The 61,906-nt window shown below is 28.2% G+C and overlaps 2 protein-coding genes across 3 annotated transcripts; one reads left to right on the forward strand and one right to left on the reverse strand.

Moving 5' to 3' along the window:
• Nucleotides 1-8,799: 8,799 nt before the first annotated feature.
• On the reverse strand, nt 8,800-11,703 carry LOC129959521 (merlin-like). The gene has a single exon (XM_056072390.1). The coding sequence runs from the start codon at nt 11,432-11,434 to the stop codon at nt 9,638-9,640; it is 1,797 nt and encodes a 598-aa protein (XP_055928365.1). The 5' UTR covers nt 11,435-11,703; the 3' UTR covers nt 8,800-9,637.
• A 501-nt stretch (nt 11,704-12,204) lies between these two features.
• Nucleotides 12,205-42,347, forward strand: LOC129958220 (pyridoxal phosphate homeostasis protein-like). 2 transcript variants are annotated; one of them, XM_056070503.1, is made up of 8 exons: nt 12,205-12,341; nt 12,836-12,940; nt 13,620-13,655; nt 14,558-14,633; nt 16,038-16,175; nt 17,669-17,901; nt 31,993-32,071; nt 42,179-42,347. In XM_056070503.1, the coding sequence occupies exons 1-7, from the start codon at nt 12,267-12,269 to the stop codon at nt 32,053-32,055; spliced, it is 726 nt and encodes a 241-aa protein (XP_055926478.1). In that variant the 5' UTR covers nt 12,205-12,266; the 3' UTR covers nt 32,056-32,071; nt 42,179-42,347. The 2 variants fall into 2 exon arrangements, with proteins under 2 accessions (XP_055926478.1, XP_055926479.1); XM_056070504.1 differs by lacking the exon at nt 42,179-42,347 and having other exon boundaries at nt 17,669-17,869.
• The last annotated feature ends 19,559 nt before the right edge of the window (nt 42,348-61,906 follow it).

Consider the following 61,906-nt stretch of genomic DNA (forward strand, 5'->3'; position numbering starts at 1 on the left):
CTGTTTCGATTCAGATGTATAACACAATAAATTGCAATAATTCCATTTTATATTTGTTTTAACATCAATACTTTCTCTTTTTAAAAAAAAAATTTAAAAAAAGAGCATCAAAAAAGAGTATCTATTGTCAAAAGAAAAAAAAAAAAAAAGAAAAGAAAAAAAAAGAGTATTTTTTGAAAAAGAGTATCTATCATAAAAAAAAGAGTATTTTTTGAAAAAGAGTATCTATCATAAAAAAAAAAAAAAAGAGTATCTTTTGAAATCTTTCTCTTGAGATTTTTTTTTTTTTTTTTTTTTTACCAACACTTAGACATTTACATTTAAAATTCAAATCACAAATAGAAATTCAAGTTTGTAACAAGATTTAACATTAGCATTCATTATTAAAAATATAATGGAACAAGTTGATTGTAGTCTTTTCTTTTGCTGGGACTAGTCTATGTAAATATATATTATATATATATATATATATATATATATATATATATATATATATATATATATATATTTTGCACGTAAAATTATTTTTAAACAATTACAACCTATAATTTCAAACAATGAAAGGCACATTTATTTTGTTTTCAAAAAGAATTTTCATAATTCAACTCTTCTAAACAATTCCTATGATTAAATAAGAAATAACGTGGACGGTTTCATGTATGGCAAAATTCAATACTAATTTCTAAAAATGCTGTCCTTCAAAGGAGCTTGTTAATCAATGAACTGTGAATTTTTTTTAAAAGTCAAACAATGGTACATATATACATTGAATGCAATACAAAAGGTTGCCCAATAAATTTTGTAAAAAATCATAATAAAGCAAATAAGATTTCATTCTTATTAAATAAACAAGTTGCCTCCCCAAAATTTCTCGTATACTCTCTAAATAAAGGTATTACCCCAGAGAACATCTTGCACGCCAATGGCGTACAATAATTAAGAAATATTACCTTTTGGCGTGAATTTAACATTATTACTGAATCTCTCATGTGATTCTTCGCGAGTTGTTTGGCGATTAAACCCTAGCATGCGGTTAATAGTATCTGAAAATAGAATTTGTGTTCCAGACGCGTTTTTCCCAACCAACTGAAAAAAACATTTGATAAAGAACTACACTTATAGTCCTAAAATCCAATAACAAATTTGACACATTTAAGTCACTGCGTTTTGAGTTACGACGTTTACATGTTTCTAACAGGCCAACAGATGTTCAACCCTTTATTAAATTAGTTCAAACTTTAGTACGTGTCTACATTATAAATGTTTAATCTTTGTACCAAATTTAATTTATTTAGCTCTTCTTCGTTTTGTAATTATCGTGCTACATTATATTCGGACAGCCGGACAGACAGACTTCCTCAGAGAGGAATTTGCTGAAAATTTGATAGAAATCTACAAATTTGGTATAAAAACCAATTCATCCGTCTAGATCAAATCGTTTCTGAGTTATCTTAGTTACAGACAGCGATTTTCCAAAAATGTATTCGAGTTGAGGGTGGTCTAAAACGTGGAGATTTGTCAAAATCTCGAGTTTGAATATTTTGTGATCACAATACATTTTCTATACTACGTATACGAGAAAATAAAAATTACACATCGGCCATGCCAAAATGAAGATTTGCATTGACATGTATAAAGATCGAACGCATTTAAATGGTTCACAATTTCCTTTTTAGCATATTAACAATTGTTATTCTAATTTCATAATGTGTTTGGAGAGAAACGGTAATTTTTCATTATTTTAAGTACACAAATTCACAATCAGCATAAAAAATAACTACCTGCCTGTGAACACGATAACTCGAGAATGCACTGAGACAAAGCAATGTATATAGTCTCTGCATCCATTTGAAGATTTCTAACAAAATTTGGAGAGAATCTGCCAATGGGAAGTCTGTCTGACTATATGTATGAGAACACAATACCTTAAAAACACAAAGAGCTATGCGGATGAAATTTGATATGCAGATTTATCATAAGAATTGCATGTGTGCATTAAATTTTGGATCAAATATGTCAACAAGGAACCATTTGTTGATCGATATATCTGCATGTATGAAAACTCAATAACTCAAAAATATATCGACTTAAATAAATAAAATTTGGTATGCAGTTTTCTGGCCAAAATTGCAGATCTATCTCAAATTTCAGATTCAATCAGCAGAAAGGACGGATTTCTCATTTTCTTCATTATATTTGATAGAACAAAAACTAGTGCTACTACATGCAAAAGTCAAGAGAGGTACTTATTCTTGCAGACTGCCATAACTTTTGAGAGTTTGCCACCTTCTTCCTTACATTACCCTACCCTTCCTATATGTTCTGAAGACAATAGATTAAATTTACATTTTGTTTAATTATACTTACATTTCACTTTGAAACAATGTTCAAGTTATTTTGGAGCGAACATCGTAATTTTGAACCACAGTCAGATGACAAATGAGACAGTTTCCCCCTCTTCAAGCTTCCATACAAACTCAACTGGAGAACATTTGGCCCCAACAGATTTAAAGTGAATCAAACCTGTTTACTTAGTGGTTCTTCAGTGGAATCAGATTTTGAACCTTGTTGAACTTTACAGACAAAAAGCCGAGATCTTACTATCAGAACACTGTGGACTTCAAAGGAGGATAAGTAGGGTACAGAAAAGAAGGGGGTAGATTTTCTTATCATACAAGAAGGAAAGAATAGAAGGAAAACATTTCTACTGGTTACAGAAGTTGATTATGATGCAAAACAAAATAACTGTATACAACAATAATGGCTCACACAATAATTGCATTTTTGTTATCGGATGAGCCCAACGCATTCGTATTCGGATAATATCACATAGCGCCATCTCACAAAATTTTCAGGTACCAGCAGGTTACCATCCTATGGCAAAAAATGCAAGTACCACACACACAGACACAAAAAAAAATACGAAATGGCGCTATATGACATTGTCAGCATGACAGCAGATAAAAAAAAAGCCATAGAAGTTATTTATTTTTTAAAAAATGTTTTTGTGTGTGTGTGTAAAATCGTGCTTTTTCAGGAAAGACACTTATATGGATAAACTTAAAAAGCAAAACCTTATCTAAATATAAAATTTGATCCGAATCGTTAGAACCGTTTCAGAGATACACGAAATAAATTTATATTATATTATATTATATTATATATATATATATATATATATATATATATATATATATATATATATATGTAACATATTTTGGTTGAAGTAGAATGCAGGGTCGAAGCAGTGAAGAGACTTGGTATTTTTATTTTCGTTTTATTCTATTCCGAGTGGCAGGCATGATTATATACAAGAAAACGCAGTGTGGCACAAAGCAGAAGTAAGAGTGAAAAAAGGGACGAACAGATGATCACTAGCCTTATATAACATAGGATTTCCGGCCACGCGCCTTTGACCTTTGATACCTTTTCAAGGGTACCGAAGTATCATTCTCATTTGAAACGTAGTTCTGGTGGCACATTATTTTTACAAAGGGATTAATTAGACCGAAAGTGGAATTGGATCAAGAAATAAGAGAATATTTTAGAATGAAGTTACGATGGGCTATAAATTAAGATAAAGTTTTGGAAATTAATTTGGTTTAAATTAAGAGTTTAAAATATATATATATATATATATATATATATATATATATATATATATATATATATATATATATATATATATATATATATATATATATATATATATATATATATATATATATATATATATATATAAGCTAAGGCGAGCTGCTAACAGATCTCATATCCTGTATGACGCCATGTTGTATCATTAATCACATGATGCTTTCCCGCCATTATTGGCAGACGAGAACTTGACGGTGAGACTGTAAGACTTACAGCTCACGCTCATGTATCTTTATATTATATATATATATATATATATATATATATATATATATATATATATATATATATATACATACATACAAGAATTGCTCATTTAAAATGATAAGACAATACATTATAATAACATTTGTCTGCGCTATACCACCTCTATGAAACCAAAAATCTCTAAAAAGTCCAAAAAACAATAGCGAACTCCTTAAAATCTCCAAAATAGTAACATTTAAGAATATGATTGGGGGAGGCTTGATCTGCCTTGCATCAAGGACATTCAGCAAAGATTCTCCGGCCGTGTTGGAAGGTGAGGGATTTGGTGTATCCACTCAAAAAACGAGAGAGCCGTTTGCTGTTTTCTAGAGATATCCGGAATATTATGTAGTTACGGGATCGCTTTCAGATGAAAGAGATATATTTTTAAATGTAAATGAAGATTGTTTTCCCATAGATCTCTTTTAAAAAAACCTTACTTTTATGGACAGTCATCATTTATCAGTTGTGCAAGATGTCGAAATATATTTTGTTTCCAATGTTTTTACTGTAGTTACCATTCTGGTTCTTGTATATAATCGAAAATAAATGACAATAGTAATAAAAACCAAATTAATAAAAGAAAAATATATCAAAATAAAATAAAATAAGAATCCGTCCTGAAAACTTTCTCAAGGATCACCCACAGGCAGGGATTCAAAAAAAGGGATTTTTTTTTTTCTGTGAAGGAATACAGACTAAAAAGTCCAATATTGATTCCTCGTGACCCGAAAATCCCCTGAAATTAGGCCTAAGAGATATACCATTTTAACAGAAAAGAAAAACACAAAACAATAAATTAGAAGAATACGACCACTAATAAGCAAAAATACAATAACATAAAATAACCATATAATAACTCTCAAACCAATTATGAAAACAAAAAGGAAAGGACATACCAGCAGCAGGCAAAGAATTTTTAACATAAGATGTCCCATTTTGTTACCCGCGCAATAAACCTTTTTTGCTAACGCCATTCAAGGTAAAAATAATTGGAGAGTTTCAGCGCCATCTATGGAGTTAGTTAATATGCAACGGAAGGTCTATTCTCATTTTAGGTAAAGGATTTATCCCAAATCATCTCTTTTTTAATTAAAAAATTAATATTGCAGTAGTTTCTGGGAAATTCATTATTAGTTAAATTTGTAATGAGATTATTTGATGCTTCAATATAGGAAATTTTGTTATTACAAACTCTTTTGATCCTGTTAAATTGTGAGAAAATTAGATTTTTGAAAATTTTAGAGTTTAGATTAGAATGATAATTACTAAGTTTCGTTATTTTAAAGTTGAATTCATCCCTTTTATCGTAGATACCAACTATTGTTTTATCATTAGCTATTTCGATTTTTAAATCCAGAAAGTTAGCCTCAATTTGATTTTTATTTGTTTCTGTTAGAAATAAATCTTTTGGATAGCAATTAGTAACAATATTGGTATTATTTCAGTTTATCAAAAGTAAGTCATCAATACACCTCCACCTGTTTATTAAATTATATTAAATTATTTTTTTTTCTCATAGTAATGTAGGAAAATATTAGCTAAAGCACTTGAGAAAGCTGTTCCCAATCGAAAATAAATGTATATAGGATAATTTTTTAGAAATATTGAATAATATTTTTTACAATGCGAGTATTTATAATTAATAATTATCACCATTTACATTATATTTATTATTATTTTTTAAATATTAAATTACAATTTAAGTATTAAAATAATAAACATTTATCCTTGCATAAAAATAAGTAGCATATTAATTAAAACTATCTGTAAATCGTTAATTAAATTTAAATAATTTTATTTTTTTAATGCATCTGAATTTATAATTTTATTCTTTTAAAATTTTGATTTTATTTTTATGTATTTCGATAATAAATATTTATTTTTGGGTAAAAAAATTAAAAACATATTAATTAAAAGTATTTGTAAATTTTTAATTAAATAAGAATTATTAAAAATGAGAAAAAATTCACAGTTTCAAACCCTGACCTTCGGCATACGAGATGGCTACCTAGACAACCATGCCATTGGGATCCACCGGACAGGAGTCATGTTATCAGTATATAAGCTTTACCAAAAGTTTGAGGACCATTTTCTCGAAACTGACTGGCCATTGCGTTTTAATATTTTCATGAACGAACATTCTAAATGTATACAATCATTATGCTAAATCTCATCCCGAACTCAGATTTCAATCCCGTGCCCTCCCCTTGTCAGCTATTGTTAACAGGATAACAGCCCATAATATACAAGCACACCTTCTAGGGAATGAATAAAATTTAACATATAATTTTTATAAATTCACTTCAAAATTACCCTTTATAAAATAGGTCATATTTCTTAACGTATACAGCAATTATTTCATTTTTAATATTTAATAAAAAATGGACAGAAGAAAAATCATCTTAAAAGAACTTTATATATAAAGAAAATTCATTAATTATCATGAACCTGATTTCAGAAAATCATTAAAATAAAACACTCTATAATTTTAACTTTTTAAAATCCACTGTATAGATTTTTGGCTAAAAACATAATAATTTTTTCTTAGATATATGAAAATTTTTATGCATATCCACTTGACATGATCATTTACTGTTGGGGAAAAATGTACAAATAATTTCAATTCCCAAGTAAATATGCAGGAATAAAAAGCTTAATAAAAAAACATACATATGAAATTTAAAGACTCAAATAGAGAAAAAAAAATCATTAGTCAAATAAATTGTCCAATATAAGCTCCAAATGTATTCAAATAGAAAAGAAAAAAAAAATGTATTTTAAACAGAATGGCTTCAAGTGAAATATTCAGTTTTAGATTACTTAATAAATAAAATTTGTATTAATAATTTAAATATCCAATATTTTAGTTGAGTTTTATTAAATTTATTTTCAAACTGGCCAGTTCTGACATTTTTTAATAATTATTCTGAATTAGTTAGCTTTAGTTCTTTAACCATCAATGGATGGAAGAAGGTTTACCTTAAAATGAATTTAAAAAATATAAATATCAAATTTTCAGAAAATTGCAGAATCCTTTGTTTTAACAATTACAAAACATAGTCAAAATATAAGATTTTATAATTTTAATTCTTTTAAAATAATTTTAAAATTATGTCAGCAACTGTAATCTTTTTTAAAAATAGAAAGACAGTCATCTTTTTACATGTGTTCATTAACAATAGGTAAAATATACAAAATATTTCAATTTGCAAGTAAACATATGGAAAAATAAAGTTTAAAAAAAGACTGCAAGATAAATTTACAAAGAATTGGCCAGATATGAAAAAATTTATAAGAAAAATAAAAATAATTCTATTCAAAAGAGAATTGTTTCATTTGAAATCTTGATTTTTCAGATTTCTTTACTAACTTTCTTAGATTTATTCAACAACATTAAATAAAAAAATAAATAAAGTAACCTACTAGTTGAAAATTAATAAAGAAAGTTTGAATTTTACTTTCCAATAACCAACCAGGTCTGGTATTTATATAATTTCCTTTAACAATTATTCATAATTGGTCACCATCTCTTTAATCACAAAAGGATAGAGGGGAAAAAACACCTCAGAATGAACTTTAATAAATATTTAGCATTTAAAAATATATAAAATCAAACTTTAAGAAAATTCATTAATTTCTGATTGATACAATTGCAAAAAATTATAAAAATAAAAGATACAAAAATCTTAACTTTTTAAAAATCACAATATTGATTGATTGGTAATATTTATCTTTTTTTTTTTTTTTTTTTTTTTTCCAGATACATAAAACTTCTTTATGCATATTCAATTGATATTTCATTAAATAATGGGAAAATGTATACATTATTTCAAATTAGTAAATATACAGGAATATAAAGTTTGATAAAAACACATAAGATGAATCTACAAAGACTTGGATATAGGCAAAATTTATAAGAAAAATAAGTTGACCAGTGTAAGCTCTAAAACCACTCAAATAGAAAAAGAATAAAGAAATATCTGTTTAAAATAGAACTACTTCTACTATCTAAAAATAGATTTTATAAAAGAAATTGTATTAATAATAATAAATAAGCAATCCAACATTCTAGTTGAATTGTAATAAATTAATTTTTTAATTTATTTTCTAAAAACTGGCCAATTTAGGCATAAAATAAATTAATTTAATAATGAGTCATAATTAGCAATTCATTAATCATCTAAGAAAGCAGAAAAGATCTGTAACAATAAGTTATAAAAATATCATAATAAGCTAAAAATCAAGTATCAATTATAATTTTTCATGAATTCAATTTCAAAAAATTGTTAAAATAAAAGAATTTATAATTTCAAGACACATCTAATAGTCATGCCTAGTTACTGTTGGCAAGATACACAAATTATTTTGATTTCCAAGTAATTACATAATTATATTAATAGAAACATGTCCAAGATGAAATTAGAATTCTCCAGATACATGAAAAATTCATTACAAAAATAAGTTAACAAGCATCAATTCTAATAGTAGTGAAATAATAGAATTATATCAAATGAAACCTTAGTTTGGATTTCATAATAAATAAAATGAAAATTATTAATAATAAATAATCACAAATTAACCACAACAGATTATCCAACAAACTTATTTGTTTAATTTTAAATATGTCATAATAAAGTCTTGTGATGAATATAATTATATACATATTTAGTATTTTGATAATAGTTATAAATAATATGTTCACAATTTTATAACCATTAAAGAATAGTAAAATATTGTATTAAATTCAACCATGAAAAAAAATTTTAATCCTTTTTTGGAAAAAAAATTAATTAACAAATCTAAAGAATTTTTTTTTAGTTTTTCAATATCTAAAAATAACAGAGTTAAACACTAAAACTATCACAAAATTTCTTATAATTATCAGATAACCTAAGAGGCAGAAAAATTCAAATAGGAAACATAGCACTTAATAACTACACTTTTAATCTTGTATTTATTTTTAGATGGTTTTATTTTTTAATTATTTTCCAAATTTATCAGTTAAAACTTCTCAAACAGATGGGAATTATTAAATCAAATACTTCTTTTGTATACATTCCATAATGCAATTAGCATTATTTTCATTCTTTTTTCCCATGTATCTGGCCTTAATTCATGTCAAGCATAAGTGCCTATTTATCAAAACAAGTCTTGTGAATAATTTTAACAAAAATTTAACAAAACATTAAATATCTCCAATATTTTAACAAAAATGTAAAGTGAGAAGAAACAATGACCCATTAGGACATAATCAATTATAAAGAAATTTGTACGCTGATAAAATTAAAAGCTGAATAATTTTTTATAATTCAAGCAACATTTTTTTTTAATAAGTTGTTGCAGTCTTAGCAGAGAAGCAATACTAACAGCTTAAAAATTTTTAAGAATATGCTTTTATAAATCTTTTAGTTGACATTTGGCAGAAGAGATGTACAGATAATTAAATTAGGTATCATGCATCTCTTAGAGAAGTTCAAAGAATCCCAAAGGATTCATGAACCCCAAAATTAGGAAACAGTACCTAGACAATATTTGAAAATTACAACACAGACATATCACATAAATGAGATTAAAAAGCTATGTATAAACTAATAGAATTCATTAAATTTATGTTCAGATGAAAATATATTTCTTCTGTACAAAAGAAACTGTTGATAAAACACTGTAAATTGCTCTAATATACCAATCCTATTCTTTTACTGATTTTAATCTTGCTTACCTCATAATATGCCAAATGCTATAATTCTTCAAAGAAAGCAACACGAGTTTTGGTAGATCCAGATTTTGTTCTTCTTAGAGTTGAATATTTATTTTCTCCACGATCAGCATTATCTTCATATATATGATCTAGGGAAGTAATATTATCTTCAACTTTCAATACTTCAATTTCAGTTTTTAGTTCTAACAACTGTTCCTGTAAATGTTTACTTTTTTCTAAATATTCCACACGTTCTTTTTCAATTTCTAAAGTTAACTTTTCCATTTCATGGTCAGAAATTAGATCATATGTAACAGAATTATTAGCAGCATTCATGTTAGGTTCTAGTTGTAGCTCGGGATACTGTCTTGGCACTACATTTAGGACATCAACAGGAGAATTTGATATATAGGATTTGGAATAACTGTTCTTAAATATTTCATGCAGCTTTTCTTTGGCATCTTTTTCAGACATCTGTGCTTTAATAAGCTCTTCTTTCAACTTTTCAGCTTCTTTGGCTCTTCGTTCCGACTCTTGTACCATTCTGGTAGCCAATAGTTCAGCTTCGTGAGCTTTTCTTTCCATTAACTTCTTTTCCTCCTCTGTCTTTATGGCACTTATTTTGACTCTCTGAATCTCTGCTTCAGCATCAGATGCTTTCTGTGTCAGCAACATAGCTTCTTCTTCAGCTATTCTTGCTTTCTCAGCCAGAAGTTCAGCAGTTTCTTCAGATCGACGCAATGCTTCTAGTGCTACTCTGGCTTCTTCTTGATACTGCAACATCCTTTGTTCTAGATCTGCCTTTTCTCTTTCAATCTCTTCTCGCAGCTGCTTTTCACGAGAAAGTTTATTCCGTTCAATCTGTCTACGGAGTAGAACTTCTTTGGCTTGTGCTTTCATTTGTTGAATTTCCATGGAATCTGGTTTACGACGTCGCATGAACAGATCATGGTTACCAACACATAAATCTAATATTAACTTATTCATCCTTATTTTGGAAGAATAAAACTGGAATGAAGGAGAAGTTCTGTCAACAAGTTTAATTGTAAATTTTTTATTATCAAATGATATATTCCTAATTTCATTCCAAGGAAAGGTTATTTTGGGTGTTAATTTGTTATTTTTCTCATATATGTTTAAACCAAGTGCAGTCACTCCTAGCCACAGTTCACTCTCTTTTTTATTACAAATTGGAAAATAGTTAACTCCATACATATCAAGGTCTTGAGCAATTTTCAAATATTCCATTTCAGCTTCATCACGTGTCATATTTTTATGATCAGCATACCATGTCTTGATTCGTTCTTCCCACATTTCTGGAGTCATTTGATATTGATCTATGACACGTTGAGGAAGAAGATCTTCATTTGCCAACATTCCAGGTTTGTAAGTTGCTTCATCATAATCACCATATTTCGCTTGTACAGCATAAGAGGCAAGCAGTACAGATGCTTCTGGTGGGCAATATATTGACATATTAAGAACAGCTTGTTTAACTTGCAAGAAAAATAAATGCTGAGTAATTTCTTGGACTAATTCTTCAGATAAATCTTCCGGATAAAACTTTGCTAAAAATAAAAATGAAACTGGCAATTTTTTACGAATATCTTGATCTCTTACTTTTTTATCTAGCTTTAACCAGGCTACAAAGCCTTCAGAATCAACGTACTGCAAGCCAAAATACCATACCTCCCGAAGCCCGATAGTTCGACACACTAAGTCGAAAAGATCTCTTCCAGTAGCTTTTAAATCTAAATCAAATTCCAGTTCAGCATCCATCGTCGTAACACGCACAGGGAACACTTTCCCCGATGGTTTTTTACTCTTTCTAAACATGAGGAGATTAAAAATTTAAAGCAAAATTCATTACTAAAATATAAGAACTAAAGTAAACAACTCTCGAAAAAGACGTCAAGAAGCAGACAGGAAGTCTATGTTGTCCATATTGCACGAAATAATTAGAATTCTTTTTACAACATGAAACATTTCAATAGTTTCATGAATTAACGTGTAAATTCATTTCAAGTGACAAGCAGTAAATTAACAACAAAAAAAACAAAAACAAGGAGGATAGTGCCTTCTATAGCCTTCTATCCTCCTTGATAAAAAACATAACATTTCTTTTCTCCTGTGATATTGTTGCCAGACAATTTCTAGAACATGATGAATTCAATACATTACTCATGCCATGTCAAAGTTTTCATACCGCCTATTAAGCATAGTGACTATAAAATTTTTTCACGATGCAAATTTTTATTAGAGCGAATGAAGGTAAAATGCTGCTAATAAATCATCAATTTTGATTTTACTTACAGCATTTTAATGAATAAATCTATTAATTAAAAGATATTTTATATAATAACTCCAGCCTTGTTCTACTTATGGATCTTCGTTGGAGGTACCAAACAATAATATGAGTAAAATTTCATTTTTTTGTATTCTTTGAAAAAATTTAGTGACTTATTTTTCTATTCGTAGAAAGAGACATCAACTGCTAAAAAAGACAATTTAAGAAAATCCCAAACTTTAGCATTAAAGGTAAAGCCAGATATTCAACTGAACATTTTCTTTTGAAACGAACTGAAATAAAACGAGTCTTATCATATTCGAAATAATTGCGTTTCAGTTTTGAGTTGTGATTCAATCGCTTTTTCGAGTTTAATTTCAAATGGAACAACCTATCGAAGAAAATATACAGAAGGTCTTGAAGCTAATTGAAGAAGCAAAAGCTCGCCGTTCACCTGTACGGCCTTCAACTTGCCTTTATGATTAATTTTTTTTTATTATAATTATACATTAATATTATTAACGATGGGAAAATATTTATATTTTATCTATGTTCATAGAATCAAATACTGATTAAGAGAAATACATTTATGAGGTTTAGTATTTTTTAAATGCCATCAGAATTATCATCCATATCATCATAATAAATTGTTTCTCTGTAATCAAATTGTTCTACGTAAATGAGGGACAGTGCTATAATTATTTGGTGAGGAATCTTTTTATTTTAAAACATTTTCATATAGGTTTTGTGAAATTTTGATTTTTTTTTTTTTTTTTTTTTTTTTTGGCATTGCTGCTAAATTAATTGTACATGCATTTAGAAAGATATATAAATTAAATGTATTACTTACTAATTCATATCATGTTAATAATGATCTGAGAAACAGTGCAAGGATTTACAAAACTTTTTCACATATAAAATTTACATTTTTTTTTTTTTTTTTTTTTGAGGCATTTACTCACGAAGTGGAACTTGTGGCTGTAAGCAAAAAGCAACCAATATCTTCTATTGTCCGTACATATGAGTGTGGAATTAGAGATTTTGGAGAAAATTATGTAAGTTGCCTTTATGTATTTAATTTTCTCAGTGTTAATTGTGCCCAAATTCATGCTATTTAAAAAAAATATAAACTGATTATGTTCATTTGAAACTTTAAAAAAGCCACCTTTATCGGTCACATTAGTTATGAATTTTGATATAATAAGAAAAGACAGCTGACAAAGTGGATAAATGAATGAAAATCTTAATTGAATGGAAGATATACTCTTTAGAGGAATGTTAAGTTATTCAGAAAATTTTGTAAATAAGCTTTTGTATACTCCATTGCATGTCTACCATTTTCTAACTACAGAACTGTATTTATGTCTTATAAAATCTAGTGCCTGATTATATCAAAGATATTTTTAAAAACTGTTTCAATACCCTCCCCCCCCCCTTTTTGGATTAAGTTCTTTTTACTATTTTTTTCATTAATAATTAGTATAACATTTGAAACAGAAACTATGGTTAAGTTTTGTAATTATTTCTACAGAAAACATATTTACCCATTATTGTAAAATTTTTGTTTATTTTAATGAATATAATGGCATTTTTATTAGTTACTTATCTTATTTTCTTCGTACCATTATTACTAAAATTATTCCTCCTGCCCATTTTAGTATTCAACCATGAAAATTGTCTGAATTTTATTTATACATACATTTAAAAGTTTTATTTTTATTTTAAAATCCTTAGGTGGCAGAACTTCATGATAAAGCAGTTGATGAAGAAGTAAGCATGGTTTTCTGAATATAGTGTTTCTAAATGTATAAGTCTTTTTTGGTAAAATCTTATTGACCATTATAAAAAGGTATAGTAGTAGTAGTAGGTGTAGTTATTAAATATAGTTGTGGAGGTAGCCTTAGATTATTTGATATGCAACTTCATAGTCTGATTCAGATCAGATATTTTCTATCATCTCACCATAATTCTAAATATTTCATTAATAAACTGTATGATTTCAAAAAAGGGACATTAATTTCACTGAACAAAATACCAGTTTAAATTAATTTGATTCTACATTATGGAAAACAAATTGTTAATAAATGCAGACAATTCATGACAGTTAAAGTCTGTAAGAATTTTTTGATTATTTAATTACATTAATTGTCATTTTAACTCAATAAAATTTCATATTTTGCTTTAATTGATTGTATATTGCTTTATTGTACTATTATAATTACTGTAATTGTCGAACTTTCATTTATTTAGTTATTTTGTTTACTAAATGTTTTATGTACCTTAATATTCCCTAACAAATATTATAGGATGTTTATATAGATGTATAAATGCGAATTTTAGTATTAAAATTTTTAAAAAAAATTTATATTTTGAGTCGAGTGTTAACAGAAAATTTTTGATTATTCCTCAAATATCTTATTATTAACACTGGCTATTTACAAGACTTTTAATTTACTTTTTTGTATTAATTGAATTTCTTTCTATACACAGTTATATCTACTAAATGTTTTGTTAACTACTGTGTATCATCTGGTAATTTTTAACATCACATATGTGTGTGTGAAAAAAATTAAATCATTTTCAGAAAGGGAATTATAAGTTTCTACAATTTGCTATTAACTTGAATGTGTGTAATAATTGGAAAAGTAAGATGTATGGGTATTTCTTTTCAGATTGTACATAACTGTCCTGAAATTAGATGGCATTTCATTGGCCATTTGCAAAGTAACAAAGTTTCCAAACTTTTAGGTAAATTCATAAATGTGTGATGTTTTAATATGTTTAAAGGTTTCTGGGTGAATTCTGTGAGAAATACTATGTATGTGATGGTTGTTATAACATATTGAAATTTAAATTGTTATTCCTAATTTTAAGTTTTTTTTTTTTTTAATTTTTAATTTTTTTTTATTTTAAGATTTGAGCATTCTTCAAATGTCTTCAATAAAATTTCTATTTTTCACGTGATTTTGTTATTATATGATTTTTTTTAATGTTAAAATTCCATTTTATTTCAATTCCTATATCAAAAATTTTGAATTCCCCTCCCCTACCCAGATTCTTTAAAGCTTGAATAAAACATTATTTAGCAGATTAAAAAAAAAAATCAGAAAAATTACTTTTATGTTTAGGTTAATGGCATCTTCAATATCACTTTCATGATTAATTGTATCTATTATTGTTCATGCAATTTTCTTTTCAGTTTAGTTTGCTGTAACCTGTGCAATTTATATATTCTTGTGAACTAGTTTATTTTATTTTTTTATTAATGGCCTGTTATTTTTATGTAGTAGAATCAGTGTAATTTAGCAATTTTTTTTTATTTTTATTTTGAATCATTTATTTTTAAACATTCATATATATTTTTAATTTCTTTATAAATATTATGCTGTTAAACTATGCTATTTATTACGTAAATTCGTAATGAGTGCATGTTAGATGATAGAATAAAGTTAGACTGTAAAACAGCAAATCTCATCTAACAGCCGGATAATCCGCACCGCACATAACCCGCCCGCGGATAATCGGGAGTCTACTGTACATAAACATTTATACTGTAATGATAAGGAATTTAATCTTAATTAATAATCTTACACCCTGCTTACAGCAAAATTATATATAGACACAATTTGATTATAGATCAGTGCATTCCTTGATTCAAAATATTATATTGTTCAGAACTCTGTTGTAAATCCTTTATGTATATATATAATATGTAAAATTTGCACAATCTAGGAAATATTTAAATAAGATTTTTTATTATTAAAAAATTTAAATATTTAAAAACTTTACTAATGGCAGAAACTTGGTTACTTGGGGCTCTAGATATCTTATGAACTTATTTCTTGTTAAACTTTATATAATTATTTTAAGAATTAAACATATTTTTAAAGTAATCAGCAGGTATTAGGAATGTATAACATTTATTTCTTATGGAAGCTTATCAGCTATTTAAATTAAATACTTTTTATTCTTACTTACAATATTTGTATTGAAATATTCTTTGATATTTGGTTTATTGTTGCTTCATCATATAATTTTTTACTTGTAATAACAAAAATTATAGCTGTAAAATTTATTCCCATAAAAATAATTTGTTTAGTTAATTGTATATATTCATGATACATTTCTAATTTTGATCCATTATATTTACAGCATGCCCAAACTTATTTAGAATTCATACCATTGATTCTGTAAAAACTGCTGATTTTGTTCAGAAACATTTTGCAAAAATGCCAAATAAACCACCATCTTTAAGCATTATGATTCAAGTCAATACAAGTGGAGAACCAAGTAATAAATATTTCATTTTATAATTTGTGATCAGCATTTTTCTTCTGTAATTTTATCATTTAAAAACCATCTTCTTTTTGCTGCATGATACTACAAATAGTTTTGTTCAACTTATATACTCGCTTATATTTTCATAGGCAGTTTGTTTGTTATGAATGTTTTTATACAATATTTCAGATTTTAAGATAGTTCAACTATATTTTGTATTTAATATTTAACTAGTTAAAAACTAAAATTTTACCAATTTGTTAAGAATTATACCAATAGTACATCAAAAAAAATTTTAATTTTGGTTTCTTATATAAATCAAAAAAGTTTTTATGTTTATGTATTTGAATATAATAAGGACTTTCCTACTTCAAAATGTTTTTTCCTTGCAACAGAATTCTATTATTGATACATTTTTTTTTGGATATTTTTTATTCATTTTTTTAAATTATATTTTGCTATTCTAATTAAAAAGTTATGCTACTGTTTTCATTGAATTAATTCTGTGTTTGCATAAATTCATCATTTATATTTAAGAAAGCTATTTGTTAGCCTCCCTTTTCATTAAACGTTTTATGAATTTGAAATGGATTCTTAATTCAGCCAAACTTTCTGTTTGTAATTGTACATCTCTCTCTCTCTTTTTGTTGTTGTTGTGGATATTAAAAAGTTTTATATGAAGGAAACATTTTGTGCAAACTATTATGAAGCAGTAGAATTAACTGTCAAGATTCATTTGTGCTCACAGCATCTTTCTGAATGTGTATATTTAATATTATCAATAATACCTTTTCATTAAAATTTAAAATTGCAAGGGATGTTTTTAGTTTGAGAATATTTTTGTTTGTTTAAGGCAAATGCTTTCCTTAAAGTTATGTTTTTATTTAAGAACGGATTTTATATAAAGTAGCTAAATTCATTTGCTTTGGTGACTTTTTAATATAACTCAACTTCTCAATTTTATTTATTATTTTTCCCCCATTTAGTGTATTTTCTGAAAAGCTATAAACAGTTCAAATATGTTATAAATCTTTTGGATAGTTTTTTAACTGAACTGTAGCGATAATATTTATGTTGAATTCTGTGTATAAAATGTTTATTTTGATAGCATTGAATTTTTCTAAGCTTATAATAGTACTTCATTTCTTAGTATAGCTTGATGTTAATAAAAGTGAACATGAAATTATTTCTACTTGTTGCTGAATTTAAGTATTTAGTTACTAAGGATTTTTTTTTATTTTTTATTTTTTTTATGGTTTTTACCTTAAATGAAATAAGATTGGTAGAATACCTTGCAGTATTAGTAAATTATGAGTGATTCTATAACATTTGGTATCAAGTGTGTTAGTGTATCATATCGCTACTTTTAATATGTTAAGAAAATCACCATGAATAAAGCGGCTACATACTTTTTATTTCTTACTTGTAAGCAAAAAACTAAAAAGCAATCGATGATTTAAGGTCCTTGTTTTTTTTTTAATTGAGACATTTTCCCCCCATTACAGCTAAAAGTGGAGTTACACCTGATGATGCATTGGAACTAGTTGAGCATGTGATTAATAAATGTCCAGATTTGAAGTTGGATGGCTTAATGACTTTAGGAGCTCCTGATCATGATGTTACAAAAGGTCCTAATCCTGATTTTGTAACTCTTCAAAAGCTGAAGGATACTATTGATGCAAGATTTGAAGAGAAAGTCAATTTAAGTATGGGGACATCTGGTGATTTTGAGCATGCTGTGAGTTATTTTTTAAACTTATTTTATAGAAAACTTGTGAGTATGATGTATCAAGTAATGCCTATTATATAACAAAGAAATGAAAAACTGTAGGCGGAAAAGGCTCATTAGGTAACATTTGAAAAAGAGATGGAAAAACATTTCCTAAATGTAATTTTTTCAAACAAGTATACATACACATTTCTCAAGTGTGATAAAGTAACAATTTTGTCAATAGGCGTTTTTTTTCCTTAAATATATCCATATTCTGTTGAAAAGCATACCCATATTGAAAATTTCAATGATTTTAAGGCAATAGATGGGAATTTCACATGTTAAACATGTTTTGGAATGCCTTGCATGTGCCTGTTTCCTACTCTTTGTTCTGAGATAGTTTTCTTTCTTTCTTTTTTTTTTTTTCAAGTGTAATATAAGCGCAAGCATTCCTAACTTAAGCTTTGTAGATAGTTTTCACAAAAATGTTTTTCTTTACGAATCTATCTGAATCAGTATTTGTAAACTGCAAACTTATTTGTTCGAAACTCCTCAGTGCACTCTACCCTGTATGATTGGATGTCATGTAAGAGGCTTTTGTTATCCAGCAGTTAACCCTTTAACTGTAACAGAGTAGGTACATGCGCCTAGAGGTCTAAATGTTAAGGCGTATATTTATATCCATAAAATTTATATGGTATATTTATGTCCATAAGACCAAAAAATATAAATTTAATCAAATTAATCTACTTTAAATCAGTGAGCATGCAAATAAAAAAAAAAGATTATATACTGCAAAATCTAAGCAAAAAATAAAATCTTATTTCTTTGAGTTGATGTCTGAAGAAAATAATTCTTTTTTTTAATCTTAATTTTAATACTGGCAAAACGTCATCATTGAATGTTTTGATGGAATTGAAGAATTATTTTAAAAAAACATTGTTATAGATTATGAATAGAATTAAATTTTTAAAATTTATTGGAAACAGTAAAAGAAATTGTACGAAATGAAACTGATATGATTAAAAGAGGTTTTTAACTTTTAAGAGCCAATGGAATATATGAACTATCAGTTTCTCTAGACAAGCCATAGCGATTATTCATCTGGCGATGGTTAAGCTTATTTACTACCTTGACTTGCACCTGATATTGGGATCATCTATTTACCAAGATACCCATTTACTTTATAATTTCTTTCAACACGCAAGATGGGAAACCCTCTTAAAAAATACAAAATATTAAAAATAATAATAATTTTTGTGTACAGCAAAAACAGTGGTAGTAATAATGATGAGAATAATCTTAATTGCCTTGTATACATACACCACTTTTGATGAGAATTTTTGGAAGTATGCAAGTATACATTAACCATACATGTTTGAGAATCTGTTACTGAGTGATTTTTGAAATTTCAGGCGTGGGGCGGAGGGGGGGATGTGAACAAATAATTATTTTTTAAATTATTACATATTTTATCTCTAAAATCCATGATAAATAGGTTAATAGCCCAGTAGCCTTGACATTATATAATAAAATTGTAAATAAAATGTTTTTACTGTAATTTTTAAAATTCCTAATTAAACTCCTTAACAGATCAATTTCAGTAGAAACTGCATGGTATCAAAAAATATACGGGGGGGGGGACATTTTAAGGCTGAGAGTTGCATATGAAACAAGTCTGATGATTTCAAATCCTTGGAAGCATAGTTTTATTGCATTTCTCTAAATTTTCTCCATAGATAAAAAATGTAAATTTCTCGGACAGGTTTGAAAATTGAAATATAAAGTTATTTCCCTGTTTTAAAGTACTTATACGTATGAGCAATTATTTTCTCTTGACATGAAATAAGTTCTCTATCAGATCCAGAATTACTGATATTCACCTTGTATCATTTTGAAATTAATCACTATTGACAAATTATTTCATGAAATAGGATTGAGGGTAACTGAAGATGCCTTGTGCAAGGAAGGAAACATTGATATTAGTTTGTCTTTTTCTTTTTTTACATTTTTGACATGACATTTTTGAAATAGACCAACATTTTCAAAAAGAAAACTTTCTTTGTCTCTCATGTAAACCTTGTTTGCTTTGGCCAAGCCTGACATATGAGTTTGACATCTTTGCTATAAAGAATGAGAGAGATGTTATAAAGATTTATGAAAAAGTTAACCACTTTAAAATGCAATTGGAGCAAGATTTTGTGTAAATATTTAAAATATATTATTGAATCCATGGGTCTAGAATCCTTTGTTGGTTTGATGATACTTATAATTTAATTCCAACTAATTACGTATTTTATTGTTTTTAATTATGTACAAGTTAAGATTTTTTAATGTTGACTACTCGAAAGAGATATTTAAAACAGATTGTAAGTGAAACTGGTAATGCAAAATATCATATGTGTATATATATATTGTATATAAAGCAAAAGCATGTAATTTAAACACAGCAAATATTTTAATAAATTTAACCCTGAAGTTATGATTAGGATAGTTGTGAAAGGATTAAACTACAGATTTATGTTAAAATGTTTTTTTATGCAAATTAAAATTTCCTATGTGTGAAGTCTACAATGGATTAAAATCTCAGAAAAATAAGTTTAATGTAAAAATTATTTTTATATAAGATTTTTAAAGCAGGAACTCATATATAAAGTAAATTTGTTCAGTAGATAGATTACAACAAAGGTTTATAGCAACTCAATTTCTCAATTCTAAAATTGAATATGCTTTAAAAATCTAAAATTTTGAATAATTCAGAATATTTATACAATAAAAAAAAGATGTTTATTTAAAAAAAATTACTGGATTTTAACTTATTTACTTACACCAGAAGTTTGATTATTACTAACTAAAAGTTTTACATTTTTTCAATATCTTACTTATATATAAATATATTTTTAAAATAAAATGCAAAATATTGAACCTCTAAAATATTCTATTCGAGAAGGTTTAAAAAAAATTTAAAAAAAAAAAAAAACATCTAGAATACAATCAGTCTAGTACAATAAAAAAAATCTAAAGTTATTGTAATATTCCATATACACGCTTAAGAAGAACGACAAACTGAAGTATTTGCCATTGTTCATTTCCCCCAGATTCTATGTTAAGGATATGTAACTAGCCTTTTTAATAATTTCATTGTATAAGAGAAGTTTGTATTTGAATTAAATCAATCAACCACAAAAAATATGTGAAGTCAAATTTTAATAGTGGAACATGGCTCATTATATGTACACACAAATAATTTTGTAAGTTATTTTAATAAAAATAAATATTTGTTAGATTTATTACTAACCCTATATCTGCTTAACTGACAAGGAAACTTACACAAACAGAAATATGTGATGATCTGTACTAGATTCAAAATATTTGAATTGTGTACAGCTTGCAATTCCAAATTAAACATTAATTTTTAAAAAAAATACATTTGTGAATTATTAAAAGATAATAGTTTTTCAAATTTCAGTTATTTGTAAATTGCATTTATAAATACCTGAAAATATTTCAAATAGCTATATTAAACCATTAAGGCTTTTGATGCTGGATTTTATGCATTAACAAAATATAAATATGAACACACAATAATACACATTTTTGATTAATCACATACATTCACATTTCTTTCAAGCATAAAAATAATCGAAAGTCTATTCAAAATATTTCCAATAAAAACTATTATCGTATTTAACTAAGATTAATCGAAAATAACGGATGCGACCAGATCGTTTTTGATTTTAAATCAATCATATACATTCATATTTCCGTCATGCTTATAAATAATCGAAATTACATTCAAAATATTTCCAATGCAAATAACAATCATATTTAAAATTAAACAAAAATAGGTTCAAAACAATCTTTCAGCTGTCCAAAAACAACGGACTCGACCATGTCGCTCTTGAGGATAGGCGTAATAAACTACTACTCTGAAAATTTTCCCCTCGCAACTTTTTCCTTCAGAGCAGAATTTTTGGAGCAGCCCTCAGACGCTTCTATGGTAATCAACGAAGTATATTTTAGCGCTCGATTAAAATTTGTTTGATAAAAATTTCTGTTGTAATTTCTGTCTTTTTTATTTCTCTTTTGTCATTTTTACTCTGATTGAACAGTATTTTCAGCGGGATCTCTTCATAGCATTTGGTGTAATATTCTGAAGCAGTATTAATTATCTGAGTAAAGTGCTGAATTAATTTCAGGTGTAAAAAATGTTTATTGAAATGATCGGAAATATTCGTGTAACAGGCGACTATATCTTTCGACTCCAGGTTGAGTATCTTGAACATGATTGGCTGGTATGGTCATGTGATTCACTGACGTATTATCCCTATGGCGTAATTTCCCTTTTAATATGTAAGCACGCATTCTATTAAAAAGCACATGCTGTTTGATATTGAAATGCTATTATGTCAGTAAAATTTAAAATTGATATTGGAATATATATTTAACTATGGATTACAAATCTGAAATTTATATATAATATTATAGGGAAAAAATCCTGTAATAAAAGGTCATTGTATTAGACGTCAGCGATAATATAAAACCTTGAATAACTTTCATAATAATATTTCATTAGCAAATACAATTTGAAAATCTTAAGCAATGAAAAGCAAGAAGATTTTTACCTAGTTGAATGCACAACATGCATTTAATTCCCAGTTAGATGTGAAATTTATTTACACAACTGATAATAATTTTTTGTCCATCTTTTACATCATTTGCCAATGAAATGCTTTTTTTTTTAATTATAGAAATAGTTGTGTAATATATGTTCAAAATATTTCATGTAAATTAAGTAGGACTTACTAAATGTATCTTACATGCTTAATGATCTGAAAAAAATGACATGGAAGATTTTGTAAGAAGTTATTTTATTAATAAAGATAAGTATTGGTTAGAACTAACATCTAATCGTACATCTGCTAAACTGACATGGATAGTTACATAAACAGAAATATGTGATGAGCTGTATAAGCTTCAAAATATTTGAATCGCTTACAGCTTGCAGTTATTGTATGCATATTAAACATTAATTCACAAGGCAATTACATTTGTAAATGATTTGAAAGATACTAGTTTTTAAATGCCCACTATAATTGCATTTATAAATAACTGAAAATACTACATTATTGAGGCTTTTGTTACTGGATTTTATGCATTCATAAAATATAAATATTAACTCACAATAATAACACATTTTAAATTCATCATATACATTCACATTTCTGTTATGCCTAAAAATAATCGGAAGTACATTCAAAATATTTCAAAAAAGAAACTACAATCATATTTAAGATTGATCCCAAATAGCGATGCTTCCTGCTCATTTTTCATTTAAAATTTATCATACACATTCGCATTCCCGTCATGCTTGTAAATTACATTCCAAATATTTTCAATTCAAACAACAGTCATATTTAAAATTAATCAAAAATAGGTTCAAAACAATCTTTCCGTTGCAATGAGTAAACGTCAGTGAATCACATGACCAGACCAGCCAATCATGTGCAAGATGATCAACCTGGAGTCGAAGGATGTAGCCGCCTGTTTCGTGTACGGCATTTGTTTACATTTGGCTGTTGTCATCTATACTTATAATAAAGCTCAGTGTGTGTGTGTGTGTGTGTGTGTGTGTGTTGGCGCTCTACAGGCCAGGTCATTTGACATACAGCTATTAAATTTGGTACATGTATACCTTAGAGGTCAGGAATGTGCACCTGGGGTCCTTTTTTTGAAATTTTAATTAGAATTTTAATTATTAATTAAAAACTAACTTTCCCGCCAAAAAAATCTTCCATTTTCCCCACCGCCAACTTTTCCGCCAAAAAAATCTTCCATTTTCCCCACCGCCAAATAAGTAAGGCATCAGTTGTTTTTTTCTCCCAACAGTCATGAGGCTAGGGTTAACATTTTTCGACGGATTATTTCAAACGATTCTGTTTATTTTCTTAATGTTTTATGCATTTAAAATTAAACATTGTTAATTAATCCATGTTTCAGATTCATTCTGAAGTACTTTTGAATTAAAATAACACAGAATAAAGGAAATTAAAAATGTCTAATCTGCATAGCGTTACCCCAACTGGCGTAGAAAAATTTACGCATTTGCGTTAACGTAACTGGCGAAGAAAATCCACGCATGCGCATTGTTCTGATTGTTGGCATGACAACCAACGGACGATTTAAATTATTTTTGGGTTAGTTGCATGCTTTTGTAAGTAAGTTGTAAGTTGTATTTATGTTAGTTATATATTTTTTGTATATGCTTATAGTTTTAAGTACATCGTTTTTTAAGTAGTTTTTTTTAAACCTGTTTTCGACTGTTTATTTTAAACGATTCATTTTATTTTCTTAGTGTTTGATGCATTTAAAATTAAACATTGTTAATGAATCGATCTGTTCATGATGAATCTGAGAAATTTTTGTTGACAAATTCTTGAGATATTACATAAATTAAGAAAGATATTCTTTAGTGACCATAAAGTTTAAACGCTCAGTGACTCTATTATCAGTAATCATATTATTAGAAAAAATGCTTTGTTTCAGTAAAAAATATTATTATATTAATTGCAGATTAATCATTTACACTTTAATTTAAAGCATAATTTCTACGAGGGGTAACAGAAAATTAGAGAGATACATATCACGCTATAACTGAAGGCCTTTATAATATTATGAGTGAATTATATGACTATCAAAATTTGAAGTTTTAAAATATTTTGCTGAAGAATCTATTAAAGTTGGAATTGCGTAAAATATTTAATGTAACGACCGGAGTTTAAGCCCCTGCTTTGCGCAATTTTTAAAAATCGCCAACAACGGCCTTGCGAAATGTTCAAAAGCAAAGGAGCAGATGTTCAATTATAGTGCATAATAAAGATTGCCAGCTTGGCGCGTTATCGCAACTTGGCGAAGAAGGGGGTTAAACTCCGGTTCAACCTATTTAATTATTAAAATTTAAACGAACATTAAGATTGGCGAACCGGCTGGTCGCCAAAGGCGGCTAGTTCAACAATAAGTAATGAAACGATTTCTGTGCCATTTGTATTAATAACTTCCTCTGTAATTTGTTTCTAGTCATGAAACTGCATCTGTTCGTTTAGAATGCAATAAAATAATCATATTTTGGAATTATAAGCAATGATGAGAAGAAAAGTAGATACTGACGAAAACAATGTTGGAATAAAGTGCAAAAAAATTTAAGAAAAAACAGTGAATTTTTTCTCATATTTATTTTAACATTAAAATTCATATTTCTTTTAAACAATAAAAAATATATTGAATTAAGTGATTCAGGCCCAGACACAATTTAAATAGTGCTCTTGAATTTTTCTTTGAGGAAAAGAATCAAACCTCAGAGAAATTCTCACTGCAAATATTTTGTTATGCATAAAGCAATTGTAACTTTACAGATGCTTTCATGGAGCCATAAAATTATATAACCGACGTTCAAATAATATCAAAACCTTACACGTCTTCATATGGAAACGACCCCTTAACAAAAAAATGTCAGATATCGCTCTGTGTAATCATAATATATTAATCAAAGTTTGTACTGTGGGTATTTTTTTTTCCTTGGGAAATCTATTCATATCAAAAAAGGGTGTTGCTATAGAAAATTTCAAAATTTGTGCAATTTTAAATATGTAGATATCCCCTTATAAAAATTTTACGCACGTTATATTTGGTATGCATTACTGTCTTTAGAATGGTACTTTTAGTTTTCTCATAGGATGAACGATTGCAAAATAAATTTGGGTGGCTCCTTTTCTTTTTTTTTTTTTTTTCCCCTCCAAAACTTGACATCAGGAATTGAAAAGGTTGTCTCAAATTTTCATTTATGTTTATAAAAGAACTTGATTGCATAAACAGATTAAGTTTCATCTATTCAAGGGATGTTTGATTGCATAAATGGGCAGGCCATTTTACCAAATTGGTGGTTAAAGTACCTCTGGCTACTATGTCTGCTACATTGTTTGTTGAATTGACATTTCTCTAATCATAATTTGGACATAGAGTTAATTATCTTCACACGACTGGGCGTTTTCAGTTTCTCAAAAGAAAGGGTGTGTGTGTTTTTTTTTTTCCATGCTAAAGTATAGTAGTAGAGTCCACATGTAGATGTGATTAAGATGTTACTTGCATGAGAAATCGCCCTTGACACAACACGAGCTAACAACAATGTAACAGAAAGTTTTAGACGAGGCTTAATTAATGCCTTTATTGGACAAACTTTTAATTTACTACACTAAAGATCTTTCCTGGTGTATCACAGAGCAATACAGATCTGTGATTATGGGATAGGTGATTATAACACTTAGAAGGGTTTGTAGTTAGTGTGCTGCTTTTAAACTATTAACCTGTCTTATAGATCGTTTGGTGGAATTGTGTAATTCCAATTTCTTTGCAGCAAAAATCTCTGAAGAAAGACTTGTTCTCTTCTTACGACTGAATTGACTGACTCAAAGGATCAGACACTCTAGCTGTGACTGAAAGATCTTTGCGCTATGAGAAATTATACTTCAGTTTTACAGTAACTTAAAAATGAAAACATTCGATGTAGGATGCCACAAAATTCTTAGTATTTGACAGTATTTGAATATGATGGAAGTTAGACCTATTTATGGAGTTTGCATACCCCTTTTGTTTAAGAGTTGTATCAACTGAATTTCTTAAAATTTAGCTTCTTCTAAATTATTTGATCTATTTAAAATGTAATCAGCATAGATATGCTTTAGATACTTGGGGAAATTCTTTTTGTTCATCTTCAGCTAATGCCAAGCTAGAGTTCTTGTGGCTAACAATAGAGCACATGTTATTCCATATATGACAATCCATAGCCTCTATGCCTTTACTGGAGCAAATTGATTGGAGTACTACAAAATTATGTGCAAATCTGTCTGATTCGTCAACTGAACTCTGGCTTAACAATTTTCTTATATCTGTATTAAATACAAACTGATATGTTCATTTAGAATTATATATTATGCTGATATATTCATTAGAAATTGTTCGTTCCGAATCTTTAAACAGCTGAAAATAATTCTTGTTGGATTGTTCTGCCACTACTTAATAATACAGAATTAAACGCAACTCCATTGCTAAAATTTCGTTTTACATCAAAAACGATTCGCTAAGGTAATTATGTGCTTTCTGGGGAAAAGATGGCATGATGAGGAATGAAGTAATTACTACTTCCTTTATCAGCTCAATCTCAAATTCTTTGCATGTGATTTAAGCGGAAGATATTCATCCATGAATAATTTATATAGTGTGGTCATAGTTTTATTTTAATCTAACTTTTCCAGAGTAAATTTAAACGTCTTTCTCCTATTTCTTTGGAATCACCTAACATTGAACTTTTATCTTCGATTATTGATAATTTAACTGTATAGATTCCGGTTTCATTTCTTTTATGTGTAGAACTAAATTTTTCTTCACAGTATTGTTTTTCAAAAGTTCTGAGTTCTTTCAATTCATCTGCGATACCACCAGACAAAGTTTTTAATTCAAAGTAACTTTTAACCAAATTTTCTAGACTACCATTTTCCAAAATTATTCTATAAAAAAATATTAAGATGTACTTTTATAGCTCTTGTTACTAATTATCCAAACGCGCTGTTTTGTCTAATGTCTAAAGTTTTCTTCATTCAGTAATTCAAATTCTATTAATGCATTAATTTTGCTAGGAATATGCAAGTTAGGATCGGCAAGTTTTATTTCATTTGGGAAATTTGCATTTGAAACATCAGTTCTATTCCAGGTATCAACTGTGTTATTTTTGGTAAAATTAAAAACGATGCAGTTCTCAAAAAATCATTATTTTCGTTTGATACATGTGTATTAAATTTATTTTTAACAAAAAGTTCATTTCTGCTGATCTTTGAAATTAATGTTTATATTTATGTTTATACAGAGAGAGAACAACGTCAAATGTTTGAGTATTAACAGTACTTCCGCTACCCCCCCCCGCCCCCCGCCCTTTTTTTTTTTTTTTTTTGACCGGATGAATCATTAATATGTACTTGCGTGGTGCAAAGTAATTTATTACACTTTAGTTTGGAATAATTTGCCAAAGTTGATCCAGCCAGTTACAGAGTGTCATACAGACGCATCATCAGAATAAGTTGTGGTTGCATTAGGTCCGACTTCATTCTGAGTGGCAACGAATTTCACTTTCGATTTCGCAATACTGATTTCCCTCTTCAATTCGAGACAAATGAAAGAATTATGGCAGGCCTTTTGATATACGAAAGTTGTTTGAAATTTCATTATGTGCCATTTAAATCAATTTTTACTGAAACGGTGATTTTTTTTAATAATTCGATTCCATCTGGAATGCCCATTTTTAAAAATTCATAGCGTCGTTCTTTCATAAAATACGTGATTTTTCATCATGTTTGCTTTTATTTCAATTAATAAGGAAATTCTTTTTCTTTTGCTTATTTATTACGATAGAATTTTCTTTACAAAATTTATAAGAGCGTTTTTATTAAAATGATTTTTCCTAATTGATCTAATATCTTTGCTCTTCACTGCAAAAACTGCAAATGTTGATTTAAAGAAAGAATTTCTTTCCTCATTTGCGATAATTCGTAGAATATTCTGCTATCTTTGTCAAGCCGTTCTAAATTTATATTTACTAAAACAACATTCCGTAAATAATTACACTCAAGTTTTAAATTTTGTTATAGCTCTCAAGCTTTTTGTTTATTGTATTTGCGATATTTTTTAATCCTAAAGTAGATTTAAAATATGAATATTTTTAACTATTCTTTTACTTTTGAAACGATCTTCAAGAGCCGAAATTAGCGTCTCAAATCTTCATTTAATAGAAGACAAACATTAAATAAAATAGTTTTTGATTACTTGTTAAATCTTAATTGTCAGTTATTATGCACATAGGTTGATTCTTATAGCTGGAGAACTTTTCTGTTTTACCATTAAGTTTTGACATTGGTATTCAGGAAATTTTGATTTCAATACAATATAGTGAATTTATAATTTTAAGTCTGAATTTTAGTTTCATGCTTATCATTAATTTTAAATTTAGAGTGTTAGCAACTGAGATTTACCTCTAATTCATCCCGTTGAGCTTCTAAATCTAGCAATTCTTCATCATGTTTTGCATTAATTTCTTCATATTCATCGATTTCTAAATAGCTGTTAAACAATCTTTTAATTCCATTTTTTTTATTTCTTGAATTTTGGCCAGTTTTTGTTGCACTTGTTGCTAGTCTCTCCCCCCCCCCCTCCCGCTCTTCTTTTATGGATTGACAACTATCGATGAACTTTTTAATGTTAGCCAGTTTCTATATTATTATCCCGCAGATGCGATTAAGCTCCTTGGCTGTGAGAGGTTTTCTTTGTATTGCAGTGCCCATTGCTGCTAATCCGTCTACAGCTTGCTAGGACCAGAATGAAGACAATTGAAATGAAAATTGACTTTTTAACAATGAATTAAATTTCATATTTGGGTCCTTCGCTGTAAAGGAAGGCACAGTTACATTTTAGTGATGCTGTATGCAGGAATTATCTCTCGAACCTATCAGACTCATTCCTAGCCCCAGCAAAATTACTGAGCAGATCATCGTTAATAGATTAAACAACTATGTGGAAGATCGTATTCTTTATTGTAATTTGGCTGTTAATAAGCTTCTTAGAATGACGGAGAGTTAGTTATACAGCAAGATTTCATCAATGGATTGAGTACAAGGACTGTTTTTGTGGACGTCACCGAAGCATTTGATCGAGTTTGAATCGATAGTCTGTTTGAAATGATCATGATGGAGGTTACTCACAAAATCATCAAACTCCTTCTTCCTGGTGTTCTCTTCACATGGAAATAAAACCCTACCTCATCCTCCAAAGTTATTAAAACGGAACATTCCCTTGAACAATGATATAACTTATTTCGTCATTACCCTTTATAAGCATTTAAATTTTAAGAAATATATCCTAGAAAGTTAGCTAACTACAAATGAACTGAAGCTAAATTTCGCAATTCTCAATCCAAGCTTTCAAGTAAAAATAGACTTTTCATCTGCAAGGCTAAGAATGCTTATTTTATATGCATCCTCCATTTGGGCGACTACGGCCAGGGCTCATACCCAAGAATTAGAAAACAAGGCGGTGAGTAAAATTAACAATATGCCGTATAATATTTGCAAAAACCATCAACTCCTCACCATCAACGAATTCCGCATAAAACTGTCTACAAGACATTTTGATAAACTGGGTAAATGCGAAAGTGCAGCAATTAAAGAAATTGAAACCTACGATCCTAAGCACCCTAAGACCATCCAAGGACCTCAACATTTCATCTGTGATTGGGCATCATTGACTTTCTGCTTTATCATATTAACATGACGCCATGACCCTTTCTTTGCCATTTGATTCCGTCATGAAGAATCATTCTTTTCTCCCCATTTTTTTCTGTTTTTATTTAAAAGGTTAATTAAACATCAATATTTATTATGCATTATTAACAAACCATTAGCATATTGCTATTTGTTGTCATTGTTAAGCCACCTTTAGGCATCCAGTTGTACCTGAAAATTAAGAGCCTTGAGTTCATGCACTCTTTGCCATCCTCCCACAAACAAATTATGAACAAGTATTCCGGTTTGAAAACTGTTCAGATTTTGCATTTCGTTACCTGAAGGCGCTGTTGCAAGGAGACGTAATGGCGTGTCTATTACTTCCATGGAATTATTATGTATAAAGCAGTGGATTAATGGCATTTTTTGATTGGCCTGTATTATTCATGTTAGCATCTTACTCCCTCTTGATTTTACGAGCAGAAAATATTTTAAACAAGATTAGTAAGATTAAAACTAAAATAAAATGTGCATAGAAATACCAATAATCAGTGAAATCTGACAAAAAATATTAAACAAAATAAAATTATATCAATTTTTTTAGTATAAAAATGTAAATCAAATAAATTTCTTAAAATAGTAAATCATCAAACTAATCATAAATTTGAAGATAATTGAAATGAAATGAAAATTATTTTATTTGATACATTAGAAAATGCAGTATTTTTACTATTGTTCATTCTTTTTCTTTTTTTTTGTGCACAATTCGAGTCTGGAATCTTGTTGATTATTAATTAATTTTTTCCGGATGAATTTTGACGTTTTTGTAGAGTAGGAACATTTTAAAACACTTTTTGAAGATGCTTCATATTTTTCTTTTGGCGTGGATGTGATATAATTAAATAATTAATTTTTATTGTGATATTGATGTAATGAAATGACTTTTTTTTTTTAAAAAAATTTGTCAAAGTTATATGTTGTGTTGGTTACGAATTATTTTCTGTTTTGGTAAATTTTAATATTGATTTTGTTATTTTGGTAAATTATTATACTTTGATAATTTTTTTTATTTAAAAATTATGATTTTTTTTGTTGTTATTTCAACTAATTCCATGAATTATGGCAAATTAAAAGAGACAAAATAAATATAATTATGCTGTTCTGATTTCACTTTTGAGCATTATTAGATAATTTTGTGTTATGAAGGAGAGAAATGCATACAAATCTGGTAAACTTCGATTTGCGTCTACTTCTTATCATATAAATATAAAATCATCTGATATCACTCAGTTCTTATTTCACAGCAGCCAAGTAATCAGAACCAAACTATAATATTTAAAATGTCATTAAGAATCAGATTATTAAATACATTTAAATATTTGTAACTTGAATATCTTTAACCCCTTCCCATTGTTTCTTACTCATGACTTATTATTTTTATTTAAAGTATTTTTGAAAAAAAGATAAGACAGATAACTTGTTTTTTCGTATCTTGCATTTTTTTTTTTTTTTTTTTTTTTTTTTTAGTAAAAAAGAATAATAATAAAACCAGTGCTTGAAACCATTCTGTTCTCACGATGTCTATTTAACATGTCAGTTAAACAAAGCTATGCATGTAAATGTAAAATTGCTTGGAATCAAATTTTTCTGTCATTATCTAAATATCTTAATATATGGCAATACATCAACATTTATCAACTCTTAAAAGTTAATTTTTCTTTATGTTATGGTATAATGATTTTATGTGTTTTAAGTCTCATTTAATGAATGAGTTTATTTTTATATTCTTATGTTTTAGATTGAACTTGGTAGCAACTGTGTTCGAGTGGGTGAAAAAATATTTGGACCAAGAAAATATTGAATGATAGCTGAAATGTGTATGTACTTGTTCTTCTTCCATCTATTTGTAATTAAAAATTCTGAAAATTTATCCTTGTTTTATAAAGGCATAATAGTTATTAATCATTCATAGCATTTTCCATTATTAGCGTTTTATTTAATGTGTTTTTATCACATAATCCTAAAATAATTTGATGCTCTTTTAAGAGGCATAATTTTAACTACTAGTGTAATCAAAAACAATTGCTTGTGTCTGTTTTCTTATTTATATTAAAATTAAATACAGATGGGCTATTTTTAAAAGTGAAGATTCTTGCATTTATTTTGAAATGCTGACTTGATTTGAAAATTGATTTTTCGTATTTATCATGTAATATTTGAAAAAAAAAATTATGAATTGTTTGATAGCGATAATGAATCAGTGAATTTCGTTTAATTGTTCTTACATAGTTGGCATCGATACGAAAACCATATTGCATAGTTTTTCAACATTCTACAAACTATCATTTACTTTTGTTTCACAATATATTATTATGGAACATTTGACATATATTTTTGAATTCATGTAAGTTTTTAGTTTTTATAAAATTTAGTTTTTATGAGACTATCCTATGTTTACTTTGTAGAAATAAAATAAAATTTATTATTAAAAGCGGTATCAAATAGAACAAAACAAGTAGTAAAATTTGGTAATTAACTGAATTATAATTAAATGATTTCAAAATTATGCGGATTTCATCAAAAATAACATGTCTTTTTCATTTTTCGTCTGACCATAAAGCATTGTTTTAGGATTGTAAATCCTTTGAAAGATATTTCTTTTTTGCTAACAGCATGCTGTTTTGCCCTGATATGTTTCGAAATATATAGTCCCCTCCCCTCTCTCTTTGTTTTGGATACTGCAGCTGCATCGCCCGTTTGACGGGGTAAGTGTGTTGCAATTATTCAGCTACGCCAATGGTGTTTCCTATAAAGTGTCTGGCCTGCAGCAATGCAGAATTTGGTTTTTAATAGCATGATGATAGCTTCTTGATTTTTGTGAGGATCTAAGTGTATTTGAGCCAGTATGAAGGTTAAATGTAATAGCAATTCTTTCATTTTATGAATTTTTTTTGGCATAATCAGAATTTTATACATTTATTAAACCTTCATTAATCTTAATATCTGAAATTATACATGCTAAATAGATCAATCCAATTTTTTATTAAATTTTATTCCACTTTTGATATAATATAATTTGATTTTCTCTTACAGAATACTCTTTTGCTTTTCTCATTGAGTTTTCTTATTTTATTTGGTTGTGTTATCAAAATCGATAGAATATACTATAGAATTATAACCCCATCGCGACCATTTAAAGATGAAAGCGTTTGCGACTATCAGAAAATAGAAATAAACTTTTCATTTTTAATTAAAATGAGCTGTTATGTGCAATAATATAATTAATGTGTCTTGGACTGGGAAAGTATCGGACGGATGTCCATTGTTTTGCATAGAAATAACTGGGAGTCAATTGAAGTGATATATATGCAGTTCTCTATTAAATTAACGAAATTATTTTTGCACCTCCATAAACCAGTTTCTTAATAAAGGAACTGTGTTCTTGTCACTTTCAAATTTAACAGCCGAACAAAGTATATACATATATTAATCAAATTATGCTATATTATTTTTCTGCTTGTATATAACAATTGAAAAATGATTTCATACTTATAAATGACAAACAGAAAATTAAATTATTTTAATGTAAATAAAATATTATATGATGCTTATTAGATTCAAACTTTTTAATCTCCTAATGGGTGTCTGAGACTTTCCAAAATATAATAAAATTTCCAAAGATGGTATCCAAATGCAATTCACTGCTTCGTTTCAAATATTTTGAAAAGTTTTGTATACCTCGTAAATATCAATGCAGTAGAATATGTACAATGGTTCAACATTAGTCGATCTGTGTGTCTGATGCTGATAGGATATGAAAATTAATCAAGTGATTTATCTCTTTATTTGATATTTAACAGTGTAAGAAAATCATTGTGAAGCAATGACGGAGTTCCATGTATGCAAAGATATTTTGAGATCATTTCCGCAAATTTGTTATGCTCTTCCATTTTATATAATTCTTTACATTTGCACATCATTCATTTCTACATTTTAGTTTAAAGAAAAATAAAAATTACTTAGGTAAATTCTTTGAAAAAAGGGTCTATATAACGTGATGATCAATGTAACAATCCAGATTCCATTCCATTTTTCAACTTTGCGTTGCATCTACCCTGCTTTCTAAGCGATGTGACTTGCGTCTGTTTTTCTTCCATCGACGATTACAAAAATTGAAGTGTTATAGGAAGCCGCATTCCTTTTTATTGAATCGTTCCTTTTCTGTGTCAGTCTTTCAATCATAGAGACTTCCCTTAGATTTATTTTCGGTGTTTCTACTTTTTTTATATGTGTGTTCATGTGTTGCTTTATTCTTTCGATTTTTCAATGACGCAATGGTAATTATCAAGATAGATTTCAAAATAAAAATAAATCAAATCACACCCATTTAAATATAACTTTCGTCATCAGCTGTTTGAATAATTGTAAATTGTTAAAAATCTACTATTTAAAACAATGGCATTTTATTAATAAAATCGACGTTTTAAGAAATAACTACAACTTATAATGCAAGATATATGGTTTTAGAAATTCATAATAAAAAGCCAAACTTTTGAACGGAATATTAATTTCAGTAACCCTTTCTAATTATTATCAAATCTATTTGAAACTCAGGCTCATCATTTTTTAGCATCTCAGGGGCTCATTTTCATTGGATAAACATGTGTCCCAATCTAAGGGAGCTCAGAGATTTTTACTTCCTTTAAGTTTTGCCTCATACATCGCTATATTATCTTTCTGACTCTCAACAGAGACGAGGGATATCTCCATAAAAGCTTTTGTCTCTCTATTGGCTTCTTGCATCTCATTGATTGCCAGAAACTCCACTTGTGTAACGTGCTTAGCGTCTATAAGACGAGTGGTACACATTCTATTTATTCGGCTCGTAACTAGCCACTTGAATGGTTAGTTTCCTTGGAATCAAGCTAACGTATCACTTCCTTGGGCTTTTCATCATAGGGGCTGTCTCCAGGGGTGACTCTTAAGTTCCGGAGAGCACCAAGTAAGCGCCGAGGCAGAAAAGTTCAAAGCCAGTGGCTGCCTTTTCTTGTTGAGTCAGTGATTGTCAGAGGCATCGGATCTGAATTTTTTTTCCTGTGTCATATGGGAAGTCAAGAACAGATTCCTTTCAGTGGATATTATGAAGAAAATACAATCAAATCTTCTTTAAATACTTTCTATGTCATTAAAAAAGTTTCTACAAAACATGAGACATTTACAACTATATTGGTCGAGCAGAGTATAACTGATTTTATTGATGAAATAGCATCCTCTCGGAAACTTCATTTGGACAATTTACTGCCTAAAGTCTAATCTCGATAGCAATAAAAAAAATTGTTAGATTTAAAACCCTCAGATAAGTTTAACTGGCTGTTAGTTCTGATCGAATAAATTCCTCGCAAATTGTCATTTCCAGCGAGGAATTGATATACGAAATTATCGATCAGATATTATTTACTGAATCTTTTGTTATGTTTCAACTTCCAGAGATTTGGCCATTGTGCCTTGCTGCTGCTAGACACTCTCTTGTGCCCCTTGTGCGGAAGCAAATCAGGAGAGCTCTCTGTACACTGCAGTCGAAAAATGTATTAATTTTAAAGGGTTTCATGCTTTCTATTCCCAGTTATGTACTTCATGGCAATTTAAAATGGCAGTTAAAGTTGAAAAAGTTAATAACTAATTTCATATCCTGAAGCTGAATTCATTGTTAAACTCGAAATCCTCCATTGGAACCAGTTATTCATATGCTGTTAAGTAAAGCTTCCCAGAAAAAAAGTCCACTAATTCTGGCAATTAATAATTCCTCAAATTCTGTGATGTGTAATTAATAGCAGATTTCTGACAGTGAAACTGCTAGGGCTGCAGTCAGGTCTATAGAAAAGCTATATTTCCTTAGACTCCAAATAAATAAGTTTGTAAAACATACGAATTTTATGAATTATATTAACATAATTTTTAGTATAATTAATACTGCATTAAGCATAATTGGTCAAAGTCATATATGTTTTATTACGTTTACTTAATTATTAAAATAAACACTACCCTGTATACACGCTTTGTGAAAAAGCGTGTATACAGGGCAATCTAAAGACCTAATAATTAGATAAAAACAAATACGTTTTCACAAAGTTAATAAAAAAATGATTAACTTAAAATAAATCATAAACATATTAAAATTGTGAAACTTAAATTAACCACTTTATTAATAGAGGGACTGTATAATTTGCGCTGTCAAGGGCCACAAAATATCGACATCCGCTGCTGTATATGATACCATTCAAATTGCTCAGTCAATTTCACATACTAAGAAATCTACCCTTTCAACTTCTACACTATTGCAGAATGATACAACATCGATTTCCTATCTTATCTAAAACTAACTTCATAAAATCTTAATGATTTCCATACTGCTACAGAAAGAAAAAGCTTCTCTTTTTCCTCCACTGACTTTCTTAGAATGAAAGAATAATATAATATTAATAAAGAAACAAATGTTGAAAAAGTATTTTATTTAATTTTTTAATGATCTTTAATTTTTTTGGATGAAATCGCCACATCAAATATCTCAAATGCTGCTTTAATATAAGATGGTTATGCCGCTCCTTCTTCACATGCAGTAAATGATAAAAAGTTGTTAATCGCATTCAGTTTCCTGCTTCTATCTGTGAATCCATGCCAATAGATCAGCCAACTATTAACACTGCTGAAGAATTTATAATCGAATACATTATAAATAAAACGACTGAAGAAATGTCATCAGTTTCCGATCAGCATCTTTAAAAAAAAAAATGCCACGTATTAGCTCTACCTGTGCTGACAAGGCAATTTTAAAACAAAGACTGAAAAAGGTCCATTTTGGTGTGTCGATTTTAAAACATTTTATAGCCTTAAGCACTTCTGTGCATGACTGCTATTTAAAAAGTACTGTGTTAAAAGATGACAATTCTTTCCTTTCATATGATGTAGAACTACATTAACTTCAAATCTTCTTAGCATGTTTAGCTATCCTTTGATTTCAAATTTTTAGTTTCAACAGATTTTACAGATTTTCTTTTAACCCTTAACTGGGGAGGTGCGGTCTACGAGACCGCATTTCATGTGCACTCAAATTAAATTTTCTAATGAATGCATTAGTATGAAAAACTGCCAACATATTTTGCAGATAGTTTTCTTGATATATAGATATGTTTCAGAAATTTTGCAAAATATATTATCATTGAAAATAGTTAATGCGTTGGAACATACATTTTCTTATCAAATTACATGTTACAATAAATAATATTCTTGAAAAAGCATATTACTTTTTACTTTTTAAATCATATTTATTTTTCAATATATGAATGTATAGAGAAGACAATATAATGTAAAACTCTACAATTATATGAAAAATAAAAAAAATGACAATGGGTAAAATTGGCCCTTTTTTTTATCGGCTTGTGTGACTTTCATAGCACGGTTTTCTAGCGCATTTTAAACATACAGGTTCAGAACTAGTATAAAATTCAACCTATAAATTCTGTACATATATATCATGGTATATTAATATATTTTATAAATTTTTCAAAATACATTATCATTAGAAAAAATAATTATGTTTGAACATACATATCAAAATCAGTTGAATGCGTACTTTAATCGAAAAACTCTTCTGTATAATTATCCTTATCACTAAAATCACTTTCTGCTTCATTTAAAAGTGTCTGGAGCACTGCTTCATAAAAGGATCAGTAAATTGGATGATATTTCGGGGTCCAAATTTTAGCGCCATCTGCTAAGCCTTGTTTATCACTGGGACACTAACAGGGAGATGCGGTCTTAGACCGCGCTCGAAAAAACAGCTGAATTATTTTAAAAAGCATCTGCTGAAATCGGTTGAAAAAGTGCATGTGTATTGAAGGTCACTAAACAAGAAGTTACAGGATCAATCCATTCAATTGAGCTAAAAATAGAATAGGGGTGACAGAAAATCCATCGCTAGCGGTCTCGCAGACCGCACGTCCCCAGTTAAGGGTTAACTGACGTTTCACATGGCTTGGTCTCTTCTGGATATTTGTGTTGATTCATATGAACTTTTGAATTTTATAATGACATTTTATTCATTATTACTGTTTACACATTTTTAGAATTCTTTGGCTTCTAGCTGAGACATCTAGTTTCCTCACTATACTCAATTCAGTATAGTCAAATATGTCCTTTGTACCAATAAAACCCTCATAATTTTTTTTAGGAATAGCATCTAAAAACACTTTTTAAAAATCTTGCCTACAAGTTGCCCAAATTTGTATAATGTACCTGTTGCAACTTTAAAATGAGAAACATTTAAATTTGTCTTTAAATTTTGAAGCACATTTCTGTTGAATTAAGGTACTAAATTTGCCTCTGTTTATATAAAGTGATAATTATCTAAATTATTTAAGCAAGTATTTAACGAATTCTTACAATAGCATGTTTTTTGACATTTTATCAAGCTATAAATATTTTTTCCGTCTGAGCAACTTACGAATAACAATTCAGTTAATCTTAACATTGTCCATACTTTTACTGTTGTAAAATTTCAGTTTCATGTTGATTTTAAAAAGTCTACTGTCTGCAAATTGATTAATGAAAATTTATTAAGCTAAATAATATCAGTTATAATAAAAATCCATGCAAAATATATTTTTATTTCAATTTGTCAATTCGGATTTTTTATTGATTCATAAATAGGATGTTGTTTTTAACAATAGGAGATAGGCTGTACATTAAATCTATTAAAAAGAACCCTCCTCTTATGGCCGTTGTCTTATTTCTTAGTACAGCAAAGAATTCTTATATTAGAACCTTGTGTTTTATTTTTTATCCTTTTTCATCAGCAGATTGTTCAGAGAGAGGTGTAACTTTAGCATCAAAATATTTAGGTTAAAGGCATTAAAATTTCATCAAGCTCATAAACTTTTTTTTATCAACTTCAGATGCATTCTTCCGTTTTTTATTATAAAATTTTTAATGCTCAGAATTTCTCTCTTGATTCAGTTTCATGACTTAATAACACTTCATAGGAAGTACAAATTTAATTTTTTTCCTTAATTGTTCTGTAGAATTGTAACTTTCATTTAATTTTTGGTTTTGTTTTGCCAAGTATTTTGATCACATATCTTTTCTTTTTCAATATCTTAATAAGAGCAGCAAGTCCATTAGACCCCCCCCTCCCTCTCATTCCGTTTTATTGCATTTCTTGAAATTGCTCTTCTGTTTTTCTTTCCATATATTTAGTTTTCAGCATTAAGAGCTCGATGGTGATTGGAAATTAAAAAAAAAAAAAAAAATAAGACACTCACACAGCAATAAAAAATTTAAAAAATGACTTGAAGCAAATACATAACACAGAAAATTCTGCTCAGATAAGGTTCCAAAAACACTTTCGATCCATAATCCAGCATTGCAAAATGTTGGATTATGGATCGAAAGCTAATTTTGCGATCTTTGAAATTTTTACTTAACAAGTTGGTACTCTCTTTCTTCATCTTCTTTCCTCCTGATATGTTTTTTGAATTGTCCTTTTGAAAGTTTTTATTTTTTGCCTTGAAGGTGACTCTTCCAATTGTATTTGATAAAAATGATTTATTCATGTAAAGATGTACCATTAACTTTCTAATAAAATTCTAATGAAGGATTAATCTTTACTTTCAGAGGTAAATAATCGATTTTTTTTAATATATTCAAGACCGTGTGTTTTTTAATATATTCAAAACCGTGTGATATTTAATGTATTTTATTGTCAACTCAGTACATTCTTGTACAATCGTCAAAAAAAAAAAAAAATAAAAAAAAAAATAAACGGAACACTTCTGTATTTATTATCGTATTATCATAAAAAAAGTGTTAATGAAAATGGATTAAAGGGACATGTTTATTGAAATTGACAAATAGTTTGACAGAGCTAATTAACTACTATCTCGAAATTTGTCCATTACAGAAATCGAGATTCTTTAATAATTAGATTCAGCATGTCTCTTTAGGTATGTGTATCAAACTTCGTTCTGAAATTCGTTGATAGTTCTTGAGATATGCCTAATTTTGTTTGCTGATAACGTTAATAGAAAAATGACTTTTTTCGCGTTTTTATCTCAGGAATTTCGGAGGAGTAAACTACATGACTCAGATTTATCCTTAATATGAGTATGTTTTTTCAAAATTAAATATTTTTTCTTTTTATTTAAATATTGAAAAATTTTATTACTTTTAAAATTGATTCATCATTTAGTCTTTTTTAGTTGATCCCGCCCTAAGAAATTAACATCGTCGAATGAATAGACGTACCATTTCAAAGTGGAACTTCAATTATAATCTCCCCCCCCCCGCTGTATATGTAATTTTTATGACAATGAAATATGCTGTTAAACCCATTTTTCCCCCTTAAAAAGTCGCATATTGTGGAAATGCGAATATCGTAAAGATAATTTAATAAAGTGAAATTATCGGCGTTTATTAAAAATAATGAACTGTTATTTTCAGGCGGAAAAAATTATTAATCTTATAGAAGATTTTTTTAGTTTATTACCGTAAGTATGACTGAATGCTGGATATTCTTTCTGTTATGCAATGGCTGATGTAATCAAGAAAAAAATTCAAACAAATTGGGCAAAGCATATTACCAGGCTGCAATACCTCCTCGAACTAGAAATTTGAAAACAATGTTTTTTCATAAACGCAATTGCAAAGAGGAAGGAAAGATTTTATATTTTAAAAATATTCTCCACCTATTTAAAGAAAATTACGAATGTGTGCTCAATATTAAGTATATAAATAATAGGTGCTATTAATTTCTCTATTTTAGCAGGAATTATTTTACAGAATGGGATGAAATGGTATGGATTTCATTTACTTGCAAACGATAACTCCCTGTAAAGAGAAAAAATTAATTTAACATTCCAAGAGACGGTCTGCTGTGTTATCTAATTTTATATCGTCTGTGGTATCTATATGTATTATTTATGCATTTATTTCATGACCTTATGAAATATGATAATTTTCTTTAGGCGAGTGAAAAATTTCTTAGAAGATATCGCCATAAGTTCATAAGATTCATTTAACATTGGAAGCGTTATTTTTCAATAACCTATAACTCTCGCAGTTTCATCAGAATTCCGTAAAATTTTATTGAGAGGTTAATTTCCTTACGACAAATCAATTCAGTAAAAAAATCGATAGTCGTAATGGAAAAATTTCAAAATATTAGTTAATTAACTCAGTTAATCAGTTAGTTTATTACTTGCCCCCTCGAGTCATTAATATTGACACCAAATTTGTATAGATGCGATAGTAAATAACAAAGTTATAGAGGTGTCCCCTTTTTTCTATTGTTGACGACTCTACATTAGTCATTTGCTATGCCTTTTTGGACTAATGCTGTTAAGTTGATTGCCTGTTCAAAAAACTCAGAAATGTGTGCCTGGAGCAGAATCATCTTGTTGCTGTCATAAATATTTTTAGTGTAACTAGATTGCTTAAGATATTAAATACTGAGTATTACATGTTTTTAAAATACTCTAATTTTATATCTGGAATATAAATGAAAAATATTATACAAGTATTAAAGACAACATTAATTTTTATGGTGTATATTTCATTCTTTGAGAAATACTTTATTTCTTATTATTATTCATTTTTGAGGTAACATTTATCTGCAAATATAAAAATTTGTTTTATAAGCGACAACAAGTACCCTCACTCCTCTTTCAGTGATTCTTGATATCAAATGTAAGAAAATCATCTATTCATCCCTTAAATTATTTTAGATATTTATGCTGTAGTATAATCTTGAAATATTTACTTTTTTAAAGTTCTTTGTTTCATTTCATCAGTTAAGTGTACTGAATTTAAATTCAATAAAAGTAATATTTATTTATTTACTGATGAAAGAAAGTTGGATAAAATAATTTCAAATTTTATTTGCTTAAGTCAAAAATTGAAATTTAAATGATTTTTTTTTCCTCTCTTTACAGTGGATGATGAACCCAAAATCTTCAAATAATTCTTCATGTTCCTGTTCTGTTTCTGATCGATTCATTATTTAATGTGTGTTTAATTTTTTACTGAATTATTACATTTGTTAAGGTTTCCATTTATATATATATATATATATATATATATATATATATATATATATATATATATATATATTACAGTGAAAACCCGAAATCAGTCAAAACGCGTTTTAACTGACAGCGTTAGGGAGAACGCGAATTCACTAGGGAAAACGCGTTCTAACTGGCAGCGACAGGGAAAACCCGAATTACAGCGCTAAGAAGATTGGATTTTCTCTACTTATTTTCTATTTTGTCCGGTTAAACCTTACGAATCTAGATTCCTTGTTCGTGAAATATCCAAAAGAAAGTGCAGTTGTCCAATTTTATTCTTGTTGGAACATGTTTGTGCTGGTTGATTCATTTACGATGAATGAAGAAAATGTTAATGTTTTTTGCGCTAAAAAGTGGAAAAATAGATTTCTTGAACAATTACAATTGTTACAGAAAAAACAGAATAATTTAAATGTGATGACACGTGATGATTACAACATTCTTTTATCTGAGGTTGAAAAAGAAAAAATCTGCCGTTAGCAAGATTTCTTTTCAGTACCGCAGATTAAAAAGGTTTGACATTCTTGAAATCAGTGGAATAAAAAAGTTAATTTCTTTAAATGAGCCCATCAAATATTACTTACCAGTTGAAGAAATTTTTGATGTCATTGAAAGGGCACATGTGGCCATAGGACATGGTGGTAGAGACAGACTTAAAATTGAAACTTCAAGAAAATATGCTAACATAACCACCGAGATGATACAAATTTTTTATGAATGTGTAAAATATGTCAATAGAAAAAAAAATATGAAAAAAAAAGGTTTGGTTTCTAAATCTATCATTCACTCAGAAATGAATAGTCGCTGCCAAGTGGATTTGATTGACAGGCAGTCTCAGGCAGATAATGAATTTAAGTGTATTATTAAGGACTATTTAACGAAATTTGTGTTACTACGACCACTTCAGAGCAAAAGAATGGATAAGGTTGCGTTGCAAGTACTTCGTATATCTTTTTAATATCTGGGGCTCCTTGTATACTGCAATCTGATAATGGAAGAAAGTTTGTAAATTCAGTTATAGAGCAGTTACGTAGGTATTGGTCAGAATTGAAGATTGTTCATGGGAAGCCTCGTCATAGCCAATCGCAGGGTTCGGTTGAGAGGGCCAATCAAGACGTAGAAAATATTTTGGCTTCATGGATGAAGGATAAAACTGTAAAGTGGTCCTATGGTCTTCGTTTTCATGAAAAACAGAGCTCTACATTCAGGAATTACACAATCACCATACAAAGCTATGTTTGGGATTGAACCAAGAATTGGAATGACAACCTCAAATTTGCCATCAGATATTATATCGAAGATGTGGATGAACTTCAGAAAATTTTTGAGGATATGAATGCATAAGAACAAGAAATTGAACAAGCATAATCAGGGGAGCATATGCTTGCTAATAAGTCGACCAACATTTTCCTAATTAAAGAGGAAGCCTAAGAAAATTTAATAAAGCAAGCCAAATGAATGAAAAAGATATCCGATGCAACACATCCTGAGGTTGATATTGGAGGAAGTGTTGTTGTTACCATTCCAGATGTTTATCGAGCAAAAGTTTATTTGCGAAATCTCATCGGTGTAGTGCTTGAAAAAAATAAAGATGGCCTGTAAAAAATTGGTATTGATCGAGTATTTATACAGTAGATTATATCTATTCCGGGTGCAAGTGTGATACAAAAGTTTAACATATTCCCTGATTTTTAGATCTGAATTCGATGTATCGGAGCAAATTTTCTCAACTAAAGAAGAAGTACCGAATCAGGAAATTTCTCTGAGAACAGCGACAAGAAAAGGAGTTTTAGGAACTGGGTAAGGGTTCATCCACTGTTCTTATAAAAAACATTGTTCTTCAAAAAGATGTTTCTGTATGAAAAATGGTTCTCTTTGCAATTCTAAGTGTTACATTAGTTTGCCTTGTCGAAATAAATAATCTGCAATAACGGTACTGCTTTAAACAATATCCAAACAAAGTATTTTTTTTCTTCAATGATAGGATTTTTCCTCAAATACTATTTTACTAAGTATAATTTTTGGTCTAACAAATCAGTCAAAATACGAATAAAATTGTTATCCCTAACACTGTTAATGAGAATTCATTTTTCCTTGTAAATTCGGGTTTTCCCTGGGGCTGCCAGTTAGAACGCGTTTTCACTAGTGAATTCGCGTTCTCCCTAGCGCTGTCAGTTAAAACGCGTTTTCCCTAGTTAATTCACTTTTGACTGATTTCGGGTTTTCACTGTAATATATATATATATATATATATATATATATATATATATATATATATATATATATAATATAAAAAAAATTTCTGTACTGCCCTTATGAAATGAAAATGTGATGTAGCCACAGAGGTTTCACATTTATAGGTACTAATGGTAAATACATCAGGCAGTGGAAAGAGTTGACATTTTATTGTTGTGACAACCATGTAACCATCAAGTTTCTCTCCCTGCAGCGAATATTATAAAATTCAAGAAAAAATAATTTCTTACTATCCATTTTCAATATTCCTGCCCAAACAATGCAGTTCTGAACTAGCATTTTTTTTTCAATTTGTGTTCCTTTCTCACTTACTTTTTGTATTAATTAAATTCCCTTAATAATAAATTTGAAACATAAATTGATATATAAAATTAATATGATCACATTTTTCAAATGCATTAATAATTTAAGGCATAGACGTGTAATTTAACAGTTTAATCTTTTTAAAATAATATTTACTCTTTTTCGAAATTAGTTTTTTTTTTTTTAAACTTCACAGGTTGTTAACAGGGTGACCAGCATTTCTGCTGTTTCAATTTCTCAGACATTTTTCTAATATCTTCAGAACAATGCATTTTAATTTATTTTATTCAATTACTGCACGATAGGGTGGAACGATAAAACCAACTTTAGATTTTTAATTTGTAATAGAGCGAAAAAGTTGCCTTTTGGTGTAGATTAAATAAATTTAAAATATGAAAAATATTGGAGTATGTCTGAAAGTTTGATTTTAATTAGTTGACAATGTTTGATTCTAATTATGAAAAAATCTGTTTGAGACTATCAGTAAAAGTTTGATTTTCATTAGTTGACAATGATGTTTTATTCTAATTATGAAAAAATCTGTTTGAGACTATCAGTAAAAATTTGATTTTCATTAGTTGACAATGTTTTATTCTAATTATGAAAAAATCTGTTTTAGACTATCAGTAAAAGTTTGATTTTCATTAGTTGACAATGTTTTATTTTAATTATGAAAAAATCTGTTTTAGACTATCAGTGAAAGTTTGATTTTCATTAGTTGACAATGTTTTATTCTAATTATGAAAAAATCTGTTTTAGACTATCAGTGAAAGTTTGATTTTCATTAGTTGACAATGTTTTATTCTAATTATGAAAAAATCTGTTTTAGACTATCAGTAAAAGTTTGATTTTCATTAGTTGACAATGTTTTATTCTAATTATGAAAAAATCTGTTTTAGACTATCAGTGAAAGTTTGATTTTAATTAGTTGACAATGTTTTATTCTAATTATGAAAAATTCTGTTTGAGACTATCAGTGAAAGTTTGATTTTCATTAGTTGACTATGTTTTATTCTAATTATGAAAAAATCTGTTTTAGACTATCAGTGAAAGTTTGATTTTCATTAGTTGACAATGTTTTATTCTAATTATGAAAAATCTGTTTTAGACTATCAGTCAAAGTTTGATTTTCATTAGTTGACAATGTTTTATTCTAATTATGAAAAATTCTGTTTGAGACTATCAGTAAAAGTTTGATTTTCATTAGTTGACAATGTTTGATTCTAATTATGAAAAAATCTGTTTGAGACTATCAGTAAAAGTTTGATTTTCATTAGTTGACAATGTTTTATTTTAATTATGAAAAAATTTGTTTTAGACTATCAGTAAAAGTTTGATTTTCATTAGTTGACAATGTTTGATTCTAATTATGAAAAAATCTGTTTGAGACTATCAGTAAAAGTTTGATTTTCATTAGTTGACAATGTTTGATTCTAATTATGAAAAAATCTGTTTGAGACTATCAGTAAAAGTTTGATTTTCATTAGTTGACAATGATGTTTTATTCTAATTATGAAAAAATCTGTTTGAGACTATCAGTGAAAGTTTGATTTTCATTAGTTGACTATGTTTTATTCTAATTATGAAAAAATCTGTTTTAGACTATCAGTGAAAGTTTGATTTTCATTAGTTGACAATGTTTTATTCTAATTATGAAAAATTCTGTTTGAGACTATCAGTAAAAGTTTGATTTTCATTAGTTGACAATGTTTTATTTTAATTATGAAAAATTCTGTTTGAGACTATCAGTGAAAGTTTGATTTTCATTAGTTGACTATGTTTTATTCTAATTATGAAAAATCTGTTTTAGACTATCAGTCAAAGTTTGATTTTCATTAGTTGACAATGTTTTATTCTAATTATGAAAAATTCTGTTTGAGACTATCAGTAAAAGTTTGATTTTCATTAGTTGACAATGTTTTATTTTAATTATGAAAAAATTTGTTTTAGACTATCAGTAAAAGTTTGATTTTCATTAGTTGACAATGTTTGATTTTAATTATGAAAAAATCTGTTTGAGACTATCAGTAAAAGTTTGATTTTCATTAGTTGACTATGTTTTATTCTAATTATGAAAAAATCTGCTTTAGACTATCAGTGAAAGTTTGATTTTCATTAGTTGACAATGTTTTATTCTAATTATGAAAAATCTGTTTTAGACTATCAGTCAAAGTTTGATTTTCATTAGTTGACAATGTTTTATTCTAATTATGAAAAATTCTGTTTGAGACTATCAGTAAAAGTTTGATTTTCATTAGTTGACAATGTTTGATTCTAATTATGAAAAAATCTGTTTGAGACTATCAGTAAAAGTTTGATTTTCATTAGTTGACAATGTTTTATTTTAATTATGAAAAAATTTGTTTTAGACTATCAGTAAAAGTTTGATTTTCATTAGTTGACAATGTTTGATTCTAATTATGAAAAAATCTGTTTGAGACTATCAGTAAAAGTTTGATTTTCATTAGTTGACAATGTTTGATTCTAATTATGAAAAAATCTGTTTTAGACTATCAGTAAAAGTTTGATTTTCATTAGTTGACAATGATGTTTTATTCTAATTATGAAAAAATCTGTTTGAGACTATCAGTGAAAGTTTGATTTTCATTAGTTGACTATGTTTTATTCTAATTATGAAAAAATCTGTTTTAGACTATCAGTGAAAGTTTGATTTTCATTAGTTGACAATGTTTTATTCTAATTATGAAAAATTCTGTTTGAGACTATCAGTAAAAGTTTGATTTTCATTAGTTGACAATGTTTTATTTTAATTATGAAAAAATTGGTTTTAGACTATCAGTAAAAGTTTGATTTTCATTAGTTGACAATGTTTGATTCTAATTATGAAAAAATCTGTTTGAGACTATCAGTAAAAGTTTGATTTTCATTAGTTGACAATGTTTTATTTTAATTATGAAAAAATTGGTTTTAGACTATCAGTAAAAGTTTGATTTTCATTAGTTGACAATGTTTGATTCTAATTATGAAAAAATCTGTTTGAGAATATCAGTAAAAGTTTGATTTTAATTAGTTGACAATGTTTGATTCTAATTATGAAAAAATCTGTTTGAGACTATCAGTAAAAGTTTGATTTTCATTAGTTGACAATGTTTTATTTTAATTATGAAAAATTCTGTTTGAGACTATCAGTGAAAGTTTGATTTTCATTAGTTGACTATGTTTTATTCTAATTATGAAAAATCTGTTTTAGACTATCAGTCAAAGTTTGATTTTCATTAGTTGACAATGTTTTATTCTAATTATGAAAAATTCTGTTTGAGACTATCAGTAAAAGTTTGATTTTCATTAGTTGACAATGTTTTATTTTAATTATGAAAAAATTTGTTTTAGACTATCAGTAAAAGTTTGATTTTCATTAGTTGACAATGTTTGATTTTAATTATGAAAAAATCTGTTTGAGACTATCAGTAAAAGTTTGATTTTCATTAGTTGACTATGTTTTATTCTAATTATGAAAAAATCTGTTTTAGACTATCAGTGAAAGTTTGATTTTCATTAGTTGACAATGTTTTATTCTAATTATGAAAAATCTGTTTTAGACTATCAGTCAAAGTTTGATTTTCATTAGTTGACAATGTTTTATTCTAATTATGAAAAATTCTGTTTGAGACTATCAGTAAAAGTTTGATTTTCATTAGTTGACAATGTTTGATTCTAATTATGAAAAAATCTGTTTGAGACTATCAGTAAAAGTTTGATTTTCATTAGTTGACAATGTTTTATTTTAATTATGAAAAAATTTGTTTTAGACTATCAGTAAAAGTTTGATTTTCATTAGTTGACAATGTTTGATTCTAATTATGAAAAAATCTGTTTGAGACTATCAGTAAAAGTTTGATTTTCATTAGTTGACAATGTTTGATTCTAATTATGAAAAAATCTGTTTGAGACTATCAGTAAAAGTTTGATTTTCATTAGTTGACAATGATGTTTTATTCTAATTATGAAAAAATCTGTTTGAGACTATCAGTGAAAGTTTGATTTTCATTAGTTGACTATGTTTTATTCTAATTATGAAAAAATCTGTTTTAGACTATCAGTGAAAGTTTGATTTTCATTAGTTGACAATGTTTTATTCTAATTATGAAAAATTCTGTTTGAGACTATCAGTAAAAGTTTGATTTTCATTAGTTGACTATGTTTTATTTTAATTATGAAAAAATTGGTTTTAGACTATCAGTAAAAGTTTGATTTTCATTAGTTGACAATGTTTGATTCTAATTATGAAAAAATCTGTTTGAGAATATCAGTAAAAGTTTGATTTTAATTAGTTGACAATGTTTGATTCTAATTATGAAAAAATCTGTTTGAGACTATCAGTAAAAATTTGATTTTCATTAGTTGACAATGTTTTATTCTAATTATGAAAAAATCTGTTTTAGACTGTCAGTAAAAGTTTGATTTTCATTAGTTGACAATGTTTTATTTTAATTATGAAAAAATCTGTTTTAGACTATCAGTGAAAGTTTGATTTTCATTAGTTGACAATGTTTTATTCTAATTATGAAAAAATCTGTTTTAGACTATCAGTGAAAGTTTGATTTTCATTAGTTGACAATGTTTTATTCTAATTATGAAAAAATCTGTTTTAGACTATCAGTGAAAGTTTGATTTTCATTAGTTGACAATGTTTTATTCTAATGAAAAAATCTGTTTTAGACTATCAGTAAAAGTTTGATTTTCATTAGTTGACAATGTTTTATTCTAATTATGAAAAAATCTGTTTTAGACTATCAGTGAAAGTTTGATTTTAATTAGTTGACAATGTTTTATTCTAATTATGAAAAATTCTGTTTGAGACTATCAGTGAAAGTTTGATTTTCATTAGTTGACTATGTTTTATTCTAATTATGAAAAAATCTGTTTTAGACTATCAGTGAAAGTTTGACTTTCATTAGTTGACAATGTTTTATTCTAATTATGAAAAATTCTGTTTGAGACTATTAGTAAAAGTTTGATTTTCATTAGTTGACAATGTTTTATTTTAATTATGAAAAAATTGGTTTTAGACTATCAGTAAAAGTTTGATTTTCATTAGTTGACAATGTTTTATTCTAATTATGAAAAAATCTGTTTTAGACTATCAGTGAAAGTTTGATTTTCATTAGTTGACAATGTTTTATTCTAATTATGAAAAATTCTGTTTGAGACTATCAGTGAAAGTTTGATTTTCATTAGTTGACTATGTTTTATTCTAATTATGAAAAATCTGTTTTAGACTATCAGTCAAAGTTTGATTTTCATTAGTTGACAATGTTTTATTCTAATTATGAAAAATTCTGTTTGAGACTATCAGTAAAAGTTTGATTTTCATTAGTTGACAATGTTTTATTTTAATTATGAAAAAATTTGTTTTAGACTATCAGTAAAAGTTTGATTTTCATTAGTTGACAATGTTTGATTCTAATTATGAAAAAATCTGTTTGAGACTATCAGTAAAAGTTTGATTTTCATTAGTTGACAATGTTTTATTCTAATTATGAAAAAATCTGTTTGAGACTATCAGTAAAAGTTTGATTTTCATTAGTTGACAATGTTTTATTCTAATTATGAAAAAATCTGTTTGAGACTATCAGTAAAAGTTTGATTTTTATTAGTTGACAATAATGTTTTATTCTACTTATGAAAAAATCTGTTTGAGACTATCTGTAAAAGTTTGATTTTTATTAGTTGACAATGATGTTTTATTCTATTAATGAAAAAATACCAGCAAATTATCTTGTTCGATATAAATTACCGATTTATAAAAAAAATTCCAGTGTTATGATAAATTCCCCCGATTTTTCCCGACCTCTCCGAATTCCCTGGTGATTCCCGGTTGACTGGCTACACTGATTAAGCTTTATTAATTATGGCATTCACATACTAGCTCTCAGATTATTTTTTCATTTCAACAGTAATTTCTTTTTAATAAATTAATGATTACTCTTATTTAAAGTAAAAAAATTTTTAATAATCACTTGCGAAGTTCACTACTTTTTCCAAACTTGAAAGCAAATTCTAATTGATGTATATAAACATCATTCAAAATTTCCATGTTTAGCTATAATAAATAAATCATTTTAAATTATAGTTATTCTATTAATGTGAAGAATGATTAATGAAATTAAAATATGAAGAACATTCTATTTTATTTTTAAACAATTTTATTTAATCTATTTTCATATTTGGAAGACTTGCATATGAAATATATTCTCACTTAGGAGTTTTTTAATTTTGTATATCTGTGAATTAATAATGACAATACACTATTTTAATATTGACAGAGCATAGTTAAAATTGACTATTTTTGGTATTTAGCAAATTGTTCTAAATTAATTTCATAAGTCTATAATATTTATAGTAAAGAATTTAAAAAAATATATGCACTTATATGAACTTAGAAATTTATAAAAACGAATTGCCCATTTTACTAAAGATAACAAGTTTTAACATTTTTAAAATATATAATATGGATTTTTTAATAAAACCAGTGAAAATATGCATGTTAAAAATATCCATCCATTTGATGAATGCCATAAGTATTCTGTACCAAAAACGAAAGTGGTATGTGCTTTATGCAAAAATGAAACACATATTCTAAAATTAAATAATTCGTAATTCTCTTAATTCTAAAATATAATAAAATATAAATGAATAAAAATTTAATTTTGTCTAAACATACTTGCGCTGATCTGAAAGTATCCTAAATTATACTCATCCAGAATCTTGTCAAAAAGAACATTTTCCTGCAAAAGAAAGCTGCGACTGGGGATACTGCGATCGTTTATCAAACTCTTGAAACCTCTGATTATCTTTCTCTGTGGATTTAGTATAGTTTCTGATAAATAAATGATTGTGAAATAGCTGTATGTGTCTGCTGTTATTACCATTTTTTTCAAAAATTATTATTTTACAATTTATTATATTTTATTGTATATTAATCATTAATTTTCGTAGTATAACTATAGATTGAACATGTAATTTTAAAAATGCCCGAGATAAAGTTGATTTTTTTTTTTTTTTATTTATACACAGGATGTCTATAATAAATATTTCACTATTCAGAAATGCTTATAGGCGTAAACATTATCAAAAAAGGTGGAGCTTTATGAAATTCAGTGGGGTAAGAAAAGAAATGAATCCATAAAAATAACACCAAATATAGCCACTAAGGGAATTTTATTAATAATTTACCTATTGATTTGCATTTTTTATTGGTGCAATTTTAATTACAACAGAAAATGTTCTAAATGATGGCCATCATTGCTTGCTTCTATCAGAAATCCATGATGACATATTCCATAATTGGTCAAAGTGTGTACTTGGCAGTGTTATACGTGGGTTGCAAAATGTTATTTTTAAAATCGTGTGAAGTTCTTGGACATCTTGGTTTACTATTTATTACTAATTTATCCAAAGCCAAAAATCAGATAGATGAGAAAAGGAGAGGTCAGACATGACGAAAGAGCGATAATGCACGTTCTTCTGTAAAAAAAAAAAAAAAAAAAAAAAAACTTACCATGTATTGTGCAGTGGAGTCTATTTTGCATAAAAATTGTTGGTGCGAAATGTATAATTCCAAAGTTGGAATAATTTTCTCACATAGTTGCATGTTGAGTGAGCATGTCTGAACCTGCATATGTTTACTCCTCTAAAAAAATGATGCAATTAAATCCACAACGTATCAACCCTTTTCTAGGATCAAAAACGAATTCTATGAACTTCAAATCCGACAGTTGTGAATACTCACCAAACCATCCAAATAAAAATGCACCTTTTCTAGTCACACAATGAAACAATGTCATTCTAAATCGACCTTACTGCGAGCGTGAAGCTGGTCAAACTCATCTGAAAGTAACTGCTATCTAGTTGAAATTTGTTAGGAATAATATCGGAGGATATTCCGCAGAATGTTATATACAGTGCACTTGAACTATCCATCATATCGAGTACACAGAGGACATTGGTGTTGAGTTGAAAATTTAAAACTGCTTCCACCTATATGATATTTCTTCAAGTACTGAAATTTCCGTAGAGTAACAGGTACAGAATCGGCATTATTTTTTAAAAAACAATTTAATTAATAAAGCGCCGTATCGTAAACGGAAAACAAGTTTTCTGGAATTTTTGTAAATTATACAAAGGCTGCTGCGTCGCTTCGAGGAGAAAAAGTATTCACATGTGCTACAGGATTTCACTGTAATACGCACATGGTGGTCATATTTGGAACTATTTTCTTCTAGATGATTTTACCATATCTTTATTAAGCTGTCTACCTTTTTGATGAATGATTAAGTTTGATGTTAAATCTGAATGGGAAAACTTTAATACATTGAGCACAGGTGCATATTCAATTCAATGCTATGAAATTGCCACTGAGGCACCAGTGTTAAACCGCCTGTGCTTAGTGTGTTAATTTTAAACACCCTGTATTTTTAAGAAGATAGGTTTTTTTTTTCTCTTGCTTTCTTTAAATATTTCAATGCACTGGTGTAGCTTTTTTATTTTTATAGTACATAAATAAACCATTAAATGTAATTAATTGTAATTTGTCAATATGTAGTAGATATATGCGAAGAACTATAAAAAATTTCGAGACAAGCACTTTTGGCAAGAAACTTTTATTTATTTATGTCGACACACTGTTGCTATTTAAGTTTCCTTGCACCGAAATACACCGTTTTCGTCATTTTTGGAATGTGTACGGAAACTTCACTTTTCGAAATGTGTCTTAACACCTGCGATTCTCATCGGATTTCTCATCGTCTTCCAGTGAAGAGAGCACGATCCACTCAAAACATCATGCATGACTCATGGCAGCATTGCCTTAAACTCACTGCATCATGTGCAGTGTCTGGTGCGAGTTTGCCTAGCTTTATACAAAATTTCACTTTCGCACTTAATTCATGGATCGCAAAGCAGATAATTAATCTTGTCACGAAAGCTTGAATTACACTGTTACCGATACATATAGTGTGTTATTTTGACAAAGTGATTTAGGAAATGGGTGCTCCCTATTTCTGTGTATACTGCTATCTGCTGGTGTGTTATAGAATTAATCTCGTTTTTTTTTTTTTTTTTTTTTTTTTTACTTTGATTCGTAATGTTTTCTATCTGAATTTTTGATATTGTCTGTCCTTCCATCTGTGAACATAATGACGAATGAAATTTGGTATATGGAATTTTTGTAGATTTCTATCAAAATTTGAAGGAAATTCATTTAGAAGAAGTCTGTATGCCTGATGACAATTGAATCCGATAATTACAAAAAGTAAACATAAATAAAGTATCTACAATGTGTAGATTCTTACTATATTTTAAGCCTTCTGTCAAAGGGTTGACCGTCTAAAGGTTTGTACTTTCGTGTGCATATAAACGCAATGTAATACCACGGAAACTAAGAGAAAATGTAGTAATCAACTTTTTTGAAACATCCTGTCCTTATGATGATGTGTTTTTCTTAATAATAGATAGTATATCAGATTCCTCATGTATTATTACTTAATAGGTATCATATATTAAAGAAGAGTTACATATAACCCAGTAAAAATATGTATTTTGTTCCACTGGAAGCATAATTGATTTTCATGTTTTTCATTTCAAATTCAAGAATTATTATATTCAGATGTTACTCATCTCTCCTAATGCATCACTCTTAATTTTTATGATAAACTATTAACTTATTCATTTTATATGCATTAAAAAAATTTCAAATTTAACAACTTCTGTAACATTTGGGAGATTAGTTGGATTGTCTGGTATTTATTCCCATATCTGTAGCATTACTATCTATATGCCTTTAAATTTTGTCGATTTTCATCTTGCATTAAAAAAAAAAATTACATTGAATTTCTAATTCTATAGGTAGATTTTTCAAGGCAGAGTTTTTAGAACTTTTTAATTAAATATTTTTGTTTTCTTATAATTTTCAGTTCAGATCGACTGGTAAGATATTACAATTTACAAAGATTTCCATTTCCTGTTCTTTCTTTTCTTATCGATGGATAGCTGGCTTGCTAGATGTATTAGTTGTTTAATAAATTAGTTAATCTGAGATTATATTGAATTTTAGTAATATAGGCTCTGATATAAAACCTCAACGCCACTGAAAATGTTATACATAGGATGTCTCGGAAAGTTTTTAAAGCTAGGTTTACCGACATGTCGAAAATTTAAAACTTATCAAAATTAGTTAAAATAATCCTTCTCCTAAACTTAGTATTAAGGATAAGGCAGGAATAGAACAAGTCATTTTTGCATTGGAACATGAACTGGCAAATGCTAAGAACGACTGCTTTAGAGAATTCTTTGCCAAGGATTTAGTAAAGAAAAGAATACACCAGATAAAGTATGCAATACAGATTTCATAAAATACACATTTACAATGGCACATTTGGACTTTTGCGTGAAAAACAATATACAAAATGCATATAGCTTTGTAAGCACTTACTTTAAATACTTTAAAGATTTCCTGTTACTCCGTCCTATTTGCCATTGTTTCTGTCGTGATTCGACCGTAGTATCTCCTTTTGTTTCTCATTTGTTTAATGGCTTGTACACTTACATATTTTACATATTAAGGCCGGGTTGATATTTGTTTTTGCTATATTAGGTGTAGGTTGATATTGATACTCGATTGTACTTGATTCTTTTCCCGTCAGAATGAAATCGGGTACTCCATGTGTATGAGTTCTCGCGCTTGTGTCGAGACTAGGGTACTTGCTGTATCAAGAGTTGATTAATACTGATACTCGATTGCACCTGATAATTTCATATTTGGTACACCCGGGAACCGATCCCTTTGGTATTAAATAATATCTGTTAATGGATATTAGCTTTAAAGCCTATTACTTCTGCCTAAATTGCTCGTTACCTATAACCTTGATTGTTACTTTTAATTTTGTTTTTTAGAGCATTAGTCAAAAAAAAAAATTTATGAAGCTTAAAACTTGTTATCAAGAATTTAATTTTAAGGATTTTATCATAGTACATTTGTTAAGAAAAAATATTTATATATATATATATTGTTGCGAAAAGTCTCTTAGTTCCCCTGTCATGATTTTGCATGCTCAGTATATAGTATCAGTTACAATCTTCGGATAAAAAACACAAGCGCAGCGAATAATTTCGCAATAAATAGAATATGATTTAACTATGGTTCTGAAACATTTTATCAAAACTTGATTAATATCATATAAAATTTTGTTAACAGTAGATTAATGTTAAGCAATGAAAAAGACAAATTTTCCGGTTAATAAATAAACATAAAATATAGTATGTTCTTTATAGAAAATTCGTTTCCTTTCACCAGCGAAATGCATATAAATGAAATGTTTTGCATAGTGCAAATGATATGTTAAAAAATAAGTTTACCTGTCAATTCTTGAGAAAAGATAAAGATAAGATTGGATACATAAAGAAAAGGGATAAAGGGTTTTCTCCTTACTTTGCAGTCACTACCTGAATGATTTTCAGTAAAGGAATGATTACCACATTTATGCTTATTCAGATCTGCTTGCTAATGAATTAAAAAAAAAATTAATACATGAAAATCAGTGTGCATCCCAAATTATTCCTCTAACTGTTTTGTTTTCTCTTCCATCTAAATATATGACACCTTCCGTTACAAAAATCTGCTGCCCTGATTCAGCTGTGAATCCATTGAAGAAACAGGTGATGGGGAATATGCGTAATTTTTATAACTGATTATAGGTTTTTTTTTTCGGTGATTTAATTTTAGCTTATAAGTTTGGGAATTGTTAATCCAATACACATATGACGCATAAGCATGACGGCTAAAGGATTAGTGAAAAAAATCTTGTTATTTAATAGGGCCACGGTGGCCTGGTGGTAAGGTCTCGGCTTCGGAACCGGAGGGTTTCAGGTTCGTAACCCGATTCCACCGAAGAACCGTCGTGTACGGGGGTCTGTTGCACGATAAATCCGTCATGACCAAACGTCCTCCCGCTGGTGTGGAGAGGGGGGTGCCAGCTCAGGTGTCGTCCTCGTCATCTGACCGTGGTTCAAAATTACAAGGTCCGTCCCAAAATAGCCCTAGTGTTGCTTCAAACGGGACGTTAATATAACCAAACCAAACCAAACCAAACCAAAAAACTTGTTATTTAATAATATGACTTTTCTGGTTTCCATTATGGTTTCCTTTTTAAACTGTAGAAAATACGTGTAATGCTTAAATTTGTTCTTTAAAATTAAACATTATTTAATGATAGAGAATTTTTACAAAAACTAATGTAAACTCTATTTTCTAGCATATCTTATCTAAAAGGATGTTTTATTTTTAAATGTAAACTGAGATTTCTGATCGGAATCATGAAAACGAGTCCAAGATTACGCGAGAAAAGTTCAGCTTTATTAAATTCGACTTCACAAAAAGCTATTTCTGTGATTGAGAGCAAGCTAGTGTGGTCTGAAATATCAAGTTTTATCAGCTTGTTTCAAATATTTGTTAATTTTCCACTATTAGCTTGTAATTTGCGAGATTTCAGTGCAAAAAAGTTAATCTAAAAAGAGAAATTATGTCTACAAAAAATGCACTATTCTTGAAAATAAATAAATTAAGATCCCCCCCCCTCGACATTCTGAACATTCTGCGTGATATATGTATTGTGTAAAAGTCAATCATTGATCATTGAACAATTTCTTCTTTTTTTTAAGGGTACTTTTCTATTTCTCTAAGTAAAATTTTTTTATATCGTCTGAATTGCTTCCTATTTTTAAGTAAGACATTGCGTGCGTAAATCTAATGCACCAAAAGCGTATAATCATCACAAATGTGGAGAAAAAACACTTCTCATACGATAAGTGGAGGTTATTTTTGGAATTCCCCATTTGTCCTTTTGGTCACGACTCGCTGATTCTTGCAATCGATAATGCTTTTCGTAGGTACTTGCAATCAATTTTCTTTTCGTCTCTCATTTTCTACTTTTTTTTTTCAATTGATTCTTTTAAAACACCTTAGATATTTTCTCTTTGAAAATATTTCCAAATTATTCTATTTTTTTTAATAAGTACTAACTTTTTGTATAGCGATTTTTGCATGTAAAATGCAATATATATCATTAATACTATATAGTTAGAAAGAGATGATATTGATTTAGAATGTAGAATGATAAATATTGTTATCGTTTCTGAAGCTCTTTCAACTCAGTTTTTTAGCTTCTCTGATGAAAATTAAATCAATTTTACTATTATATCTCTTTATTGCTATTGCTTGGAAGATTTATTTATCTTCTCCCCTTTTCTTTTTGTCTCGTGATTTTTTTCCCCTATTCTTCTGATGAATTCGAATGAAAAAAAAATATTTAATGAAGCAATCAGATTGACTTGAATTTCATATTTATAAGAATTGTTGCTACAAATTGTATTTAAAATTAATATTGAAAAATGTATTAAAATGAAAGAAAAAAATTGGAAATAAAATGAATGTGGCTGAAAGGCTAATTTTTCAAATTTTAAGATGGTGTAAAAATTGTTTTCGTGCCATGCTCGAAATATTCTTTTTAATATTTAATTAATTAAATTACAAATTAAATTAAAATTTTGCAAAGGCTGCTAGTATGAAAAATTGCTTCTTTAGTGAACACCTACTGTCCAAGAAATAAATATGTTCTAAATTTGATAGCTCTAGATTCAACGAAAATTTGTATTCTGTGCCTAATGATTTTCGCATCACTCAAAGAAATATTGGGTTGGCAACTAAGTAATTGCGGATTTCACTCATAGATGGCTTCAGTTGAATTTTTAGGTTTGCAGACGTAGTACAAATGTAAAACACATTTTGTCATTTGATAGTTGACAATTCAGCTGTCAATCAATAAAAAAAGTTTTTTGATCGGTGGCTTAGTTTTCGTTTGGCGTTCGTTGAAAAATGGAAAATCAAAAGGAACATTTTCGTCATATTTTGCTTTTTTATTTCCTCAAAGGGAAAAACGCATCGCAAGCTCATAAAAAGTTATGTGCTGTTTATGGGGACGAAGCCTTAAAAGAACGGCAGTGTCAAAATTGGTTTGCCAAATTTCGTTCTGGTGATTTTTCACTCAAAGATGAAAAACGCTCTGGTCGTCCAGTTGAAGTTGATGACGACCTAATCAAAGCAATAATCGATTCGGATCGTCACAGTACAACACATGAGATTGCAGAGAAGCTTCATGTGTCACATACATGCATTGAAAATCACTTAAAACAACTTGGCTATGTTCAAAAACTCGATACATGGGTTCCTCACGAACTGAAAGAAACGCATTTAAAGCAACGCATTAGAAGCTACGATTTGCTAAAGAAACGTAATGAAAATGATCCATTTTTAAAACGGCTGTTAACTGGCGATGAAAAATGGGTTGTTTACAACAATATCAAGCGGGAAAGATCGTGGAGCAGGCCAGGTGAACCAACTCAAACAACATCAAAAGCTGATATTCATCAAAAGAAGGTTTTGTTATCAGTTTGGTGTGATTACAAAGGAATTGTCTACTTTGAACTCTTACCACCCAACCGAACGACCAATTCTGATGTCTACGTTGAACAACTAACGAAATTAAACAATGCAGTTGAAGAAAAGCGGCCCGAATTGACAAATCGAAAAGGTGTTGTATTCTATCATGACAATGCAAGGCCACACACATCTCTGGTCACTCGGCAAAAATTATTGGAGCTTGGTTGGGATGTTTTGCCACATCCATCATATAGTCCTGAATTTGCACCATCTGATTACTTTTTGTTTTGATCTTTACAAAACTCCTTGAATGGTAAAAATTTCAATAATGATGATGATGTCAAATCGTACCTGATTCAGTTTTTTGCTAATAAAAACCAGAAGTTTTATGAACATGGGATTATGATGCTGCTTGAAAGATGGCAAAAGGTCATTGATCAAAATGGGCAATACATTACAGAATAAAGTTATTTAGTTCCATGAAAAAATTGTCTTTGATTTTCTAAAAAAAAATCCGCAATTACTTAGTTGCCAACCCAATAGAATTAAATTCATCTGTTTAAACTCCTAACCGTATTTTACAAAAAAACAGTGTAATTCTTTTATTTCTTTTTTTAATTATATATCCTGCAATGATACGGATTCCTCCATTTTAAAAGGGATAAAACTTTTCAATTTATTACATAATGATGGTTTAAATAAATAAATATTTGTAATGGTGAATAAAATAGAAAGTCAGTGACAAGTTGTGAATTGTTGAAGAAGAATTTATGCTTATACAAAAATAAATGAGGCGAAAATTTTTAATTTTTTATGTGTATATGTAAAACGAAAAAAAAAAAAAGCAATACATTTAAAAGTAAATTATTTTCAAAGAAAAATCATGGCTGTATGTTTGTATAATTTGACAAATAAATCTAAAAATTCCGTGGCGTTTTTAAAGTTTAGATATTAAACATTATTTATTTCATTGCACTATATTTCGATCCTGCCTTTTTCACATTATACATATTTTTTAGAAGCTATTCCGTGGAATTTTTTGAGTGATCGTTTCTTTTTGTCGTGTGGTCATTCGGAAACAATATTTTGATTAAATAGAGAATCTATAATAGACAAGGTCGATAGAATTTGTAACGCTAGGAAGAGTTAAAAATATTCCATCTCCCTTCTGTGTGCTTCATTATCAAGTGCGTGAATCCCGACTTCCGTTATGCCTTCAAGGTACTCAGGCAGTATTTTTTAAATATTTTATTCGACGTATGGGTGTGCAAATAAACCAAAGAATGAATAAAAATTAGCCATAGCATCATAAACTTCTAATTGTATTTACATTTAATTAAAATGCTGGATTGTAGCAAAGTTCAACGAGCTAAAGTCAGTAATTTTTATTTATGCTAATTCATTATATTCTAGAACCAATTGGAGGTTATTTCTATAATTTCTTTCAGCATTTATTTTTACTTTGTATTTTTTTTTTTCTTTTAGTGGGACGCTATTTGTTTCAATCCCATTTTAGTGGTTAGTTTTGATTTGAGTGTTTGTGTCCATTTTGGATAGAGAAGATCTCACTGTAAGGAAAACAGAACTTTTTATGTTATTATACATTTCCATCTAAATGTACTACAAATAATAATTTGTTATTTTTTAAACACTCTGCCAATGTCCGTGATATTTTCTATTACAATTTTTAATAGTTAATCTGTGACAATCAAATCTATGTTAATTAGTTAGTTGTATTAACGTCCCGTTTTAAGCAACACTAGGGCTATTTTGGGACGGACCTCGTAATTTTGAACCGCAGTCAGATGACGAAGACGACACCTGAGCTGGCACCCCCCTCTCCACACCAGCGGGAGGACGTTTGGCATTGACGGATTTAACGTGCAACAGACCCACTTACACGACGGTTCTTCGGTGGAATCGGGTCTCGAACCTGAAACCCTACGGCTCACGAGCCGGGACCTTACCACCAGGCCACCGCGACCCAGTCAAATCTATGATATTGTCAATAGGATAACAGTTCATCTAGCCGGGCACATCTTCTAGTACTATAAAAAATAGTATTCTGATTAAATTGCATTTTTAAACTTTGAATATTTGGTTGAATTTACCAACGAAAAAAACTCTAGATACTGATTTTTTGAATTTCTAATGAAAATTAAATATTGAACTTTTCCAAACAGATAAATGTTGTAACTTTTTTAAGTATTTCTTACATGGCGGTAATCTATCTCTAGATATATTAATCATTCAACAACTAATCGTATTGTAGCATGTATGCTTGCTTTGGTCAATTTATTTATTCATATAACCACTATGAAGATAAGTTTAGTATGGAAAATAGTGCGAGTAATAGGTCTGTATCAATTATATTGTCTCATATATTTTTATAAAAAAGATAAATTACAAAGCACTGATTCTCTTTTCTTTTAGAAATGAATATCTTAAATTTGTCGCCTTTATAAAGAACTGAAAATTTGTACAACATTTAAAAATAAAATTTTTTTCTCACAATGAAAAAATTGCATATAATATTTTATCGATATACTCTTAAAAGTGATCTAGTGAAAAAAAAAAAA

Source organism: Argiope bruennichi, chromosome X1, assembly GCF_947563725.1.
Source record: "Argiope bruennichi chromosome X1, qqArgBrue1.1, whole genome shotgun sequence".
In the NCBI taxonomy this organism is placed as follows: Eukaryota; Metazoa; Arthropoda; class Arachnida; order Araneae; family Araneidae; genus Argiope; species Argiope bruennichi.

Bases quoted from the DNA above. Each gene is read 5' to 3' on its own strand.
- LOC129958220 (XM_056070503.1), top strand. From the start codon at position 12,267: ATGGAACAACCTATCGAAGAAAATATACAGAAGGTCTTGAAGCTAATT. The intron at 12,941-13,619 runs GTAAGTTGCCTT...TAAAATCCTTAG, and splicing joins GAGATTTTGGAGAAAATTAT to GTGGCAGAACTTCATGATAA. The intron at 16,176-17,668 runs GTAATAAATATT...CCCCCATTACAG, and splicing joins CAATACAAGTGGAGAACCAA to CTAAAAGTGGAGTTACACCT.
- LOC129959521 (XM_056072390.1), bottom strand. From the start codon at position 11,434: ATGTTTAGAAAGAGTAAAAAACCATCGGGGAAAGTGTTCCCTGTGCGT.